This window comes from Scomber scombrus, chromosome 7 (assembly GCF_963691925.1).
Source record: "Scomber scombrus chromosome 7, fScoSco1.1, whole genome shotgun sequence".
Lineage (NCBI taxonomy): Eukaryota > Metazoa > Chordata > Actinopteri > Scombriformes > Scombridae > Scomber > Scomber scombrus.
Genome location: NC_084976.1, coordinates 27,889,245 through 27,961,333, shown reverse-complemented (window position 1 = coordinate 27,961,333; position 72,089 = coordinate 27,889,245). Strand labels below are relative to the sequence as shown.

Genomic DNA, 72,089 nt, shown 5'->3' with positions numbered 1-72,089 from the left:
ACTGTAGATGAACGGACAGGACGGTATTTATAAAGTTAAAGAACAACAGAAACAGTCCACCATGTTGACAGGTTTGTAAGAGACCATTTAATCTGTTAATCTGTAATCTTTTGTGATGTTTGGAAACAGAACTGTAAAAGACTGATACCTCAAAAACTGGACAAATGAAATCTAAATGATCTGCATGCCTAGATACCACTTAGAGGGATGTGAGAAGAACAATATTACTCAGTAGGTGAAGCAGCCTGTTTCATGAATATGTTATAAAGAATATAAAGTAAAAGAAAGATAAAGTAATTGCAGAGTATGTTTATAGAGGTTTTGTTTGTACACGCAGAATGTGAAAACAACTTTATTAATAAGCTTGAAAATGAATCAGGAGCATTAAAATGAATCCAGATGTCCCAATTTCATCATCTGAGATAAAGTCATCATTGTTTGTTGGCTTCAAAATGATCAACGGCACAAAATTGGGACACATTTTTAGTCACAAATAAACATTGTTGAACAGTTTTAAATATTAAATGGTGTAGATGTGATTAGGAGCTCACACACAAACAACGCACAAAGAAGTTTAGGAGCTTTAAGGTGTTTTTTTTTGTTTTTTTTAAACTCCAGACTTGAAGCTTATAGACTTCAGCCATAGATCTTGTGCCAGCGTTACGGACGACAATCCCGGCAGCTCTGCTCTGCACCTCAGTCCTGCTCCATGTTCAGCCTCAGACCTTCTGTCCACTGGGAAACTTTTAGCTTGTTTTTTTGTAGCTTGTATTGTGTCAACGAGGCTCTTGTTTGAAGCGCTTCTTTCTCATGTGACCAAAAAACCTGATCTAGTTTAGCTTTTTTTCGTGTTTTTAATGTTTAAATACTCATCACGCCATAGTTAGAGCTGTGATAATGGAGGATAGCGATGTTCCAGAGGTTCCCATTGGACACAAGGCACCACATGTTACTCTGTCAGAATACCTTGAATGTTTGTAACATAGAGTAGATTTTGTACTGTTGTATTAGCCGTTCAGACGTACCAGGCTCCTGTTCTGAGTCTGCTTCTTTAGCCACTATTCATTCCCAAAAAAAACACGTCCTGCACTCATAAAAAGATATTGATTACTGTGCAGCTTCAAGAAGATCCACCGACTGAGAGGTTGGAGAATGAAACTTTATTTATGGAATATTTAGTAATAAAAGTAAACTACTGTAAGTTGTCATTTTGTTTGTTGTGAGAGTTATTTGGGAAAAGTTACTACTACGTATTTTCTCGTCTGTCTGTGTTCAGTTTGTGTGAATGGAAACGATGCAAAAGAAGTTTAAGCTCCTTCCAGGTTGAAAGTTACCTGATGAGTTCGGCACTGGGTCATCTTCCTCCTGCAACGATGCTGAAGATGTGAGTAGATGTAATAAACTAACTGTGTTGGTAAGAATGAGTGTCATATCAACACGCTGTCTGGTTTTGGTTTATTTGGATGTTTGTAAAATAAAAGTCAGAGAAAAATAGTAAAATTTAAATAAAACATGCGGGTAAGGTAGACACCTACTATGGGCTTCTTAAAACCTCTCCTATAAGAGATAAAACACAATAATATCAAAGTAGAAAATATCAAAATAAACATAAATATCATTAACTTAATTAATATCACATACAAACATTGCAAAATAAAACAAAGTACTTGTACATGTGTCTTAATGCCACCTTGATCTCCTAGAAGTATTGTTTTATACCTTTAATTAAAACAGCAAATATGTTTTGCAGGAAATTGAATGCTGGCTTTCTCTCAACATAATGGGAAAATGTTTATTTGCATATTTGGCAAGCTGCAAAAATGTTGCAAAATACTGAAATATAAGTAAATGTTCATTGACAACGAAGCTCTTTTTTCCCGCCAAATTACCTGATCTTGCAGTACAATATCCGCTGGTCCTAACTGTTTTTATGTTAATGTTTTATTTTTAGGCACTAGCAGCAGTTGGCTAAAGTTACAGCATCTTCAACATTTAACTAAAACTACAAAAAGTACTGTAACTGTAATCTTTCACAGACCTTAAAGGCAACATACATCATGCTTTTATTGCTTATCTACTGTTCTGGTGTTGCATGTTAAACACGGTAAAAGATCAAAAACTTGAAGTTAACATGTAGAAATGCTGCCTGTGAGTCTAAAGTCAGAGCTTCAACCTGCTCTGAACACTTCGTTAGCATCGGCACATGACCATAAACGACTGTCCGTTCTGTAGCCTTGGTTGCTAAGGCTGTTGCTAAGGTTTTTCCATGTCTGACCAATCACAACAGAGTGGGCTCATCAGGAGGGCGGGCCTTAAAGAGACAGGAGCTAAAACAGCCTTTTTATAGACAAAGGCTGAACTGAGGAGCTGCATAAAGGACCAGTATAAGATAAATAAGGAGATTTTAACTATAAATCATGCAAAGATATTCCAGTAGAGTGCCACATTTTTAAAAAACAGACCTAGAAATGTGCAGAATATATCCTCTTTAATGCCTAAAACTAACTATAATTATATATAGTAAATGTAGTGCTTAATTAATTCAAAACCATGTCGCCTGTTAACATAATGCAGCCAGCAATTACATTTGGCAGCGAGACATAATTGGGAAAACAATTTATTAGTCTATAAATTACATACAAACTGCTTTAACCCTCACACACTGTTCATATTCAGACTCTTCACAGTATAATAGTCTCTCATAATTCATCTCTGCCACATTTCTGCACAACAAATCATTCATGAATCATTCACCAGTCACAGACAATAAACAAGATTAATCCTTAATGAAGCTTTCAGAGAGCTGAGAGAGTTTATTATTCAGTTTTTACACAGAATGCAACAGTTTATTATTTCAATTTTTTTTAAATAAATATTGGTCAAAAACTCTATAATTAATATGTATCAGCTGCACTTTAACCCTCCTGTTGTCCTCAGGTCAAGGAAGGACAGGAGGAAGGGAGGAAAGAAAGAAGGAAGGAAGGAAGGAAAGGAGTAAGGAGGGAGGGAGGAAAGAAAGAAGGATGGAAGGGAAGGAAAAAAAAGGAAAGGGAGGGAGGGAGGAAGGGAGGAAGGAAGGAAGGAAGGAAGGAAGGAAGGAAGGAAGGAAGGAAGGAAGGAAGGAAGGAAGGAAGGAAGGGGAGAGGGAAGGGAGAGAGGAAGGAAGGAAGGAAGGAAGAAAGGAGTAAGGAGGGAGGGAGGAAGGAAGGAAAGGAGTAAGGAGGGAGGAAAGGAGGAAGGAAGAAAGGGAGTAAGGAAGGAGGGAGGAAGGAAGGAAGGATAGAAGGAAGGAAGGGAGGGAGGAAAGAAGGAAGGAAAGGAGTAAGGAGGGAGGGAGGAAGGAAATGAGGAAGGATGGATGGAAGGAAGTGAGGAAGGAAGTGAGGAAAGAAGTATGGAAGGAGGAGGGAGCAAAGAAAGAAGGAAGGAGGGGAAGAACGAAGGAAAAATTAAAGAAAGAGAAAGGAAGGAAGGAAGGAAGGAAAGAAGGAACAGTCAAAGGAGACGGGGTCAATGTGACCTGGGAGGACAACAGGAGGGTTAATGTTTTAAGGTGAAGTCATTAAAAGTCTTTACTGCTTTTAAATGTAAAAGTATGTCATATTTAACCCTGAACAGTACGTAAGGGTTTAAAAACATTGTTTCATATGAATACTAGTCAGAAACTGCAAAGAGTATATTTAAAATAAGCGTATTTATGCATTTAGATCTCTATAAACACACTGAGTTTAATGCGATGTGGCGTTTACAGCCTGATCCAGCCAAATACATCATCCAACATTTACACTTAAACAAAAGTCTGTATTTCAACCTTTTTCATCATTCCTCAAATTCAACACGATTTCCGTCATTTCCTCGTTTCCCCCGGAGATTTGCGGACAAATTTACGAAACCGACCTTACAGCTGTCGAGTCGGTGAAACAGGAATCAAGGCCTGACAGCTTTTGAAGGGATTGTTTTTGTTGTTTTTTTGGAAAGGTTTTTTCTCTCTCTCACTCTTTCTTTTTCTTTTTCCTTTTCTTTCGGACTATGTGTAACAACGTCGCAGCTCTGGAGACGAGGTCAGCAGCTCAGATTGGGTAACGGTGCTAAAGCGGAGCCAATTTAAACAGCGGCGGCGGCTCGGTGTGTGTACATGTCGGACAGCCGGAGATAAAGTTACACCGCTCTGAATTTCTCTTTTTCACTCACTCAAATATTTTCATTTCACTCTCTCGGCTCATATCTGTTTTTATGCCTTCGTCACTCTTTGGTTCTTTTTCTCCCTTCATCTCTTTCTTCAACATTTATCCCTTTTTCTCTCCTCCATCTATCAATACGCTAACCTTTCTGTTGATACCTCGGTCTCTTCCCTCCATCTGGACTCTTTCTCTGTCTCTTTTTTTTCTGTATTACTTCTTCTCTCATCACTTAATCCTTATCAGATGCTTCTTTTCTCTCCGTCTGTTTTAACTCAGTTTGAATGTTTGTTCCCTCTTTCCTTTTCTCAACAGCCTCTTTCCCAACATCTCTCTCTCTCTCTCTCTCTCTCTCTTTCTCTCTCTCTTTCTCTCTCTCTCTCTATCTATCTATCTATCTATCTATCTCCCTCTCTCTCTTTCTCTCTTTCTATCTATCTATCTATCTATCTATCTCTCTCTCTCTCTCTTTCTCTCTCTCTTTCTCTCTCTCTCTCTCTCTCTCTTTCTCTCTCTCTCTATCTATCTATCTATCTGTCTCTCTCTTTCTCTCTCTCTTTCTCTCTCTCTATCTATCTATCTATCTATCTATCTATCTATCTCTTTCTCTCTCTCTTTCTCTCTCTCTCTATCTATCTATCTATCTATCGATCTCTCTCTCTCTCTCTCATTCACCTTCTTTCATCATCTCTTTTTAAACATTTAACATTTTGCTTCCCTTTTTCTGTCCTCTTTTTTTCCCATCCATCCCTCCCTCCAATCTTTCAACTCTCACACAAATATCAACCTTTTCTCTTTGTTATTTCCTCTCTTCTTTCAGTCATTTTTCACCCTTTTCTCTCCACCCACGGGAACATTTCCTAGAAGTCTGGAACATTTTTCACGAACTCTGCAGAACTTTACCTTCTTTGTCCACCCGAATAATTTAACTGGTTCCAAGTTCATGTCTTTGACCATATTTCAAAAAACCTGAAAGGTCACAAACTTTTATTTGTTTGGAATAATAGACTTTTGCTGAGTGGTCAAACACGAGATTTGCCGTCTTACACAACCACCGTTGTTTTTGGATACCAACGAAGAGAAATAGTCAAACTGAATTAAGTAAATCTTACAGATGAAATGTCTCCAGAAAATATTTGATCACGTTGAGCAAATTCAAGCCAAATTATTATAATTCCACCGGTTCACGGCTGTTTCCTTTCAGATTTTTACACGTCAAACTGAATTTACTCGTCATGCAGAGTGCTGGAGACGGAGCGTTTATGAAAGAGTTGCACAGTGTTTTTGTAGCTTGACATTTAATACGAGCTACTAAAAGTCTTTTTTTTTTGTCTGCCACTTTGTTTTTTATCCATCTTTATAACCTGTTTTTAAGTCTCAAACCTTTATGAAAGTGCAACACTAAATCACTATTTTATCCTCAGTGTCCAATGGAAGCAGCTTTTTTGGAGGTTCAGTGTCTCCACGTGTCAGGTCGAGTTTTGATGGAAAAGTTTTGCATCTTTAAAGCATCAAATTTCCTTGTGGATTTTGGAAATTGCCTGAAATATCTGATAATAATACATGAAATTAGTATTGAGTGACACATTTCATTTGTTACTGACGTTGACTTTTATGGACGTAGAGAAACAATAGTTTATCTTGTATGTTTATGTTACTTCTCTGCAGAAACCTGCAAAGTAGATAACGGGATGCTGTGTTACATTCAAGGATTACAGCTCCGAAGTTGCAGATAGGAAGGCTTACAATAGAGAGTCATTAAAATGAGGAAAAATACAACCACAAAGTACACCAATTAACATACAAATGATGAAAAAGAGCCTAAAAGTTTGAAGCCAGGGCTCCAAGATGACAGCCCATAACACAGGAATGCATGAAAAAATGTAGTTTTAATGGGGACATTTTTGTTCTTAAGAGTCTTAGTGTAACAATTTAGTCTATGCAGTGTATTATAGACCTATTATAAGTGATCAAACACATTCCAACATTTTCAAGAAAGTAAAAATGAAATGCCAAAATGTCCTTAGTTAGGCATGAGGGTTAATACAAACTTAAACATCTCCTTCAACTGGATGAATTTAACCCAATATTTTTGGATGTTTTGGAGAAGTCTGTCAGTGTTTGTGATTCTGTATGTTGTGCGTTTCTATCGCTACTTATTTCTTCTGCTGTACTCACGACTCTTGGCGTGTTGCAGTTTACCCGGAAGTCCAAATTTCCGATCTCCCAGTCGGAAATTTCGCCTGAAGTCCGATTTCTGACTCGGAAGGTCGGAAGAACCTCACCAGCCCCCAACCTTAAAATCCAAGCTAGCTGCCCTGCGCTTTAACAGGTGGAAAGTTGTAGTCATATCCTGTTTTATTTGCACTTTTGTCTCATTTGTGTGTAGTTAAATCAGTCGCACACAACAGCACGGTCCAACTTAAACTTAAACTCCAGCGAACTTGATATTGATATCAATGGTTCATCCTGTTTTGTGACTTCTTAAATTTGCCGATTTGACATCTTTCCCAGCTCCGATTTCCAACTTCCAAGGTAAATGAAAACCAGCATCTCTTGGAAAAGAAATCTTGATCTCAATCACCTGAATATCTGATTTGTAAAACATTAAAAAAAGGAACCAAAATGACTCTAAACAGTATAAGAAATATATTTGCTGGGGTGCTTTGGTAGCCAAGTGGTTACCGTACATGCCACATAATTTTCCCTTTCTCTTCTCTCTCCATGTTTCCTGTCGGCTTCTCTCAAATAAAGGCTCACAAAAAAAGCCCAAAACATAATATTAAAACAATAGTAATGTGTTTGCTAAGGAGCAGATAGTTAGGAGACACTCTACATCTGATAAGCCTCTAGTTGACATTTGAACCACAATAGAAATGTTGCATCCAGTAGACAAACGGGAATTTGTCTATCTATCTATCTATCTCTCTCTCTCTCTCTCTCTCTTTCTCTCTCTCTCTCTCTCTCTCTCTCTCTCTCTCTCTCTCTCTCTCTCTCTCTCTCTCTCTCTCTCTCTCTCTCTCTCTCTCTCTTCCTCTCTTCCTCTTCATCTCCTCCAGGATTGCACTCTGCTGTCTCTCCCTCCTTTGCTCTCTGGGGTTTTCTTTTGTATTTCAGACTTTTTAAACTCTTTTCCAGCTTTTTTTTCTTGTTTTTTGTTTTGCTTTTTCCTTCCTCAGTTTCTTCTTTTCCTCTTTCACGCCTCAGTCCAGTAAACCCGGCTCTGATGTGAGGAACCACCAAACACGACTGCACACACCCGACCGTTAAAAAAACATCAAACAACAATGCATTCAACAATCAAAGTGTAACCGGGCCGCAGCAATTTGGACAGAATGTAATAAAAGCAGAGTTTGGATTTAGACGTTGTGGAGCAGCCGGCTCGGTCGGAGCTTTATTTCTGTCTCTGGGGATTTAAGGCGTAAACAAACTGGATTAGATAATTGCCGCATCATTTTACTCTCGCTGCAGATTTGAAGCGTCAGCAGTGTTTCACCTCTGCCACGGGGAACTTAAGTGGCTCAGATTTCTTTCTTTCTTTCTTATTGTGTGTGTGTGTGTGTGTGTGTGTGTGTGTGTGTGTGTGTGTGTGTGTGTGTGTGTGTGTGTGTGTGTGTGTGTGTGTGTGTGTGTGTGTGTGTGTGTGTGTGTGTGTGTGCGAACAATACTGATCCCATGTTTTGATCCCAGAGGAAAATTACTAGAAATATATTTTGTCTCCATAGAAACGCAGCTACGGCTACAATGCTAAGTGGTGTTATGTTATATTTTCTCTTTTCTATGTGGGAACATAATAGAAAATGTGTTTTAGGAGATATAAATAGTTTCAAATGAAGTTACGAATAAGGGTCGGCAAGATGAGCAATTCAAAAATATCTTTAAAAATAGTTTTAAAAGCAGCATCAGGTTTGTTCAAATGTACATTTAGTATTTTTGTTGTTTTTTATGTAATTTGAAATGACATTTGACTTTTTTTTTAAACCAAAAGTAAGACTGAATGCTCCTGAAAATGTCAAATAACCACAAAAGATAAATATTAAATATTTTATCCTCCTACAGTGTATTTAAGTGGACTTATACTAATAATTACTGGAAATGTTTCCTGATTGACATGATTCCCCAGATTAAATGTAATATTTAGAACAATAGTCAGAAAAATGTCAGATAAAATCTCCTGAACAACACGACCAGATCATATTTTCTGTTGGCCCGTGTTTGATTAATATTAGCATCAGAATCTAAAGCCAGAGGACTGAAATGTGCAACTCCATGACACGAAGGGGGATTTAAAAAATGCTTTGATAGAAAAGGTCAAAAAAGACGAGAGGTCAGGTATCACAGGGGCGAGGCAGAGTAGAAATCCAAGAAATCAGGCAGGGTCGAAACACTAGAAAACACTCAAAGGACAAAAATGCTGGAACGTTCTCTATGAGTAGAAGAGATGAAAATGGGAAATGGGGAATGGGAAGACACATGAGACACAGGTGCAACACAAGCGGGAAACACAGGAGTGAAGGAAGTGACCTGAAAAAATAAAACTGGAAATAATGTAAATGAGATGTAATGATTGGTTTGCCGGCGATTCAAATGCTCTGCTCTCGTATCAGATACGATAAAATATCCACAGTGCAGACAGATTTATTTTTTATAAAACCTAATTGAGAACGATCAATTTATAAGTTTTAACCCTCCTGTTGTCCTCGAGTCAAGGAAGGAAGGGAGGGAGAAGTAAGGAAGGGAGGGAGAAAGGAAGGATGGAAGGGAGGAAGCAGGAAGGATGGAAGGGAGGAAGAAAGAAGGAAAGGAGGAAGGAAGGGAGGAAGAAGGAAGGAAAGGAGGGAGGAAGAAAGAAGGAAAGGAGGAAGGAAGGGAGGAAGAAGGAAGGAAAGGAGGAAGGAAGGAAGGATGGAAGGGAGGAAGAAATGATGTAAGGGAGGAAGAAGGAAGGAAAGGAGGGAGGAAGGAAGGACAGGGGAAATAAGGAAGAAAGGTAGGAGGGAGGGAGGGAGGAAAGAAGGAAAGAGCGAGGGAGGGAGAAAGGAAAAGAGCAAGGGAGGAAAGAAGGACAGAGGAAAGAAGGAAGGGAGGAAGGACAGAAGGAAGGAAGAAAGTGGGATGGAGGAAGGAAGGAAGGAAGGAAGGACAGACGGAAGGAAGGAAGGGAGGAAAGAAGGAACAGTCAAAACAGACGGGGTCAATTTGACCCGGGAGGACGACACGAAGGTTAAATGTTTAAAGAGGACGAGTAAGAAAACTGGATGTTGTGTTTCAAGATAGAGAAGACTACTATAGTACTGTGCAGGAGTTTTAAAACAGTAAGTAAAGTGAAGATGCTTTAAGAATAATGACATGAATGCTTTTTATTTAACTTCATACAGCATTGAGGAAGAAGAAGAAACCTCAAAGTATCAGTATCAGTATTTGCAGCAGTTCTCCATCATCTTGGATAAATCGCCACAGCTCTTCCTCTTCTTCTTCTTCTGTGGATTTTTGGGCGTCTCAGCTGCTTCTGTCTCTTCATGTTAATCCCAGACTGACTCCATGAGGTTGAGATCAGGACTCTTCAGGAGCCAAAAAACCATCTGCTGCAGGACTCCTCTCGTTCTCCTGCTTCGATGAAGGTAATTCTTTTTGACTCCGGCTGGATGTTTGGGCTCGTCGTCATGCCGTTGAAAACATTTGGGACCGAACCGACGCCTCCCTGATTGTATTACATTATGGAGAAGAATCTAAACATCTAAAAGGTGCCTAAAACTTATAACACACCTTATAGCAAGCCAATGATGATCTGTATCTCTCATCTCCTCTGAAGGCCTGCTCAGTGCTCACTGGAGTAAAACAGCAACTTCTTCCAGTAAAATAAACTGATTTTAACAGAAACACAGCAACCAGCGGATTCACTTTGCTCATATTGAACATATAGTCCAAAGTGGAAGAAGCTATATCTACTTTTATTTTACCTCCTTTAGTTAAAACTTAAAGATGGTTGTGAGACAAGAATCGAAGGTGCAATTGAGTTAACAGCTCCCTACCTCTTACAGCCTTTTCCCCTTTTTCAGTAGTTTCCAAGAAGGAGGAAAGGGAGATAAAATGTCCCAGTATAGAGAAGAAAGTTGTTCCTGGCTTCCTAGCATGTTAGCCTTTTGCTAACGTCTAGCTCTACAAGTAGTCAGCATGTCACCAAACCTCTGTCACCTCACATTTCTAACGAGACACAAATTTAAAAGAGTTAAAATGTGAAAATAAACGTATGAATAACTTGCACACATTCTTCTTTTTTTGTGGACTCAGCATCAAATTTCTGCTTTTAATCCATTTTGAGAGAATATATTAGAGGATTATGGCAAAAAATGTCTAAGTGGTGTAACCATAAAAACTTTGTACCAAATAATTCAACCTGCTTAAAAACAGTAAATTCTCAATAAAACACCATATCAACTAGTTTGGCATGATCTTACATTATAACTTTTATATTAAATAAAGGTAATGGAATACAATTGTTCTAAATATTACATTTAATCTGGTAACCATGGAGATCAGGATACATTTACATTTAAACATCAAGTAATTATTAGTATAAGTCCACTTAAATACACTGTAGGAGGATAAAAATGTTTGTGGTTACACCATTTGACATTTTCAGGAGTTCAGTCTTACTTTTGGTTAAAAAAAATGGTGCAAATGTCATTTCAAATTATATAAAACCAACAAAAATACAAAATGTACATTTTGACAAACCTGATGCTGCTTTTAACCCTCCTGTTGTCCTCGAGTCAAGGAAGGAAGGAAGGAAGGAAGGAGGAAGGAAAGGAAGGAGGATAGAAGGAAGAACGAAGGAGGGAGGAAGGAAGGAAAGCAGGGAGGAAGAAGGGAAAGAGGGAAGGAAGAAGGAAGGAAAGGAGGGAGGAAGAAAGGAAGAAGGAAGGAAAGGAGGGAGGAAGGAAATGAGTGAGGAAGGAAGGAAGGAAAGGAGGGAGGAAGGAAGAAGGAAGGAAGAAGGAAGGAAAAAAGGAAGGAGGGAAGGAAGGAAAGAAAGGAGGAAGGAAGGAGGGAGGAAGGAAATGAGGAAGGAATGTAGGGGGGAGGAAAGAAAGAGAGAAGGGGGAGGGACGAAAGACAGATGGAAGGGAGGAAAGAAGGAACAGTCAAAATAGACGGGGTCAATTTGACCTGGGAGGACGACACGAAGGTTAAAACTATTTTTAAAGATATTTTTGTATTGCTCATCTTGCCAAACCTTATTTATGACCCTTATTCAGATAGATATGATGCTCTAACTTCAGATTGTTTTTGAAGCAGGAACATTCATGTCTGCTGTGTTTCACGTTGTGGTCCAGATCAGTAGGTAAGAACCTGAAAACTGAACTCTGCTGCAATCACACAGGGAAAAACCCGACCTCACCACTGCAATCTGCCTGTTTTTCCTTTTTTCGTAGTCGAAACTTTCATTTTTTACAAAGTCAATTACGTGCTGAGTGAATTTCATGACCTCTGGGCCTTTGAAACCTGTAAGAGAAGCATTCCTTTTTTCCCCTCCTGAAAAACGGACTTTTTAGCAGATATGTGGCTTCTGTCCGACAACAGCGATACACACGCCAAGAGATTAACCCGAAGCCCGAACTTCCCTGTGAGAAGCTTGTAAACCCAGGAGAGTATGGGGAGCGTGATACATCCCAGACCTCCCACACTATTTCGGCAGCTCTCTAACAAAATACTTCTCCTCCACCCTGCCGAAGGAAACATGGAAAAACACGTCTTTACATCCTGAAATATAGACAGTATGAAACATTTCACGCTTTATACTCTATACGCCCCGTTTCCAGGGTTTTACGTCTGACATGAAAAAGTCCACAAATAGTTCATAAAAAGCTCCATAAACGTTTAAAATATCTGCAGTTTATGTATTATACAAGGATGTAAAATATAAACAATTACATGTCTCCGCCCTTCGTGTTATAGAGTCATGACTTCAGTCTCCATCTAACAGCTGTAGGAAAAGAAGCGTTGATCCTTCAGATACCAGACGTATAAATTAAATACATGTCAGCCTTTGATATATGTGACTTTATCCTGTTTCTTCTATTTTAAAAAGGCACTAAAGGGCAGCGGAAGCAAGCCTTTAAACACAAAACTGACTCCTTTGTTCATTTTATATGTCAAGCGTTTAATTAACCCTCCTGTTGTCCTCTGGTCAAGGAAGGAAGGAAGGAAGGAAGGAAGGAAGGAAGGAAGGAAAGGAGGAAGAATGGAGGAAGGAAGGAAGGAAAGAAGGAAGGAAGGAAGGAAGGAAGGAAGGAAGGAAAGGAGGAAGAATGGAGGAAGGAAGGAAGGAAAGAAGGAAGGAAGGAAGGAAGGAAGGAAGGAAGGAAGGGAAGGAGTAAGGATGGAGGAAGGAAAGGAGTAAGGATGGAGGGAGGAAGGAAGGAAGGAAGGAAAGGAGTAAGGATGGACAGGAGGAAGGAAGGAAGGAAGGAAAGGAGTAAGGATGGAGGGAAGGAAGGAAAGAAGGAAGGAAGGAAGGAAGGAAGGAAGGAAGGAAGGAAGGAAGGAAGGAAGGAAGGAAGGAAGGAAGGAAGGAAGGAAAGAAAGGAGTAAGGAAGGAGGGAGGACGGAAGGAAGGAAGGAGGGGGGAAAGAAGGAAGGAAAGAAGGAAGGAAGGAAAGGAGTAAGGAAGGAAGGAAGGAAAGAAGGAAGAAAAGAAAGAAGTAAGATAGGAGGGAGGACGGAAGGAAGGAAGGAAGGAAAGGAGTAAGGAGGGAGGAAGGAAGGAAAGGAGTAATGAAGGAAAGAAGGAAGGAAAGAAAGGAGTAAGTAAGGAGGGAGGACAGAAGGAAGGAAGGAAGGAAAGGAGTAAGGAGGGAGGAAGGGTTTTGGCTTTTATTACATGTCTCCGCCCGTCGTGTTATAGAGTCATGACTTCAGTCTCCATCTAACAGCTGTAGGAAAAGAAGCGTTGATCCTTCAGATACCAGACGTATAAATTAAATACATGTCAGCCTTTGATATATGTGACTTTATCCTGTTTCTTCTATTTAAAAAAAGGCACTAAAGGGCAGCGGAGGAAAGCCTTTAAACACAAAACTGACTCCTTTGTTCATTTTATATGTCAAGCTTAGGAAATGTAGCTAATTTACACTTTTAGTAGACAGAGAGAAACATTAGTCTTCATTTGGAGCTGAAATTATTATTATATTTTGTTCACATGTAACATATTAGAATATAAAGTGTTGCAGTTCTGGAAAAATGTTTAATTAACCCTCCTGTTGTCCTCTGGTCAAGGAAGGAGGAAGGAAGGAAGGAAGGAAGGAAGGAAGGAAGGAAGGAAGGAAGGAAGGAAGGAAAGGAGTAAGGATGGAGGGAGGGAGGGAGGAAGGAATGAAGGAAAGAAGGAAGGAAGGAAGGAAAGTAAGGATGGAGGAAGGAATGAAGGAAGGAAGGAAGGAAGGAAGGAAGGAAGGAAGGAAGGAAGGAAAGGAGTAAGGAGGGAGGGAGGGAGGGAGGAAGGAAGGAAGGAAGGAAGGAAGGAAGGAAAGGAGTAAGGAGGGAGGGAGGAAGGAAGGAAGGAAGGAAAGGAGTAAGAAAGGAAAGAAAGGAAGGAAAGAAAGGAGTAAGGAGGTAGAGAGGAAGGAAAGGAGGAAGGAAGGAAGGAAGGAAGGAAGGAAAGGAGGAAGGAAGGAAGGAAGGAAAGAAAGAAAGGAGTAAGGAAGGAGGGAGGACGGAAGGAAGGAAGGAAGGAAGGAAGGAAGGAAATGAGTAAGGAGGGAGGGAAGAAGGAAAGGAGGAAGGAAGGAATGAAGGAAGGAATGAAGGGAAGGAGTAAGGAGGGAGAAAGAAAGGAAGGAAAGGAGGAAGGAAGGAAGGAAGGAAGGTAGGAAGGAAGGAAGGAAGGAAGGAAGGAAGGAAGGAAGGAAGGAAGGAAGGAAGGAAGGAAGGAAGGAAGGAAAGAAGGAAGGAAAGAAGGAAGGAAAGAAAGAAAGGAAGGATGATCTTTTCAAGAGTCCCACATAGGTCTTTGTGAATCATAATCCATACAGAAAAGCTTCATTACTGTGACGTTATGATCGAAAAACCTGCTGCTAAAGATTATACATCAACAGATAAAGTAGAAGCAGCCAACAGTATATGGACACACACATTGTGTCAAAAAGCAGCTTCCACTTCTCTGGTTTCAAGCTTTTCTTGGAAACGTCGGATCCTGGCTGCAGAGATTTGCTCCAACTGATCCAACAGTGATGTTTGGGAGATAAGATCTGACTCTCAGTTCATCTCAGAGCTGTTTAAGGTTGTCGAGGTCAGGACTCTGTGCAGACCACTCATAGTTCCTCTCCACGTCAAACCGAGCAGAGCGTTTTTTTTCTCTTTATGACGCTTCTACTTCATGCCTGAAAGAAAGAGCGCTGTTGTGTTGTGTAACATTTTGTTAACTCCGAAGTGTTTAGATTTCCATTAACTGCACCTTTCCCCCTTAAATTCAGCCTACGAGTATTATCTTTGGAAAACTTTTAAATGATTAGGGTATAAAAATGATAAATGATGCCTGTGTGTGTGTGTGTGTGTGTGTGTGTGTGTGTGTGTGTGTGTGTGTGTGTGTGTGTGTGTGTGTGTGTGTGTGTGTGTGTGTGTGTGTGTGTAAAGGTAAGTTTAGCCCTGGTAAATCTGCTCCAACAGTTCCTGCGCCATCAGAAGTACGTAAGTAAAGATTTATTATCTCGACAAACATTTCAAAACAACCTTTTTTCTTTTCTTTTTTTTTACAAAGTGCTTTAATGAAAAAAAGCCAAAAAAAGTTTAAATTATAGGGTCAGTGACTAAATTTAGATCCTTGGTTCCCCTTTTCCTTGTTTCGAAATGCAGGTGTGGGTCCAGAGTTGCTGGAAAACTTCTTGTAGAGGAGACAGACTCTGGTGTGGCCTGAGTCAGACAGCTGGGTCTAACACCTCCCTCCCAACTCCCCCCCCCCCCTCTTCACTCCCAGACCTGGCGGCTGCAGGGGGCTTTAACCTCGGGGCCGGGGACCCCACCTCACGTCTACTGGTAGTCTGAAGGGGAAAGGAGGAGCGCTCCGAAAAATCCTCTGAGGGCATCGTTCACTTCAGATCATCACAGTCGGCTAGTTCCACCTGCTCTCCTGATTTAAAGAAATCATTTCCTTTCTGTTAGCTGCTCACTGACATTTCCCTAGTGTGTGAGTGTGTGTGTGTGTGTGTGTGTGTGTGTGTGTGTGTGTGTGTGTGTGTGTGTGTTTACCTTCTGTGTGTGTGTGTGTGTGTGTGTGTGTGTGTGTGTGTGCATGTTTCAGTGTGTGTGTTTCAGTGTGTGTGTGTGTGCTTGTTTCAGTGTGTGTGTGTGTGTGTGTGTGTGTGTGTATGTGTGTACCTGCTGTGTGTGTGTGTGTGTCTGCGTGTGCGTCTGTGTTTTAGTGTGTGTGTGTGTGTGTGTGTGTACCTGCTGTGTGTGTGTGTGTGTTTCAGTGTGTGTGTGTGTGTTTCAGTGTGTGTGTGTGTGTGTGTGTGTGTGTGTACCAGCTGTGTGTGTGTGTGTATGTGTGTGTGTACCTTTTGTGTGTGTTTGTCTGCGTGTGTGTGTTTCAGTGTGTGTGTGTGTGTGTGCGTGTTTCAGTGTGTGTGTTTGTGTTTGTGTGTGTATGTACCTGCTGTGTGTTAGTGTTTCAGTGTGTGTGTGTGTGTGTGTACCTGCTGTGTGTGTGTGTGTGTGTGTGTGTGCGTGTGTGTTTGCGTGTGTGTGTGCGTGTGTGTGTGTACCTGCTCTGTGTGTGTGTTTGTGTGTGTGTGTGTGTGTGTGTGTGTGTGTGTGTGTGTGTGTGTGTGTGTGTGTGTGTGTGTGTGTGTGTGGTGGTTAAAAGAAACACAATCTAAAACATCGAACAAGGATAATTCCTACTGTTGCAGTCTGGGAGCATGTCAGTGTGGTGCTTTGAGGTCTTCAGAGCAGTTTTTTTAAACCAGCTGGACTTTGCTGCTCTCGTATTATCTCTGAGTGGTTTCGGGAAAAACTTGCAAAATCTCTCAAGTTCTCGTGTTGAAATTCGTTATATATTTGGGTGAAATATGAGATCTGAATGAAGCCTTTTTCCGCTTGTTTTCTCGCTCGACGTTGCTCAACCGAACGCTTAATGTAAATATAGCTTCATCTTGGCTTGAAATCCTCCTCTACCTCTTCCTCTTCCTCCTCCTCATCTTTCATCACCTCCTCACCCATGTTGTCTTGTGGTATCGCTGCTTGAATTCAAGAAGAAAAACTCAGGATTTGGTTTGGTCCTCCAAGCTTAGCTGCTCTCCTTCCAGTTAGTATTTAAAATTAGAGGAAATCTACTTTTCATAAGTGAAAAAAAACTCTCTTTTTAACCTTCATATAATCCATAATCCAAAAAAAGCTGCTTTTTATCAGACTAATCCAAATATTTTATTAGGAAATTTGCTTCGAGCAGATTTGGTGAAAAGACTTAAACATGTAATATTTGCTCTGTGGTTGAATGAGAGGAGTTCAGTGTCTTAAAACAAATGCTTTCAGTCTCCACAGGTCTCTTTAGATTAAATAAGTTAACTGTAACTTTTAAGTTTATTATTTCAGATTAACACAAAAGTAGGAAAACATGTTAATTAAACCTGTATTTTTTTACCATTTAGTCAGATAAATACATGTAAATATACATTTCCTGTGTTCTTTTTAAAGGTTTCAGGCTTATCATGATGTCAAATCTGACCAAAACTTTACATTTACTGATGTTTTTTTCTGTTCTGTGACTTTAATCAGAACCCAGCAGCAGATTTTAGATGTGTGAGGTTTATCGTTTAACATCTACTTTGAAGAGGTGTCGGTGCAAACATGCAAAAAAATGTCAAAAACTTTAAAATGAATCTAATTTGAGCTTTATCAAGTTCTAATTAATTTCTAAATCATCCTGTTTTCATTCTGAAAGCTGCAGCAGAGATGTTATGTTTCTTAATTTGAGTGTTATCATCTCAGCAGCAACACGTAGGCTCCTGTGAAGTGTGTGTGTGTGTGTGTGTGTGTGTGTGTGTGTGTGTGTGTGTGTGTGTGTGTGTGTGTGTGTGTGTGTGTGTGTGTGTGTGTGTGTGTGTGTGTGCGTGCGGTCAGGCCAGGTCATCTTTCTTACCTCTCTTTGTTGCCATCTAGTGGCTAATATTACAAAAATTCAGCCTCTCACTCACACTGATAAACTCTTTACATCTAACAAACACGCTCCTCTTCTTACATGCTTTATGTTTAACACACACTATATTTTTCCCACACTCACACATAAACACACACACACACACCTGGGCTGAGCGTGGCTGGTGTGTGTTTCCAGCAGCAGCAGCAGCAGCAGAGATCGAGCGGTGGCTGACGCTCACTTAAAAGCTGCTGGGTGGGTCCTAATTATTTCTTTGAAGACTCGCTTTTCCTCCCCGTCTGAGCTTCTGACGAGCTCCACTTTAAAGAGCCAACAAGGCCAGACACAAACACACACACACACACACACACACACACACACACACACACACACACACACACACACACACACACTGTCATGCAGCCCGCCTCATCTGTCACATAAGACTTTAATGTCGACTCCAGACTGCTGATTTATGAGAACATAATGCTAAAATGAAGAGCAGTTTATTCGGTGGAGGAGCACGTTGAGTTTGACAACATGTTTTTTTTTAAAGCATTTGCACGACACAGAGATGCAAAATAAACACATGTTACATCCACAACTGCAACATTTAAGGTTGTTTTGTGTCAAGAAAAACTCCAATTAAAAGATTTTCTCGTAGTTTCTGGTAGTAATTTAGATACGAAATGGAAAAAACACACATTGTTCTTTGTTGAATGAAGAAACAATTACAGTAAATTGTACCTCAGCTCACTGTGGGACCTGTTAGTGTCTCTGTGAGGTTTCCTGGGACTCATTTTGGCAAACATTGACCTCTTACTCTTTCAAGAGTCCCAAATAGATCCTAGACTGCTCTATAAAACAAGAAGGACTCATTTATTTTGCACAGCAGTGAGGGAATAAATGATAAACGTAATGCATGAATATTCCATACAGAAAAGCCCCATTAGCATAAAGTTATGATTTAAAAACCTGCTGCTAAAGATTATACATTAGCAGATAAAGTAGAAGCAGCCAAAAGTATATGGACACACACATTGTGTCAAAAAGCAGCTTCCACTTCTCTGGTTTCAAGCTTTTCTTGGAAATGTCGGATCCTGGCTGCAGAGATTTGCTCCCACAGATCCAACACTGATGTTTGGGAGATAAGATCTGACTCTCAGTTCATCTCAGAGCTGTTTAAGGTTGTCGAGGTCAGGACTCTGTGCAGACCACTCATAGTTCCTCTCCACGTCAAAGCGAGGAGAGTGTTTCTTTGTGACGCTTCTACTTCATGCCCGAAACAGGAAACAAACGTCCAAAAAAATCAAAGTTGAAAAGAAAGAGCGCTTGTTGTTTACTCTGTAGTGTTTAGATTTCTATTAACTGGAAGCTATGAGGAAATAAGTGCACTGAAGTATGAAGAAGTGTCCACAAATATTGCCATCTAATGTAAATAATGTGTTTAGTTTATGCTTGAAAAAGTAATAAATAAACTGTTTTGCAGAGTCTAAAATCTAATTAAAAAAGTAAATGTTTTACATAAAAACATCATATTTCTTCATGACAGTCAGGTCTATGTTCTCCTGCCAGCTGTGCCACAGTGAGGAGAGTTTGAATGAAGGCATTTGGATTTTTTTTTTAGGGCATGCATTAAAAACATCTCATTTACTACACTTTGCAACTTTTTTTATTAATTAAAAATATTTTATAAACTTGACTTCTGTTTGTCCTCTTTTGCAGGATTGCAGGAGAAGCACGTGGTGCACTTGACTCCAGTTCTCCCTTCTTCTTCTTCTTCTTCTTTTTTTTTTTCCTTAAATATTTTTTCTTCTTCCTCTAAACCACTTAAAATGACAGCACGGAGACATGAAGCACATTTAGCTCCCCTGGCTTGTTGGCAATGAAACTGGATCCCAAAGCAGGAGGTTGATCTCTCTCTCTCTCTCTCTCTCTCTCTCTCTCTCTCTCTCTCTCTCTCTCTCTCTCTCTCTCTCTCTCTCTCTCTCTCTCTCGCGTGCACACACACACACACACACACGTCGGAGCTTTACAGTACACAAAGGTATAGACAGAAAGGGGCAGGGAGAAGACTGTGATGATTAAAAAACTTAAAATAACAAGTTGAAGTCTGGAGGAGGAAGAGGAGGAAGGAGGAGGGGGAGGAAGGAGGAGGAAGAAGTCTGCAGGAGATCTGCCGGAGGAGAGGACCGGAGAGGGTCTGAAGAAGGAGGTTTTGGAAAGGTCTGGAGGCAGGAGGAGGTCCCGGCTTTAACAGAGGAGGCAGGACTTTCTGGCTCCGTGGTGCGCTCCGACACGAGAGGTCCGCTTTAATACGAGAGGAGGAGGAGGAGAGGAAGGTCGGCTCTTTACGCTGCTCAGAGAGAGAGAGAGAAAGAGTGAGTGAGTGTGTGAGAGAGAGAGAGAGAGAAAGAGTGAGTGAGTGTGTGAGAGAGAGAGAGAGAGAGCGATCCACTCCTCCCGGACAGTCGGCATCGAGCATCCATGTGCCAAACGGACTTTTGGAGTCGGAGCGCAGATTGAGAAGAGTCTTCTCCTGGAAACAAAAAAAAAACAAAACAACAAAAAAAAAACCTTCACTGACTGACTTGTCGACAGGAAGTCAGATCTGTTTTAAAGCGCTCCAGCTGTTATAAATCAGCTGTGTATTTTTATCTGCGCTTAAATCACCTCAGGCACTTTTGGTTTTTGGACTCTCCTGAACTTGTCCTCCGCTCCTCTCAGGATCCCCAAACACACACACACACACACACGCATACACACGCAGACGCACATGCGGGGATTTTGATTCATGCTTTTCTTTCTAAATGTGTGTGTTAATTTCACCACGGACTTCTGTTTTCTGCAAACGGACAAGCTGAGGACGTTTTTCTTTTTTTCTTTTTTTGCATCTCCGAGCTGGAATAAAGAGCACGAGCGACGCTGAACGTGGATCTCCATTTCCCCTCCTTTTGGATTGATTTTCTTAATTTATTGTCACCAAAACTCTTTTTCTTTTTAACCATATCTTTCTCATCGAAGCGATGTTGCTCCGCTGCTTGAACCCTCCCTCCTGGTCCACCTGTAGGCTTCTCTTCTGGTTTTTGTTGCTGCTCCAAACGCCCCGGTCCTCCTCTCCGCTAATTACAGGTAGGATTAAAGGGATTGTATGGCTTCATAATAACACATCATAACACCCACCGTGCGTAAAAATCTAAAACCCCCCCTCCAAAAAAAACAAAACCGCCTAGTTATTTAGTCTCCTCGCTCTTTCCTCTGCTTGGGGAGCGCACCATATCAAAGTCAAACCACTTCTAATGTGTGTGAGCAGCAGTAATGATCGGTCACCTCCACTTTGGTGCAACAATATGTAGAAAAAACGACTTTTGCATCACAGACTGTCTTAATTTATGCTTTTACCACACAGTAGATATGGTTAAAACACATCCTGCAAAAGGGAAAACATCTGTATTTGTGAGTTATTTCTTTGTGGATTTTCCTGCAGAAACCTTTGGAACATTTTTTTTGGATGACATTTATTAAAAAAACATCAATTCTAGTTTAGACAGTGTGACCCAGGGTTATGCTCTCTCTCTCTCTCTCTCTCTCTCTGTCTCTCTCAGTCCGCTTCTTCCACAGTATAGAAGATCAACTCTTGCACGCTACTTATTTGCAGAAGTAGTTTTTTTTCATGTACTATACATGAAACACTTGAAAAATCGTGCAAGGATTTTAGTTTTAAAGAGGTAAAGCCTGCGTGAAATTATGATCTTTACTCAAATTGCTATTTGTGTCACTAGAAGTTATAATTAACCCACTTTTTTTTAAAGTTAGAAGCAGGCTGTTAACTGTAAATCACTTTCCTTAATCAGCTCTAATTTAACAGCTTCTTCTAACAGGCCTCCCTCTCTTTCTCTTTCTGTTCTCTCCTCTCTCTCTCTAAACGTGCTCTCTAACTCTATCTGGCCCTCTCCCCTTCTTCAAAGCCGCCTGACAGCCGCATTGCATCATAGGATATCGTTTGTTTGCCCTGCAGCGCCTTTGAGAAATGAGAATAATTGAAACGGTAGAGAGAGAAAAAAGGTGGATGTGTAGTGCGCAGGCTGGGCTCAGTGCAGCCGGCACACATGCGTCTTATCGCTGGGTAAACAGCAGCGCGAGGGACGAGACTCCCGCTGCTGACCTGCTTTTTACCGACTTGACCTGCCCTTTAAGGAAAGGGCAGAAGATTACATACATTTGATTATGGTTATTTATTTGGTTTCGGTGGCTACAGGGGTCGTTGAAGGGTGGTGGGGTGGTCTCCATGACTACAGCCCCTTGTATTTCATGATAATTTGATTAGAAGAGAAAAAAAAGGAGAACATGTTTGATAAAGCTGATTCGGAGCAGAGGTTTCACATTCTCCTCAGCTGTAAACATGAATGCGGACCTCCACATGACAGGAAAAGTCATAAATGGCTTTTATGCACATCCGCTCTCCGGCACTGATAAGAATAATTTCTCATGTTAAAGGGTCCCCCCCCCCCCCTCTCTCTCTTCTCTCTCTTTACTGCTATCTACTGTCCTGGAGCAAACACGGAAAGATGGGAATCAGATGGGAATTCTGGGGGATCAAACCTGTACCAGATGGGTCTCTGTGGACAAACATGTGTATCTGTTTGACATGAAACAGCGTAGAGAACCGTCTGAGAACCAGCTCTGTATCAGCTGAGGAAGGCTGCACCACCCTTGATCCGCAGCAGATCAGATTCCTCCACCTGGCATCCCAAATATGCACTGTATCATCTGTCTATTGTCTGCTGGAGCACAGAGCGGAGGGTTCGGGGCTGTTTGAGGTCTTATAGTCCTGCTGCGGTTGGATGTGTCACTGCAGCAGGTGGAGCAAGGCGGGGGAACAGAGGTTGTGACGCTGGGCTTCAGGGTTGTGTGTGCATGGTTTTACTTCAGGACACTTGTTGCTCATCTTTTCCTTTCTCCACTTCCACCACAGTCTGGGGGTTTGCATGGTTGGATGACAGCTGCCAATCAAATGTGAACCCTCTGATCTCTTATCCACTCTATTTAAAGCTATATTTTAGAGTTTTATTCAAGAACTGAGATGCAAAAAAGTTGACTTTCGGCTCCCAGAAAACATGTTTGTACTTTATAAGAGATTCTTTAAGAGTCTGAGGTCTGCGGAGTCAGCTGTTTTCATCTAAATTCACTCTTAACTCTTCTCCAGGACACTTTTTTTTTTCTCATTCACCAAATGTTTTCAGCTGTTTTGCCTTCATCAGGATGGTGCCTGAGTTTGTTTCCCATTCTCTTACATCAGCTACAGTCCATGTCATGTGACTAACATACACATAGATCTTACTATTATAGATATAGAAAACAATATTAGCAACAAATTGTGATATTTAAGCTACTTCCAGTGGAAATATAACCAACTTTTCCAAAATAATCACATTTTCTTTCGCTTTAAATCTCCATTTGCCAACAAAAAAGCTGCAAATCTACACTTTCAACCTCATTTTTTATGAAGTTATTTCTCATAAACACATTATCCTCCATCTATTAATATATATTGATAACCACATTTCAAAGCACATCTTTAAAACACTCCCATCCTTTAACTAAAAAAACTTCTGTTAGTTGAAAAACGGGGGGATTCAAATCTAATCCCTCATTTAACCAGTTTGGGTTTAAAGTGCCCAATTTACAGATCCACACACAGTGCCTCAGGTTTTCCAGGTATCGGACCCCGATCACAGACAAACTCTGTGAACTCTCACATAAATACCAACAGACTTCTGACCTGCGACTAAACCGAGGTCACACGTTCGAGTCCTCCTCTGTCGCCCTTGAACCTCGACCACTTTTTAATTACTTCATCATCTTGCATCGTCATTACCAAACTGCTTTTAAACTGATAGCTGCTGGTGATATAGCTGCACCACTTCTGTGTTCATTGTTTAAACACAGACAGATAAGAAAAGAAACAGTCGGTGATGTATAGATAAGAAATAAAGAAACATGTTTAACTAGAAACTAAACTAAAACCATGACCACTAAATAAGGTACTTTGTCAGACGGAGGATGAGGCCTTAGAGACCTCACCCCCTTCACCCCCGCTCCTTCCCCTCCGTCTCTCACTCACCCCCCCCCCCCCCCCCCCCCCCCCCCCCCACACACACACACACACACCACTTACAGCCCTGCCAGTTTAATTACGCTCGAAGGTTGTAAATTTTACAGTGGTGGTGGAGTCGGCAGGGTTTGTCTGCTCTGCCCCCGAATCCACAGGCTGGGAGTTTGGAGAGAAAGAGAGAGACACACAAACACAGACGGCACGACTAGCCGACCGCTGCAAGGATCTATTGTTGTAAAAAAAAAAAAAAAAAAAAATTAGAGTCTAAGTTAGTTTAGCTCCCAGATCCCAAACTTTGTTAAGATCTTTTAACCTTCGTGTCGTCCTCCCGGGTCAAATTGACCTCGTCTGTTTTGACTGTTCCTTCTTTCCTCCCTTCCTTCCTTCCGTCTGTCCTTCCTCCCTCCTTCCTTCTCTTTGTTTCCTTCCTCTCTCTTTCCTCCCTTCCTTCTTTCCTTCCTTCCTCCTTCTTTCATTCCCTCCTTCCTTCCTTCCTTCCTGCCTTTCCTTCCTCCCTTCCTCCTTCTCTCTTTCTTTCCTCCCCCCACCTTCCTCCCTTCCTTCTTTCCTTCCTTCCTCCCTTCCTCTTTTCCTTTCTCCCTCCTACCTCCCTTCCTTCTTTCCTTCCCTCCTTCCTTCCTCCCTCCTTTCCTTCTGTCTTCCTTCCTCCCTTCCTCCTTTCCTTCTTCCTTCCTTTCTTCCTTCCTCACTCCTTTCCTTCCTTCTTCCTCCATTCCTTCCTTCTTCCTCCCTTCCACCCGTCCTTCCTTCTTCCTCCCTTCCTTCCTTGACTCAAGGACAACAGGAGGGTTAAAGTAGGTGACAGTGTTTGAGGGACTTTCAGCTTCAAATAGACATCAGCTGACGTTACACTATGCTAAAGCTTTCCATTCTCACTCAGCACTCAGCACATATGCAGGTTACAAAGATAACAGCGACAGATTTATAGCTCCGCCGCTTCTTCATTTCATGGAGCGGGATAAACAAAATCAATCCAACGTCTGACATAACATTCATTTCCCCCCACTGGCCCACTTGGATTAGTAGATCAGAGATTTTACTGGACTTCACTGCCAAAAAAAATGAAAATAACTCATCTTTTTATCTGTAATTTTGATGATTTATTTTATTGTGTACGTACAGCAGTGAGGCTTCCTTCAGATTTGGTTGTTCTCCTTTAATTATGGGTATGTAATGTTGACATATTACACAAATATGCTCAGTATAAAATGAGACACATGTTGGATCAGTACATCTATAAGCTAAATGTAGGTTTCTCCATTAGTGTGAAGCCAAGTCAGAGTATGGAAAACACATCGAGAAGAGTAATGACATTTCAGCAAGTATGGATGACTTGCTGAGCTGAGACGATGCTGAGAGATCTGCAGAAATATACTCAGTAAGATAGAAAAGTGAGAGGAAGAACATAACGGTATTTGTTTATGTGTGCATGTCAATACTCCGAGTTCCTTCGTAACCTTGTATGTTTCCTTTCGTGGACATTTTTTCCGATGCTAGGGCGAGAAAGACTGTGTTTAAAAGGACTTTAAGATCATCGGGACATCGGTTTTGTCAGATGCAGACATCAATGAAACTTTATTTTGTATAGCTTCTTACAGGTTAGAGCAATTCAAAGTGCTTTTTGACTAACAAACTGATAATGAGAGCAGGAGTGATAATTTAAGACTAAAGCTCCTTTTACACATGCAGTCTGTCCCTGAGATGTTCAGGAACGTGTCGCGCCTCAAGACCTGGAAACATTTCTGGGAAAATGCTGGTACGGCTGCGTTGTGAAAGAAAGCATGAATGCTGCAGGGTTTACGTCCAACTGACAAAAGACACTTTTACATGGAGCGAGTGAACCGATCACAAGACTTGACATGTGAGATGTGCTGCAAGTCAGACTGTGCTTGGTTTTAACTTCAAACGCGGCCTAGTTTGAAATATTAATCTGAGTTTTGTGACCTTTATGGCGGTTAGCATCCATAAATGTTGCATTACCACCACCTGCTGGTGACTGTCTTTTGCCCCGTCTGTTCCAGCGTTGCTACGTTATGTGTGAAAAGGTGCAAGATGTTCCTGAATGTGTGGAAAGGGAAAATCACTAGCGATGCAAGAAAGGTTATTCCAGTAATTCATGTGTGAAAGAGGCTTATTTATGCTAACGTTAGCCTGATAGCATCCAGGACCAACGTCCACACAGAGCAGAAATACAACACAGTGGATTTACTCGTTGTATTGACTGAGGGTAACAATTATATCGTTATTAAAAAAACAGCATTGCAGAACCAATCCAAATTTAAAAATCTCCAGACGATCAGTAGACGAAAATCTCCCATCGTTTTGTATCTCCAGTCTAGCTAACTGTATATGAAGTAGTGTAAACTAGCTCCACCTCCAGCAGCTACAACAGTAACATGCTGCTCTAACACTGATGCTTCACTATTAATGATCTAATGATGTCATAATAATAATATATCAGTCAGAGGGACCAAACCACTACTTTTACTGTAATACTGCATACTACATCACTCATAATACTGCAGTACTTTTACTGTAATACTGCATACTACGTTGCTCATAATACTGCAGTACTTTTACTATCATATGACTTCACATGCAGGACTTTAACTTGTAATGGAGTAACTTTAAATAACTAACAATTTATTCAATCATTTTTTTACACATTTGCTTTTGTGTTTTCGCTTTAAACCCTTTAAATTCAGAGTATCACTCCTTGTACCTTTACTATAGCCCCACGTACACTTTGCTTCAGTGCAGTTAGAAGTCATGGATGCAGATTCATTCCTGAGTCATCAACATTACAACAAACCAAACAGGGTCAGAGGGTCAAATGTCACAGTATACTGATAACAGACTGATCAATATTGCTTTTAAAAAAGTCTTAGTCTTTCATTTTATGTTTACATCATGTGTACAAGTGTCAACAGAAGAATCTCGAGGTATTTCATGCTTCTCTGTGCTTTTCCGAGTGGTTTAGAAAGTTTTACAGTGTTTGGTGAAAAATGATGGAGAAACTGCATCATTGCAGTCGAAGGAAATGAAGCGGAAAATGGACAAATCAGGGTTTTAGACAGAGGGAAATAAACATTTTGGGATAGAAAAAACAAGCAGAGCCTGACAGAAATACAAGATGAAGAAGCAGCGTTCTCAATTCTCAGTGATTAAATGTGTTTAGTTAAAATTCACAATGTCAGAACTAATTTCTAAGTCCTGTCTCCAGAGAGACAGGACTGGAAACAGGAAGTATTTTGATTCAGAGCGGTCAGAGGTGGGGAATTACCTTCACCTCCAGTGACCCTGCTTCAGCTCCCAGCTCATGACAATGGTTTCCTACTGGGAAGGAAGTTTTCATTTAAGAGAGACAAAACAAATGTGACACACGGACAAACAGCCGAGCATCATTCTGGACCCGGTTTCTTTTTTCTCCGAGCCTGAGAAAGCAGCTCGCTCTGAGATGTTGACATCTGTCTCCTTCTACCCATAAACCCTTGTGTTTTTGGGGTCGTTTCCTGTAGTTGGTTCAGATTACATTTGCAACTCGTAACCAACTGACTGACTCACGTGTTAAAGACCTCAGTTTAAATGTCCCTGCTTCTACCTGAATGGACAAAACAGACTAAAATGGTAAACAGAGTATGCAGAGTTTAGATAAACCACTCAGAGTGCTGTCTTTGAACGCACCCTGACAAATTTATTAACAGGTTACCAGCTGATATTGGCTTTTTACCAATATATCAGCTGCTATAGTAGTGTTTTTATTTATTGGTATTATTACAGATTCATTCCTAAACAAGTTTGCAAGAATAATTGTAGGCTATATTTAGTGATATGATCATTATAGACAACTTTATGCTTTTACCATAGCGTAACTGATAGATATAAAGCAGAATTTGAACTTTATTGCAACACTTATGAACCAAATTTGGTGGATGTTTGTCAGTTATTGGAAGAAAACTGATTGGATGAATAGATATTGGCTGATGGGTGTCACAAATAGATCAAAAATTGATGTTTAACGAAAGTCTACGTCACTTCTAAAATCAAACATTCAATGAGCTTTGAATGGAAAATAAGAGTTTCTAATCACCAAGTTGTTCATATCACTATCACACATATTAGACAAATCAAACAGCTATTCTGTACAATAATCTAAGGCATACAATTGTTTAAATTCTTGCATTGAAAAAACACTCAGTGTGCTTTAATATAATGTGTCTAATGTCCAAGAAAATCTGCTTATTTTTGTGAAATAATGTACTCGACCACTCGAATATTGAAAAATGGTAAATCATCGTTTTTTTGCAGTGTAAATGACCGTAAAGAACAGACTAGTAAGCTTTATTTTCTAGTTTTGGTTTTAAATACCTAAACCACAAAACAAGATGACTTCATGATGAAAGATGAAAATATAAAAACAACTCATCTCCATTTCTAGTGCTCTCAAAAAGCATGTTTTCCATGTTTAATATATTAATGAAATGACGGATAATACACACACACACAGACAGTCCTGTACTCATCATTCATTTTAATTTATTCAACACAAGCTTATGTTATGTCATGTGATCCTAACAGGTGATTATAGGTCAGGAGTGCCTGCACCAGTCAAAAGCCCTCGTTCATTTGCAGCCACGCCTTCATCCTTCTTCTCATCTGTCACCTTCCTGCGGTCCTTCACAGGTACAGAGGCCAGCTGTGAGAACGAAGGAGAGGTCCTCCACATCCCCAACATCACCGACAACCCCTGCATCACCTGCGTCTGCCTGGTAAGAACAAACCAAACCTCCTTCTTCTTCTTCTTCTTGTTCTCCTTCTGCTTGCAGAGTCAGCAGTTTAGTCTCGTGACGTTCAGTTATCAACCCTCGTGGCCCCGCATTGAATGACTCGACGCCCGCCCTGTTTGTTCTCGGCACCTTGACGTGTAACTGCTGCCTCATGTTTTCTAAACGGGCTGATAGGATAAAATGACCTCGTGAAGCACTGATAGTGATATTTGTGAAGGTGATTATTGAGCTTTTGTGTGGTGTTTCTTATCGGCAGGTTGTGAAAGGTTTTGTAAGTCTGGGACAGGACTTTGTAATGTGAGTTTTTGGCGGGATTTATGAAGGAAAAAAAAGACTTAAACTTCTGTAAACTGCTTTTTAAAAATGTATTTATAGGAACTTTTTCAGCAACACATTAAGCAGATAAGTGCTGAGTATCCTTTAAAAAATTAGGATACCAGTACCAATCCAACTACCCTTAAAGTGATACTGATACCAACTGAGTACTTAATTCGATACCATTCCACATTTAGGTCTCTGTCTTTTATCCGGTGTAACAAGCGTGTAGTGTAGATACACTTTACAGCGTTTAGGTAGCATCTTGGCTGCTGAACTGCTAAGCGTGCTAACTCAAATTCACCACGACTTCACCACCACAGACGGGTTGTAGCTGCTGTGGCAGTGGACCAATCACGTGCTGCGTTAAATCGAAGAGCGCTTGCATTGATTGGCTGTGAGCAAGTCCATACAAATAGTCATATTTTCTAGCTCTGGGTGCAAAAAGGATCGAGTGCAGGTATCGATTGACGGGAGACGTTTCGATACTACTTAGTATCGATTTATTTTGGTCGATACCTTGAAGACCTAACAGCCACATAAACACATCAGTTCATCTCATAGGATTAAAAGTTGAGTACATACAGAAGAGAACAGAACAATATAGCCAAACACAAAATTAAAAATCAATCAAAATGCCTCAAGGATTCACGGCAAACACTTATGTATTTTTCATACAAAGAGATAGTTTCTAAATAAATGTAAATTCTTCATCTTTCAGAGTGGAGATAGATGTAATAAGGGATTTTTAAGAGGCGTATGAAGTCAGGATGGCAAGTGATTTGCAAGTGCAGGAAAGCACTTTATTAACGCCACTCTTTACTGTTTTCTGAGGATTTACAACAAAACTCGCAGTGAAACATGAAGTGGGGATTGTTTGTTTTAACAGACATGCCTGTCGTCACGCTGTCTTGGCTCGGCCCGGCTGTTAAAACCAGCCTCACAAAACGTTAGTGGACGACTCTTTCCTGGAACATGTGCTCTTTGACCCCTGACCCCCCCCCCACCTCCCCTTTACACCGCCTACCCCCTCCTCACCCCGCACTAGGCTGTAGAGGTCTTTGTTTTAGGGGATGAGAATGGACCAACAAGGCTTTTCTGTGTCACCGCCTCCACATCAGCTGAAAGAGAGGGGTGTTTTTAAAAGAAGAAGGCGTCACATGACCAGAGTTTTACGCCCCAGGAAGCACACGGGTGTGAACTTGAGGGCTGTGTGTGTGTGTGTGTGTGTGTGTGTGTGTGCAGTCGATGTTGATATGTGGGTCTTACACTCCACAACAATTGTTTTTTTATTGGCTGAAAACTTAAAACTCACCGACTCTATAATCAACACGTCAGTCACGGTTCACAGTCGCTACTCAACCTATATTAGATTGCACGTAACCATAGCAACAGCACTGATTCTTAATAGTTTGGGAATTAAGCCAAGAAGATCAATTCCACGCTCGTATCTGACCATTAAATCTGCTAGCCAAAGGTCACAAAATTCACTTATCTTGCACCTCCAATGCTCACTAGTTATTACATTATATCTATTTTTGGTTCATCCATACAATAATCTAAGTGTAAAGCAACATGTTGTGGGTTTAACCTTTTCTCTGAGTTTTGTTGTCGCCTCAAGGTTGCCAGGCAACCAGTGGAGACCTCTTGTCTGATATGAAAGTGATATCAATCTTATCGTTTCACTCTCAGCTAGAAAATTAGTAAATGTACTTTCCAAAAATGTTACGTCAAGGGCTCAGTATGCTAGAATCTAACTGGTGGATGTATGACAAGTTGAGAGTGCCTCCCCGATCTCTTTCTTAGGCAATTCTGACTGTTGCGATGAAACGTACAAACGGGGATAACAACGCACACTTTGGACAGTCTCTCCTCGAAGTCATTCATGGTGTTGCACTCGGTTGTTCACACGAAAAGTGACGTGAAACTCTGCCTGCTTTCTCATCTCTTAACGTCTGACCGATCGATGAGTGGAATTGGCATGATTGTCTGTTTCTGAAAGTTTTAGGATAAATCTGCACATCATCATTTACTTGACCAATGAATTAGTGCTTTCTTTATGTAGTGAAGTTCAAAATAAAGTAAAGTGTAGTACATCTGACTTTCATGCAGGAGGCCAAAGATACATCCTGTCACAGACCTGCATTAACATACATCATTTTACTCACTATAAGTTAGATCTTTCTTTAACGGTAACCACGTTTTAGTTTCCATGCCAACATATTACAGAAAACAAGACTCTTTAGAACTTTTTGACGTTTTCATTGAATGTCATCCAGCGTTTTGTAGAATCATCTGATATCCCCTTGTTCATTTTAGGCATATTGAAACCTTTTAAACTGACGGACGTGAGGTTTCTCATTTAGTTCTCCTGTGGTCGGTGGTCACGGTGTACGAGCTAAAACTCATATAAGAAAATAATGGAAGTATTGGAGGAATATCGCAGCACAAGGCCGTTCATTATTCGCCTCCTCCTCGCCCGTTATGTTCTCATAATGGGACTCTTTGTCACCTTATCATACATAAAACATATACATCTGGTGTTCTTGGCAAGTACTTTTGAACTTTCGTGTATCCGAACCCCGTAGCTCCTGATTGAAAGGTTCCTTTGGCTCCTGATTGGCTGCTCCGAGGCTCCCCTTCGGCCTGCAGCCTGACTGATCCGTCCTCTGTGTTATCAGGCAGACATCAGCCAAAGCCCCGCTGAATGCTATCAGTCATCAGCAGGCAATGGCCAGCCTTTCATCTCTACTTTAACCCCCACCACACACACACACACACCGCCTCCACCTCCACCCTGCATACTCACATTCATAAACTTAAGGGCAAAATCTTTATTGAATTTGGCTTTCGTTTATCTCCAGAAAACTTTTTCAACCCCAGATGCATGGATTTCTTTTTGATCAGATAACAGCTCTGATTGGTCGGTACATTTCCCTCTTAAAAATTTAAGTTTAAATATTCTTTCTTCTTCTGTCAAAGAACATATAAACAAATACTCAATCCAGACATATCTAAAGGCTTCACTTTAGCAACAAGGTGCAGAGGCAAGATTTAAATCAGCACTTGTGAAAATGTATTAAAAGTTATGTATTTAAGTATGAGCATGCATTTCTAACAATAAGTGTCTTCAAACAGGTACAAATCTCATCAATAATGCAGAAATCTAAATGAAAATTAAACTTTTTAAGGAATACTTTGCAAAAGAAGCATAGTTTGACTCTTAACAGTTAATTCTAATATTGCAAACACTGGCTGATTTGCAGTATTTGCATTTATTTCTGTCCACTTTCTCTTCCCTTCATGTAAGTAGAGGTTTATTCTGAGCTGTCATCACCATCAGAGGATCCTGTTTACGTTAAACTCTAATGAATAGTTTCCTTGTGCAGCAGGATGAAACTTTTTCAGTCACACCTTTTATGAAAAAAATGGGATAATCAGTAAGTATAACCCCAATATTTCTCTATCCTACATTTCTACTTCTGTCACTCCCTAAAAGATGGACTCATATCGAAAGTCACATGTCGCCAGGCTGTCTTTAGGGGTTTGGGGAGCCATCAGGGCTCCAGTGTCACTTATATAGAGAGGGGAGCGGGGGTAAGGGGGGGAAGGGTTGCCTCTCCAGTTGGTCCAGAGTACCTGCTAATGGCCCCGTAGGCTGGGAGACACACACACACACACATACACATACACACACACACACACAGAGGAGCCATTGTGTGTGTCTGGGTGAGGCCGAGCGCTGTAATGGGGCCAGGAGTGGATGTGGCTGACAGACTGACTGGTCGCCATGACGATCCGTTATCTCGGAGGGAGTCTGTCCATCGCTGTCATGCCCCCTCATCATCCTATCTGTCTATCTGTCTGTGCATCTCCGCGTCTTTTTCCACTCTCTCATCGGCTCGTCCTCCACTCGCTCGCCCTCAGACCGGCTCAGCTTTTCACTCCGTCACTCATTAGAAGTTCAGATGTCCTCTCGTCTGCATCGAAGACAGAAATAGCAACGGTTTTGCAGCATCATGTGGGAACAAGAGTCAGTTTTAGATTAATTATCAGACATATTTTTGGAAGAGCAATTTTGGCTGATGATAGTTCGGCTTGTTGTTCTGCCTCTGCTGATACAGAATGAATCTAATTTTTAAAAAATCCTCCTCAGAGAGCTAAAACACAAACATTACAAGCAAGTAAAAAGTTATGATGTTCCTAAACACAAACTAATAAGCGAACCAATCAGAGGAGACTTTGAAGGTCCATGTGCTGACGGGAAAAACCTGAGATCTGAGTGTTGATAGTTCAAGGATTTAAGGTCATTCCAGCCATGTAGATACATGAAAGAGAGCAAAATACAGCACTCAGGTCACAGTGAAAGAAAAGTGAGTATGATCAAATAAAGACCCTCCACACAATAGGCATAATGGGGCAAAATAGATTAAATAAAGTAAGAGATAAGAGGTTAAGTGAGCAGTGCAGTGTGATAAGAATGTGGGATAGTACAAACTGTTTTATCAGAAAATCAAAGAGACCAATATTACGAAAACCTTTCTTTTTAATCGCTTCTTATATTAAATGATTATAATAATTATTGTGGCTCACTTTTCCAGTTTTTCGTACTTCACAGACTCACCAGATAAGCAGACAAACGTATAACCTCAAGACGCTGCACCTCTGCGCTGTACAAGCTGATTAACTAACATGATGTGAGTCACAGTGGAGAGACATGATTTCTCCACTAGGTGGCGCTACAGCCTCATCGCAGCTCTGTGTATTTAAGTCGTGAGCACACAGCAGGGAGCCGGCTGCTAGCAGATAGTAGCTATGGCTAGCACTTTCTATCCTTTCCGTGATGATCCGTGTACGTTTTGCCTTCAGCGTGTAAATGTTATTTAATAAGGAAGCAGCAAAGAGGACAATATGGCAACATCTCTTGGGCGTAAAAATTTCGGCATCGACCAGTCATGGACCACCAGAAAAACCAAACATATTACGCAAATACTGGCGTTGCAAAGAGAAAATCACGCCCTTCAGCACTTTATTATCCATTGCATGTTTATGTCACTATTTGTATTTATGTAACTCTGATTTATGAGAGCTGAAATTTATACACACAACAATGACAAAAACAATTTTTCATTAAAATATGTATTTCACAATTGGAATTGCATGAGGGGCGACGTCCCAGCGTCTTTAATGGACCCAACGCCCCGTGTTGAGTCACATACAAGAGAAATTAAATCACACAGACACCCAACTGTAAACACTTCATTATCAAGAGGACAAATATGGAAAACATGCTGGAGCAAAACTGTTTCTAAAAGTCAACTCTGATCAGCAGGAAAACGGAGATGACAAACTTGCCAACTTAGGTCTTTATTTTCTGAAGAGGGTTGATTAATATTACAACAATATAAAATAGAGATGAGTATAACGCTGTCATCCCTGATTAAACACAGGTTTCAGCCATAAACTTACTTTTTTTTTTAAACATCTGTTTATTACATTTTGTTAGTTTTACAGAGAACAATACAGAACAAGAAGGCACATATAGGTAATTATAATAGCAATAATAATGATAATCAAACAGAAATACAGTAGATAAAAATAAATAAATACAATTAACTGTGAAAAAAAAAAAAAATAGAAATTTAAATTAAAAAAATTAAATAAAAACAAATATATATAAATAAAATAAAATAAAAAATAAAAATAATAATAAATTAAAAATAAACAAGTAAATAAATAAAAAAATAAAAAGTAAAAGTTTAAATCAAACAAAATAAAATAAAAACAAATATATATAAATAAAATAAAATAAAATAAAAACAATAATATATTAAAAATAAACAAGTAAAAAAATAAAAAATTAAAGAAAAAATTAAATTCAAACAGAATAAAATAAAAATTATAAAATAAAATATAAAAATAAATTTAAAATAAATAAGTAAATAAATAAATCCTCAGATCAACTCTTCATTCCAGCCGTCTACTTCCATATCATTTTTCTCAAGGAAATTAAAGAAGACTTTCCATATTTTCCAAAACTTATCAATCTTGTTCTTTGAGGTATAGCTTATCTTTTCTAAAGCAAAATGAAAAGACATTCCTGACAGCCACTGTGAAGGAACACAAGGTTTTTCATCTTTTAGCTTCCAAAAAGCAAACATTAAGTGAGTATTTCTCACATAAAATCACATTTAATCTGCTGCTCTCGTCCCGCTGGGAGTTTGCCCTTCGTTACTTCATCTCCAACTTTACAAGCACAAAGGTCAGAGGTCACAGCGGCCCGATATCATCGATCAAACAAACATTCCTGATGAGGTACACGTAGTAGATGATGCTGAGGTGTTTTACACTCTGTGATCGATCTGAGAGGAAGGTAAAAGGTCGTTTCCTGTCAGCGTGTCACCTTAAACAGAAGCCGATCGATAGAGGAGACGTTTACCTGATAACACTGAACCAACACCACTAGTACCATTCTTCTCTATTTTATGCTCATTTATCTGACATGTAGTGTTGGGGAATGACTAGTTAAGTACTTTAATTATAAAATAAATGTAACTATAATTGGTTACAGTTACTGAGAAGAAGAAAAAGTGTCATTAAATTACAGTTACTGATGAATATGTTGACGATTGCATCTGAAGTCAGACCTTTAAGATTTTGCTCAGGAGGATTTTTTCCTCATTTTTTAATATTTATCATATTACTGAATACATATATTGCTGTTTTTAATTCTTTGAAATCAATATTTTTTTTAATATTTAGTAAATAAATCATGATGTGGGCTTATTTGGAGCACACATGGACTTAAATGGAGTCACAGTACCAATTAAACCCACTTTATTCATCAAATATCTTTATTTTATATTCCAAAATCTACATGAACTAATGAATACATTTTCATATGAGAGATAAATGTTGCTTTATAAGAAATGATCTCCCTTATAAATCATGTCAGTATCCATGAAAAACAGCTGATCTTAGATTTTGGTGGATTTAGGAAAATAGGAGGGAAGGAAGGAAGGGAGGAAGGATGGGAGGAAAATAAGAAGGAAGGGAGAAGGACAGAAAGGCAGGAAAGAAGGAAGGAAGGACACACGGAAGGAAGGAAGAAAGGACAGAAAGAAGGAAGAAAGGAAAGAAGGAAGGAAGGACAGGAGGAAGGAAGGAAGGAAGGAAGGAAGGAAGGAAGGAAGGATGGAAAGTAGGAAGAAAGGAAAGAAGGAAGGAAGGACAGAAGGAAGGAAAGAAGGAAGGAAGGAAGGAAGGAAGGAAGGAAGGAAGGAAGGAAGGAAAGAAGGAAGGAAGGAAGGATGGAAGGAAGGAAGGAGAGAAGGACAGAAGGAAGGACAGATGGAGGGAACATTTACCCTAACAGCTGAAAACATTGGTTAGAAAATCAGAAAAGTCATCAATTAAGCTTAATTCAGTCAGTACAACCTTAAAACAACTTCAGCTCTCCTCCGACAGAAAAAAGACGACTCATCGAAACAGTTCTGGGTAGTTCCCATCGTCGTCGTCGTCTCTCTCTCTCTCTCTCTCTCTCTCTCTCTCTCTCTCTCTCTCTCTCTCTCTCTCTCTCTCTCTCTCTCTCTCTCTCTCTCTCTCTCTCTCTTTGCTCCCGTCTCGTCCCTAAGCTACTGTGGCTCCTGCTCTCCGGCGGGGGGTCACGACCTGTTTGTTTTGGAGGAAGGGTGAAAGGTGAAAGGTGAAAGTGGCATGGTTCGGGATGAGGTGGGAGAGTGAGGGAGGGGTTGAGTCCAAGGGCTTAAGTGAACCTTTAAGTTGAGAGCTCTCCTCTCCTCTGCGTTGATAGACAGACAGAGACTGACTGATCTCTTTATCCTTCACCATGACAGAGAAGTAGAGAGGAGAGGAGGGGAAAGTGAAGCTTTTGATATTTGATGAAATGACTCGAAGACAGACGAGAAAAAGATGTTAAAAGTGAAAGAATGATAGTGGGAGAGAAGAAGTTGTAGTACAGAGTGAGAAAGAGGAATAGAGAGAGTGATGGATGTGGAGAAAAAGAGAAGAGCAGGAGGTGAGTGATGATGATGAGAAAGAGAGAGAGGAAGGAAGAAAATGATGATGAGGAGAAATAGTGAACACTGTCGCCTCCTAGTGGCAGAGCAGCGCAACTGTCACACAAATTAAGACCTTAAATCAGTTTTAAAGGTAGAAAAGATGATCGGATGTTTGATAAAATGTTAAAAACCAGACATTTTCTTTTATTATAGACTCTCACAATCTTTTTATGATCAGTTTGGTCTCAAAATTGATTGTTTAAACTCTGGTATTTCATATGAGAACGAGTCAATATTCATTCCTGCAGTGAAATCTGATTTAAGATATAAGAGGTGTTTTTTCCTTCAGGATCTGGAGACATTTTCTGACAGTTTACAGCTTAAATAAGATGTACCTCTGCTCTCTGCCCCATTAAATCAAACGTAAAATTCAGCCACATGATCATCTATACATTGATTATTTAAATTTCTAACAAAAAAAAGGTAAAGAATCTAAAAAATCCATGAAGACTTGAAACAGACGAAACAGAAGAAATGGTTGCTGAGCCGAGACAATTAAATAGTTTCAATACTGAATCTATTGTAGTTGACCTTAACATTCAGTTATTAAGTTAGTAAAATGATTGAATTGAACTGAATCCGATTATGTTTTAAACTATTTGTTTTTCAAGCCTTTCGCTCTGAAACCTCGTGTTCTCCTGTGACGTTCGGAGATTCAAACTTTTTCCTTTTTTACGTCACTGAAATCATGAGCTTCATGAGTCTTTATGTGAAGCAATGTCATCAAAAAGGGAGAAAACCAAGAAAATTCAACTTATAGCTCTAAAAACGAAGAGATTAGTAAGTAGAAGATGCTTTTTAATGTTATGTTTAAGTAAAAAAAGCCTAAAATAAACAGTGAAACCTGAAGTTAGGAGGTTTTAAGTTGTCTAGCATACACATTTATTTAGTGTAATGAAGTTAGAGCGGAAAACTACACTGACATACGGTGGCATGTAAACACACTCACACTTTCTCTTTCTCTGAGACACACAAACACACACACACACACACACACACACACACACACACACACACACACACACATAGAATAGGTTAAAGCGTTGGTATGCCTGTGTGTGTGTGCGTGTGTGTGTGTCCGGGGGGGGGGGGGGGGGTCGTCACCCTCAGCGACAGACAGCCGTCCAGTCGACCAGCCGCGGTGCCGCGGTGGTATGTCGAGTGTTTATAAGGCGTGGTGACCCGTTGTGACCTCCGACCCCAAGACAAGGAGGGTGAGGGTCACATGTACGAACACCACTTTGTGCTAATGGATAACAGAGAGAGAGAGAGAGAGAGAGAAGGAGGAGGAGGAGGAGAGGAGGGACATGACCTTGGAGATTTTTAAAACTTTAAAGGACTATTTCAGTTTTTTTTCGCCTATTTTAGCCAATTTAATACAAATCGCATGTTTATTTTATTGCACATAAAGAAAATTATGCATAATACAAGAGAAGTAATGCATGCAGAATTTTTTTAGATTAAGAAAACAATAACTTAAAAATTTGAAATGTGCAGAAGGAGCCAATAAAACACATTAGGGCTTCAGTGTAGAGCTGCAACTCACACTTATTTTCATTATCGATTAATCAGCTTATCATTGTCCTGATTAATCGGTTGGTCTCGGAAATGTTTAAAAAGTTGCACACACAAAAAAAGTAAAGTACCATTTCTTAAAGTCGACACGATGCGTTCAATGTGCTTGTTTGGTCCAACTAACAGTCCAAAATCTGAAGATATTAAATGAACTGTCACATACTTTATGCCGAAGAAAAACAGCAAATTCTCACATATAATAAATGTGAAACAAAACATCCCAAAAACCTCATGGGAGTTATGAATTTAAAAACTGAACAGGATGGATTCACAGTTTTTCAAGCGTGTCTTAAAACAACAGGTCAGGTGTCCATAAAAGTAGGTTTCCCTCGCTGTAATCTGATCACTGTAATCTGATTTTTGTTGCACCTGTTGCTCAAAAAATGACATGAATGTTCACCAGCTCTGTTATTCACTCATTCAACATTGTTTTTGCAGCTTCTTCCTGTCCTTTCCCTTGTCTGTCCTCTCTTTAGGACTGATTTACAGGGGCGAGAGGGCAGTAAAGCCGAGAAACAGTGTGAATTACTCTACGACTCTTAATAAGACACAAGCTCCCCTGAAAACATGTGTGAAATTTGGGGGAGTCTATAAAATATTGACAATATGCAATTTTTGCCATGCATTTATTTAATTTTCTGTATCTTTTGGATCAAAATGAGGCTGAGTGATGTATGATTCATGCTTGCAGGTGATTCATTAATAATTTAATAAAGATATAAAGACACCACCATGCATGGCTTTTCTTGCCATAACAAATGAAGCATGGCAGAGCAGTATCATAAACTTTAACTCACTTTTTTTTTTTTTTTTTTTTTTTTTTAAAGATTTTTTTTTTAGGCATAGACACCTTTATTTGATAGTTGCCAGACAGGAAACATGGGAGAGAGAGGGGGGGTGTGACATGCAGTAAAGGTCCGCCGGCCGGGATTCGAACCGGGGTCCACTGCGTACGTGGCATGCGCTCTAACCACTCAACCACCTGCGCGCCAACTTTAACTCAAAAATCAGAACCCCCTCTCTCTCCGAGTGAAAAATAAAGTGAGCTCTGCTGAAAGCCACTGCATAGTTTGCACCCTGCAGAGAAGTGTAGAAACTGGCTGGACCTCTTCACATAGATTATAGATGATCAAATCGGACATTTTAATATTTAAAATTGAGTTCACGTGAACCCCAACATGTAAAGTTTCTGTATGAAGCTGAAAAGCGTTTTCTCTCCTCTCTCTCTTGCTTATTTTACTTCCTCCATCCCCTCGTTCCCTTTCTGTCCCTCTGTCATGACATCATCTGTCCTCGGTGGTGGTTGGGGTTTAGTTGGAGCACTGCTGCTATATTAAACCACCCCGATTTATTTTGGCCCCGCTTTGATCTGTCCTCGTTAGAGCCGCCTGCTGCAGTGCCACAGGGCCACGGGACCTGCCAGCCTCCACTTTATAAACCCTCACAGTGTGTAAAATGAAACACACACACACACACACACACACACACACACACACACACACACACACACACACACACACACACACACACACACACATATACAGCATGTGGATAAAATCAGCAATAAAAGCTGGGTGTGAAAGTCCAGCGGATTAAACAAGCGCAGATTTGGTTGAGTCCCTCGGTGCGGTTAGCGGTGATGACAGACGCGGGCTGCAGTGTTTCTGAACGTGACGGGAGGATTGTTGAGTGGGTGTGAAAATTCACAGCTAAACTGTGAAGTCACATTTAATGTAGAAACTGAAGCTGTGAGCTCTAAACTTGTGATGAAGACTGATAGCAGAGCACAGAGGAGACGTATCAGATGAAAACTGAACATAAACTGATTACATTTATAGTTTGAGTTTGATCGAGTCCAGTCGGTAAAACATACGGCACCTTCTATCCTTAGACCCTCTGTTGGGATTAGAAAAGACTGCCTCCGAAAAAAACTTAACTTAACTTACGAAAATGTATGAAACATCTGGAAAAGCAACAGTGGAGGATGGACAGATATACAGTCGTGTGTGCTTGATTTGCTTTTGGCTGTGTTGATTGCAATTAAAGAATATGTCACTCAATAAGCTTGAATGGTTCCCTCACGTATTTCTAATATTGGATAACAGTGCAGCTTTACAGCACTGATGTATTAGATATAAAGGCTGTGGCCACACATACAATACTTAGTTAGTTAGTGCTTGTTAGTAGTAAAAATGCATTGTTGGTTTTAACCTCTTTATAGAAATACTACTAATAATAATACATGTAGGTAAAATAACACCAGCTTTATCCTTTAAAGAAGCAATGTGAAGATCTGGAAAGCTGTTTCTGGAAAGTTGTGAAACCTGCACAAATAACAACATCTATCCAATATATGGACGCCATTTATAAAGCAACTTTCTGGTCTTATTTATTACTCAAAGCGCTTTAAGATACACATAAACTGATGGTAGAAGCTGCCATGCAAGGTAACAACCTGCCAATCAAGAGCGATGCAGCGCTTTCTATTCAAAGTGTCCTGAAATGTTTCCTGCTCACCCATTCACTCACACAATTTGTGGTTCAGTATGTTGCTCAAAGACACTTCAGCATGCAGACTGGAGGAGCTGGGGATCTTCCTCCTGAGCCACAGCTGCTCCAACGCCATCACAATCTGCACAATGTGCCTCATGTCAAATTAAAAAGCTGAGATTTTTCTTTTGGGTTTACTTCAGAATTTAAAGAGCGTTTTTGTCACAATTGCTTCCTGAATTGACAGAAGTACTGTAGCATGGATGAACTGTCTGTATGATGTGATCAGTATTTACTATATGAGTGTCAAATGATGCAATGCACGAGTCATGTGTCCAACAACCTGACTCCTTGTGTAAAACACTGTATGTATGAATCTGAGAAAATAACAGAGAAAGAGTGAGAGAGAGTGTGTAACAATAGTATATGACACTGTATTTCTTCCTCCTCTTCATCTCTCCTGCAGGAGGGGAAGGCCGACTGTAAACAGGAGAAATGTCCGCAGGTCTCTGAGGACTGTGCTCTGGTGGTGAAACAGACTGGAGCCTGCTGTGAGAGGTGTAAAGGTGAGACAGGCACACTGATATCTGCATGGTCACGATAATCATCTTTTACTGCTTTCTAAATTCTCTTTATTGAAAAAAAAAGAAGAAAAAGCAAACATGTCCTCTCATTATTTAACATGTGTAGCCTCAGAAAAAAAACACACATAGTTAAATTAAATTGAAGTCTTTGTTCCTTTTTGTTTAGTTTTTTTTTCATGTGATATTTTAATATAGCAGCAACAATAATAATAATGAACCTAGGAGGGTTTATTGTAGTTCAGTATCCTGCAGCTGCACAGCACTAATGAGAGACTGTAATACCAGCAGTGCAAAACCTTAGAGATGCTAACCAGAGCTCTTCAGGAACCATTTAATGTGCTGAACTTAAACAACCAGGCTTAAATATGACCTGTGGGAGTAAAACTGCATTATTTACCTCCCCCATCACCCACCACTCACACCCCTCCTTCTCATACCGGGGTTCCCAGTTGGCTTTACAGGCCACAGGAATACGTTTACTTTTACAAGCCAGAAATTCCTCAATATACCTTCAACTCAGTGTATTACTCCTCCTCTTCTTCTTCCTCTCTTCTTTAGTAGTTTTCACCAATGTCACTGTGATATTTTCCCATTGACTTTAATACAGTTATGAGATTATATGATTTATTTAAGGATCGTATTGATAAATTGGACATGAAAACATGAAACAAAATCCGATACATAACATGCTGAAGTTTAACTTAATTTTCTAACATGTTCTCAAGATGTTAAAAAGAAAAATAGAAAAGACAATTATATCCTGAAATCCCCAGTCACGTCACTGCAATTTCAATAAAAAAAAGGCCACATCAAAAGTGAGGACAATTTTAAGGAATATAGTCTTAATCTGACTTCTTTAAGCACATTTTTCATTTGAAGAACAGGAAGTGTCACTTAATAGAAGTTAAATCTCTTTAATAACGTGATGAGACATTTAAAAAGTCGTCACTTTGGAGGATGCTCCTGCTGTTTTTGTCTTTATGAATCTGTGTCGCTCTCATGAAGAAATATAAGAATACAAACACACACACACACACACACACACACACACACACACACACACACACACCTACCTCTCGGCTCTCAGCAGGGGTGCGGCCCTTTTGTTTGCGGTCCGGCGTTTTTTTTACGACGCAGCACTTCGTTAAGAGAGGTGCAACGAGCTCAAGTCGGACATGGAAAGCCCCTCGTCGCCACGGCAACTTGTGTTAGTTTTCTATTGTGCGGTCGACTTGTGGCGGGATCCGCCGCTCTGACCGAATTTAGGACCCCTCTGTGTCTGTGCTTTTTGGAAAACACTCCATGTCATCTGTGTGTGTGTGTGTGTGTGTGTGTGTGTGTGTGTGTGTGTGTGTGTGTGTGTGTGTGTGTGTGTGTGTGTGTGTGTGTGTGTGAGTGTGAGTGTGTGTGTGTGTGTGTTTTCTCCCTTTTTATGAAATCATGGCACACAGTTAAACACGCAGACTCACAGTCAGACTGATCCAGTTTATTGGGAACAATTTGCTTTAAAAGTGCCTAAGTGAACCAGTTTATATGAACGAGAGAGCTGAGTTATACTCGGCTTGAAGCGCATTAAAAAAACTTCAAATAATAAAGATAAAAACTTTAAAATCAGGGTTTAAAGATGCATGAGAACATACAAATATTAAAGTTCATGTAAAGACCTTAAACATCTTCTTTCACCCTCTACATTTGCTGTTTACACTGCATTATATACTTTTTATTATTTAATTATAAACTTATCATATAACCACAATGCGTTTATAAAGCACCTCTAAATACTGATGCAGGATTTCATTTGAAAAAACCCAATTAATGCTGTTGACTGGAGGAAAAAGATGACATTATTTAGGCAATAGGCAATCACAGTACATAATATACAGTAAATGATATTATTCCTAAAGTGAGATCTGATTTACTTTCATTAACATCCATAATATGAAAACTGTTGTTAGTAAGTCATTTTGTTATTGACATTAAAGTTAACTTAAAACCACTGAAAATGTGCTGTTTAATTAATTAATACTAACAAAAACAGCCCCACTATCACTGTCAAATCTTGAATGAAATATTGCTAAATCCTAATTAGTGCACAGAAATATGTGACATCACCTCTTTCCTTCTTTCATTACTACACATATTTACTTGAGTATGATACCAAACACTCAGTATATAACATCCACGTGGAAAATTACCATTGGCCCTCATGCCTACCTCCATAATTAATTTATATTCCAACCTCCTCTTCTTCATTTTTAGCCTTTAAAAAAAAAAGAAGCTATTTATTTGCAGGACATTTTCTACTACAGTCACTTCTTTTTCCCTTTGGTTGTTTCTGTCCATTTTCTGCACAGCCATCAAATCTTGCCCAGATTGTCAGTATGGTAGATCCGGCCATGCTACTGTGTCTCTGTTAAAAAATAAAAGGTGTAAACCCAGAATGGATTGCACGATCCAATCGGATTTTAAAAATAAAATAAATAAAAGTTTTCTGAGTCCAAACTGCCTCACTGGAGCAGCTTATTGAAACAAATCCACTCTGGAGGTTTTGGTCAGTTATCGATCGGATGTACTGTCTTATTACTCTGCGTTAGTGACGACGGAGTGTATGAACAGGATACGAGTCTCTGTGGCATCTCTTTCTATCCGATCTGATCTCTTCTGTGTGGTGATACAGTAACACACACAGGGTTTGGTTTACACTGAGGAAAGCAGATCAATGACAGTGATCGGGTTTCATTGTATGAAAAGTTAAACATTGATCTGAGACCACTTACTGTAAAATGGGATGAAATGAATAGGCTATTCATTTAGTGCTGAGTGGACGGGTCAGTGGGTGTGGAGTTACTGACTGCAGAGATTTAGTGTGTGTGGTGTGTGTGTGTGTGTGTGTGTGTGTGTGTGTGTGTGTGTGTGTGTGTGTGTGTGTGTGTGTGTGTGTGTGTGTGTGTGTGTGTGTGTGTGTGTGTGTGTGTGTGTGTGTGTGTGTGTGTGTGTGTGACATGTGTCAGCAGTTAAACTTTCCAAATGGAAACTATTTTTACATTCACATACTTTTTTTTATCAATGGTTTTTCAATGAAGGAGAAGAGGTTGATGTCATTTAAAGACATTTTTAATGAAGTAACTGAGCTTTTTTTTAATATCAGACACAAATTATTATTCTAAGAACAGTATTTTTTTAAATGTCTTAAATATATCTGGAGGTGATCTTTAAGATTTGTAAGTGTTTTAGTGATTTGAAACTCTAGTAAGTAAGTAAAGTTAATTAATACAGCACCTTTCTCAAGTGCTTCACATTCAAAATAAATCAAATCATATAAAATCGAGATAAATAGAAATAAAGACACCAGATGAAACATACAAAGGGAACAGACACAGGTGTCAAGTTAAAACATGAAATACCACTAAGTATCTAAATACCCGTCTGAACTGATGAGTTTAGATGCTTTTTAAATGAGTCCACAGTATCCAAGGACCTCAAGCTTACTGGGAGACTCTTTATAAAGCTTTGTGGCTTAAACATAAGACAAGGAATAGCTTACCGTAGCCTGAAGCTGACTTTAACAGTAGCAATATTTCTGTTCTGAGCTGCTATTATGATAATGAAGAAATTAAAACAAAAGAGTGAATCTAAACCTGTCTCTGTGTTTCTCTCTCAGGTTGCATGTTGGATGGACGCTCCTATAACAGCTCAGTATCCTGGACCAGCTCCACCAAACCCTGCGTAACCAGACGCTGTCAGGTGTGTGTGTGTGTGTGTGTGTGTGTGTGTGTGTGTGTGTGTGTGTGTGTGTGTGTGTGTGTGTGTGTGTGTGTGTGTGTGTGTGTGTGTGTGTGTGTGTGTGTGTGTGTGTGTGTGTGTGTGTGAAGGTCTGTCATAGGCTACTTCTGGGGACAACAGACTTAAGACTAAGTTAATTTGGGATATCTTGTCCAACTGGGGATAAAAGCTATGTCCAAAATAAGGGAAAAGTCTCCAGGGAATGGATGCAAGTCTCAGTAATGTCCCAAAAAGTGACTGTGTGTGTGTGTGTGTGTGTGTGTGTGTGTGTGCGTGCGTGCGTGCGTGCGTGGATGTGTGTATGTGCTGTCAGCAGATGAGAGGTGAAGCGACAGTGTTGTTTCAGCTCTGACGTCATGTTGGAAACCTTTGACCTGTGATCTGAAAAGAACTTAAACACGCTGTTGTTTGAGGGACGGTAGAGAGATACAGAGAGGAGAGAGTACAAAGGGAGGGAAAGGATGGCAGGATGACTAAAAAAGAAAGAGAGGAGAATTAATGTATGAGTGGTGATAGGAAGGAAGCGAAAGATGAAGCGAAAGAGGTGGAAGAAAAGAAGCAAGCATGTGAGAGGGAAGGACAGAAATGAGGAAGGAAAGGAAAGAAAATGAAGGATTGGAAAGGGGGGAATAGCCCAGGAAAAAGGAAAGATGCAAGGGAAGTAAAAGACAAATAGGATGGAAATGGACAGAAAATACATGAAAACCTGATTTTTAAAATGGCAAAAAAAACATTTACTGTGACAGACAGAAAAGAAGAAACTGAAGGCAAATATGAAAGGAGAGAAAAAACAGAGGAAGAAATGTAATAACAGACAAAAAGAAAGAAGAAAAGCTTTTAAAATGCACAAACTGAACACTGTCTTTACTTCCTGGTTGTGACAGGAAGGTGTCATCACTGAAGCAGAGGTGCAGTGTGTCGTCCACTGCAAGAACCCTAAAATCCATCCCAAGAAGTGCTGCCCCACCTGCCCCAGTGAGTACAGACTGAGTCTGTCTGTTAGCTGTCACACACACCTGCTTCATATGACAAGAATATCTGTGTTGTAATTAAAAAGCTCTTTATGTTCACTATATGGAAAATTATGGACTAGACTTCAGCTCTTCAAGGTTTTATGTTAATGTTTTAGGAAGTCTTTGAAGGCTTGTGGATTTTTTTAGAAGATCAAAGACAGCTTTTAATATTTTGAATGTCTCAGAGGCCCCTCAACTTTCTGTCTTAAGAAAGAGAAAGAGACGAGAAAAATTAATTTCACTCAAAGAATTCTAGTGGAAAAAAAGATGATGTTTAAATGTATAGTTCAGCTCAAAATGTGCACGTTTTAAAGTCCTTGATTTACTTTTTTACCTTTTGATTGAACAGTTTGTGTCTTACTGTATGTATTGTGCATGTTTTATATAACAATTGAGACAATATTCCTATAATTAATGTAGTTAATATACATAATTATGTACGAATTCAAGTATTTTTTTAAATTAAAGAAACAAATTAAATGTTAATGTTGTGATTTTATTAGCCAGGTTTTATGCATTGGACACATTTTAAGTCTTATTTTCTTACAATGTATTATTTCTTTTTAAATAAAATGCATACAACTTGTTAAACCTACATAAACCTTCCCTGGATAAGAACCTCAGGTATGATGAGAAGATGTAGTGTATATAAGTGATGTATTTATAGTGTTGGGTATAACGTCTCCTCCTCTTCCTGCAGGTTGTATCTTTGAGGGTCGACTGTACAAAGAGAAAGAGGAATTCAGTCCAGAAGGAAAACCCTGCATCAAATGTACCTGCACTGTGAGTACACACACACACACACACACACACACACACACACACACACACACACACACACACACACACACACACACACACACACACACACCCCTACACCCTCGTGTCGTCCAAATAAGTTTGTTTTGGAGTCTCCTGGGACTCACAAACGTTTGGTTGGAACAACATCCTCTTCCCTCGTTCTTTCCTCACCTATTCCTCCCCCTCTGTGCCCCCCCCCTCTCCTCCCTCCCCCCTCTACACAAACAAGCCCTACAGGTACGACCATAAACACATTACGGCATTAATGTGCTGGCACCTTGTTGAGGTGACCTGCAGGCTTGTTAACACACACACACACACACACACACACACACACACACACACACACACACACACACACACACACACACACACACACACACACACACACACACACACACAGAGGTGTAACAGTTGGCTTCGATGGTTTATAAATATTCTCTGACCTGACTTTTCATTACAACCTCATAAACTGGAGGTTGAGTCTAAAGACAAACATGCTGACTGTTTGTTGTTGTGTTGCTTTAGGGAGGACGGACTCTCTGCATGAAGGAGGTTTGTCCCGTCCTGTCGTGTCCCGCCCACCTCAGCCACACTCCTGCAGGACAGTGCTGCCCCCGATGTCTCGGTAAAAAAAACAACACAAATCCTCCTCCTCAGCTGTCATGGCGCAGAATCTTGAGAATAAAGTCGAAAAATTAAGAAAGTTTTAATGTTGTGAGAATAAAGTCATAATTTAGGGAAGAAAGTTATAATATATTCAGAATATAGTGTTAATATTTACAAGAAAACACTCATAATATTTAAGGGAAAAAGTAATACATTTCTTCTTAAAATGTTGTGACTTTGCTTTGTAGAACTACAACTTTATTCCCATAATATTATAACTTTCTTCTATAAGATAACCACTTTATCTCAAAATATTACAACTTTATTTCAATAAATGTTGTAATCTCTAGAGACATTAATCTAATTAATACTTCTGTCTAATTTTATCTATAATCTAATAAAGCAGAAGCGATGTGGATCACTTTTGTAGTTCTTTTTTCTCTCCATCATTTTCCTCCCCCTGCTGTTCTTGCTTCATGGTGCTGGTGTCTTATCGCCAGTTCTGCCTAAATGAAATCAATCAGCATTATTTTATCATCACTGAAATATCAGTTTTGGGTAAATGAAATGGTCATCTCTCCTTTTTCAAACTTTGATCCCCACAGCTGCATCCATCCTTCTCTCTTCAGCTCCTTTTATTGTCTATATATGAACTTTATTATATTTAAAGTTATGTCTGAATGTATTGTTGGATGGTAAAAGTTAAATCACAACTTTTGTCCACCTGAAAAAGCCAGCAAATTACTTTTTATTGTGAGTTTTTGTGTCTCAGTTTCTCATCTTTGACTCTTCCTCTTCCTCCTCCTCCTCCTCCTCCTCCTCTTCCTCCTCCTCCTCGTCCTCCTCCTCTTCCTCCTCTCCCAGGTCAGAGGAAGGTGTTCAATCTTTCTTTGGGAAGCTGTTTGTTCCACAGCGAAGTTTACGAAAACGGCACCTGCTTTTTACACGACAACTGCACCACCTGCACCTGCAAGGTAACGCAGCCTCTTACACCATCAGTAACTATGGATCCAGGCCTTCAATATTAATTCATTCATCAGATTTTACTCCAATATCCCTCCATAACCGGGTTCTTCTTCTTCTCCTCTTCCTCTTCCTCCTTCTTCTTCTTCTGTCCAGGACTCCACGGTGGTGTGTAAAAAGAGGTGCTCGCGGCCGGGCAGTTGCCAGGGAAACCAGTGTTGTGAGGAGTGCCTGTCCTACGTGAAGGTGGAGGAAGTGAAGTACTGCAGAGTCCGCAACAAGATCTACAGGGTGAGAGAGCACTGACTGTACCTGACGGAGGGATGAAGGGATGGATGAAGGGATGAATGATGTGTGGATGGACAAATAAATGTAACTGGATGGATGGATTGATGGCCGTTTGGTGAAATTAGACACTGTATGGACAAATAGATGGATGAATGAAGATGGATGGCTGGATTAATGATGGATACATGAATGATGGATACATGAATGATGGATACATGAATGATGGATGGATGATGGATGATGGTTGAATGGATGAATGATGGAAGGATGATGGTTGGATGGATGAATGATGGAAGGATGATGGTTGGATGGATGAATGATGGATGGATGATGGTTGGATGGATGGATGGATGGATGGATGATGGATGAATGATGGATGAATGATGGTTGGATGAATGAAGATTGATGAATGATGGATGATGGTTGAATGGATGAATGATGGAAGGATGATGGTTGGATGGATGATTGATGGTTGAATGGATGAATGATGGATGGATGATGGTTGGATGAATGATGGATGGATGAAGATTGATGAATGGTGGATGATTGATGGATGAAGATTGATGAATGATGGATGAATGATGGATGGATGGATAAAAGATGGTTTGATGAATGATTGAATAGATAAATGATGAATGGATGATGGTTGGATGAATGATGGATAATGGATGGATAGATGGATGATAAATTAATGAATAATAGATGGATGATGGATGGATGAATGATGGATAATGGATGGATAGATGGATGATGAATGGATGAATAATAGATGGATGTATTCTAACGTAGTCTTTCTCTCCTTCAGGAAGGCGACATGTGGTCCTCCGTTAACTGCACGCTCTGCGCCTGCGTTAAAGGAAACATCGAGTGCCGCCCCAAACAGTGTGTGCCAATCATCAGCTGCCCCTCGGTGAGTGACAGCCCCGTCAGCCAATCAGCAGCCTCCGTCCTGTTTGGAGGGTTTACATCATGTTTTTTTTGGCCGTGTACCTTCTCCCTGTCTCTGTCACTCTGTGTGTTTCTCAGAGCCGACCTGTCCAACACTCACACTTTACAGTCCATGACTAACTCCATCAATTTCACTTTGTATGCGTGACGTCTCACAGTGACCACGTTCCCCCTGATTTACCGACAGAGAGGGCCAGAACAGATTCACCCGATTTCAACCATTTCACCCGAAAAAACAAAGAATCAGTCTGAACTGGAAAACAAGGCTTATTTATTTTATTTTGCTTTATTTTAACTGGTTATTCCTCATCATAATATCTATTTTTTTGAAAATATACAGATACATTTATAAATATAATAAAGGTTTCTGAATTCTTTTCAGCAGCCATTCAAAAATGTGTATGTATATTTTCTCAAATATTCTTGTATAACTTTTTTTTATAAACATTTTAATTTCATATTTACAGACTTTAAAGGTCAGTTAAATACTTGTTCTTAAAGGATATGATACATGTGATACATTAATGCCAGATTCATAATACTTTATTCCTGTTTTTCTGATCTAAAACTACTAATGTCACTTGTTCCATCTTCTTGTTTATTTGTAGAGAATTTACAGTTTATACTGGGAATTTAATTATTTAGTTAAATAAATATATAAATAAAATAATATAAATAATATATAAATTCATTTTAAATGTTTTTATAATTTAAATAATATAAATACATAATATAAATAATACACAATATAACAACAACAATAATAATAATATAATATAATAAACAATAATAAAATACATATGAATTAAAAAATTAAAATATATTTTTAAATGAAAAAAATACAGTATTTTCAGAGTTTAATGCATTGTCCTTGTGCAATTCAGATTAGTTTATTTGTTCAGTCAATCATAATAATCAATAATAAGATAGAATAAGAGTAGACCAAGAACAACATAAAGAAAAGGAACAAAAACAAAGAAAAAATTACAAAAAAAGAAAAAATTTAGACCAATTTTTGCAAGAAAAAATAATAATGATAAAACGTAAAATAAATAATTAAAGTAAAATATGAATAAGAGAAAATAAAAAAATAAATTAAATTAAATAAAAATAGGAGAATAAAGTAAAAACTGGGTTGACATAGATTAAAAAGCAAAACAAAAGTAGAATGAAATAAAAGAGATTAATAAAAAACCAAAACTAGGTTAAAAAAAAAGAGAATACAAAAACAAAATAAATTTAAAAGTTCATGATACAGTTTATAATACATGTCAGGTTCCCAGCACCTAAAACAGTCGGATATTCGTTTCCTAATAAATGAAACACTCATAGAGGATCATTGTGTTACTAAGAGGCAGGACTGCAGCGAGGTTCCTCTGTTACAATGGAAAGGTATCGTTTTTAGCACATTAACAATCCTTCACGCATTAGCTGTCAAACGCTCTGGGAACTTCTGGCAGCAGGAAAGGTTTCTGTGCCGCGTTCACCTGTCGCGGAGGTCATCTGTCGGCCGGCGGGTGATGGAGTGGATTCCTCGCATACCGTCGGCCGTTAAGCGGTCACGCAGTCAAAGCCGGTGTCAACGTGGTCCAAGTTCACACGCTTCCAGCGGTTACAACAAGCCCTCACCTGTTGTTTGTGGTCAGAGCGGAAGACTGCAGGGTGATGTAGGTGGTCTGCAGCGAAAAGGCCGAGATTCACTTACTGTTGGACTGTTGTTAGGGATAAATAAGGGACGGCAACACGAGCAACTCAAAAACATCTTTAACAATAGTTTTAAAAGCAGCATCAGGTTTGTTAAAATGTACATTTAGTATTTTTGAAATGACATTTGCACCATTTTTTTACCAAAAGTAAGACTGAATGCTCCTGAAAATTTCAAATAGTGTAACCACAAAAGAACGATACATATCAGTAATATTTTATCCTCCTAGGAAGAAAGATAAAGGAGGAAGAAGGTAAAGAAAGAACAAGAATTAGGAGGACAGAAAGAAAGGAAGGAAGAAAAGAAAGGAGAAAGAAAGAAATATAAAGGATGAAGAAGAGAAATAAAGAACTAGAAGTAGGAGGAAATGAAGGAAGAGGAGGAAGAACAGAGAACAAGAAGTTAGAGGAGAGGGAGAAAGAAAGAAGGAAAGACAGAAAGATAAAGGACTAAGGAGAGAAAGAAAAAGAACAAGAAGTAGGAGGAAAGAAAGAAATGAAAGAAGTAGGAAGAAAGGAAGGAAGGAAGAGGAGAGAACAAGAAGTTAAAGGAGAGAAAGAAAAACAGGTGTAACCACAAAAGAATGATAGATATTAAATATTTTATCCACCTACAGTGTATTTAAGTGGACTTATACTAATAATTACTTGATATGGTTCCTGATCTCCATGGTTACCAGATGAAATGTAATATTTAGAACAATTGTATTCCATTACCTTTATTTAATATAAAAGTTATAATGTTAGATCATGCCAAACTAGTTGATATGGTGTTTCATTGAGAATTTACTGTTTTTGAGCAAGTTGAATTATTTGGTACAAAGTTTTTATGGTTACACCACTGAGACAGTTTTGCCATAATCCTCTAATATATTCTCTCAAAATGGATTAAAAGCAGAAATTTGATGCTGAGTCCACAAAAAGAGAAGAATGTGTGCAAGTTATTCATACGTTTATTTTCACATTTTAACTCCTTTAAATTTGACTAAACCACATGGACACAAACAAATGTCATTGGCCCATAAGCCTCAGATGTACATTTACTTACAGTTGGGAAAGCAGCACATTGAAATAAAAGTTCATATGAGAAGAAAAGGGAGAACGGAACGACTGGAACAGTTATTATATTTTCTCTTTAAAAGTCCTCAGGTCAACATTAGTGCAATTGATGCAGAATTTGCTTCATTTGTTAATAACCATTGATCGTTTATGACGCTAGTTTGGAGAAACAGTAGCACATGAAAGACTTGAAAGTATAACTAGCAATCTGGCATAAAAAAATGTTAAATCCGCAGCTCGTATTTACAGTAAATCTATTAGGATTTGAACGCAGCATGACCTCTTCTTTAACTTAAATTAAAGTAAAGACAAAAAACACACTGTTGTTTTTTCTCCCTCAGGGAAATGATCCTAATCTTTTGTAGTTTTCAAATTACAGGAATACTTTAACACATATTTGCTTTCTTTCTGGGAAAAGAAGACTGATATCAATCTCATATCTGCTGCGTGTTATGAACCGAGCCAGGAGCGGGAGGAGTGGTTAGCTTAGCTTAGCATAAAGACTGGAAGCAGAGGGAAACAGCTAGCGTAGCTCCGTCCACAAATACAAACTTCAGCCAGCAAAACATTAAAATGAACTAAGTTACAGCTTGTATCACATAATCTGTGCTAAAACATAACATGTAACAACTGCAGGATGTAGTATATTATAATATCAGACTTTTTTAAAGATATGATAGATTTATATGATACAATTATTATTCTGGTGATATCCAACTAAACACCTCATAATTAACCCCTCACATACTGTTCATATTTCAGAGTATCTGCTATACATAAATTCATGCTTTAACACCTCATCAGTCATTAATACATTGCTGATTAATCAACTGCCTTAGTGAAGCTTTCAGAGAGCAGAGAGAGTGAATTCTTAAGTTTCTAAGCTTTTTGTTGATGGAGAAAAAATATTTACAATCACATGCCTTCAATTAATTATATTACATGTGAATTAACTGTATTTTTGAATGGTGGGTTTTTTAATTTTTGAGTAAATGAGTCAAACAGCTGCACAAAAACATTTTTAGTAAATTGAAATATTTCCATTTTTGTATAATGTGGGTCACATGAGGATAAGTAATCAAATGTCTGGCTATAAGAACATTTTTTGAGGTGTTTTTTTTCTTCTCTCAACTGCAAAAATGGGTCAAATTACACCCTGAACAGTGTGTAAGGGTTAAAAATATTATGATTTATTATTAAGCTTAGTTCAAAATTCAATCTTATTGTCACTCGTCTATGTAAAAGTAATACGGTAAACAAATGCCGTCCATCTTTGGAGTGAAGGTAGAAAAAGAAACACAGACAACACGAGCTTACAGATAAATACAGACCAACTAAACATGGATCATTATTTTTTTAATAACTAACATTTATTGGGTGACATCTGGCATCAAAGTCACTACCCGGGCCTCCACACTATATCATGAACCCGACTCTTCTCCGGTCAAAAGCACAAAGTGACAGGTTTCATGTGAAGGTAGCATTTACATACTTTTACCTGTCGGACAGTTTCATAACAAGCAGACGATTTAAAAAGTCAAGAACTGACGCTACCTCGACACATCGGCCCGCTCATAACACACCTGCCCCGAGTTATCATGACTGGGGTTCATTTCTGTCACACAGAGGTCATCGCTGCCCGTCTCCAACACACCCACACACACACTCTCCCATGCCGTCATCCTGCGGTCAGCAGCAGGTCGGCGGAGTGTGTGTGTGCGTCCCTGTGGAGACAGCGTGTCTCCTAACAGCCTTTTGTCTGTGTGACATTTGAGTGACAGCAAAGAAGAGGTTCCCTATATTTAGGCCCCTGAAAACCAATCTCTGTCACTGTGTGAGTGTGTGTGTGAGAACGAGAGAGAGAGAGTGTGTGTGTGTGTGTGTGTGTGTGTGTGTGTGTGTGTGTGTGTGTGTGTGTGTGTGTGTTTGTGTGTGTGTGTGTGTGTGTGTCCTCAGTCTGTCAAAAGGCAGCGCTCTTCAAAGAGAGACAGTGCCCTTTGTGCAGAGGTTAGGACTCTGGAGTTTGTATTGAGTGTACGGAGAACGTCTGCATGTGATGACAGACGAGTGGTGTGTGTGTGTGTGTGTGTGTGTGTGTGTGTGTGTGTGTGTGTGTGTGTGTGTGTGTGAGTGAGACAGGGAAAACGTGCGTGTGTGTATGTGTGCTCCAATGAAGGGCTTCCCTCAGGCAACAAAAACTAGGTGTGTGAAAGAGTCCTCTGATCTGTACTTCTGATGGAAGTTGAAACATACTGTATGCACACACGCACACACACACGCACACACACACACACACACACACACACACACACACACACACACACACGCGCACACACACAGAGGGAAAGGGTCCTGTTACACAGACAGAGTTCAGCGGTTGAAGCCGGCGTATCGGTGACTTTGTGGTCGTCCTGGTTTGACTGTGAACTTGTCAAAACGGGAACTCTCCTCCGTTTCTGTCTTTCATTTTATTTTCGCTCCGTCTGTTTGAATGACAGCAGTCGTCTCCTTTGTTGTCTCCGCCAACTAAATCTGGAACTGGAGGGTTGTGTTTTCATGCGTGTCTGTTTTTAACTGTTTGTTAGCAGTTGACGTTTGGAGGACTGCGTTAACTTTTAATGTTCACTATTTAAATGAGTTGCTGCTCGGAAAGCCTCAAAAAGCCTTGATGGAAAAACACTTAAATAAGCATAAACTGCAGCTTTGCTACAAAAATGTTGAGCTTTTAAGTAGCAGATGTCGGAGATTTAATTATTCTTTAAGTGATGCAGTCAGATTAGTCCTTTGTGGCCCCTTAAAGGTAAACATTTATTACCCTGTTAAGAGTGCAAAATAAAAACAAAACTATAATAACTCTAACCTGCATTATAAAGTGGTACATGTGCTTATTTGTAGTGGTGATGTTAGGAAATTAACTAGTAGCTCAATCTGGTACAAAGCATCTTTTAATGTATATTGTACATGGTCCCTGATATAAATAAATAAATAAAAGGATAAAAAAATGTGTCAGCAGCAAAAGCCAAACATCTAGTGTATGTGAACGAATGAGAAATAGAGTGAAAAACAAGGAAAGTGATCTGACAATATAATATGTTTATCTTATTATATTTTAATAAATTCAGTTCCCAGCACAGAAAAACAACCTCAGGGGTACAAATTAAGTAATTTAAGGACATGAGTCACTAATTCATGTGAACAAATTATTAAAATATTTACATGATACCAGTCAGGCTTTGTAGGTTTGTACATACATCTGAGTATTTTTCTGTTCTGTGTCTGCAATATTATTAATAATGTGTCTCATAAATCATGTGTCTGTGTCCTCCTGTCTCTTCCTCTCTTCAAGTTCAGTTAATTTAAAATGAATTTAAACATGTTTGCAGCTGTGACACTGTAACAGAAACTAAATCAGTAGAAAATGTATTAGAAAATATATTACATTATGTCTTTTTTGTTTACATGCTGATGTCTTTTGAGAGTTTGTTTACTTTACAGGTTAAAAAACACAGTTCAGTATTGTAATCTTTTAACCGTGTAAATGTTTTCTGAAGTATTTATGTGATTGTTGAAGTTTCTTCAGGTCTGTTCTGTCTCTGTTCTGCATGTGATGCTTCTCACTATCACTTTGCATCCTCTCAAAGATATCCTGCTTTTTTCTCTCTCCTTTTAATCGTTACCACATTTCTACCATACTTTCTCAATCTTGTCTAATCCCTTTGAGAGTTTACTGTTTAACGCTGCGTGTGTCTGTTCCTCGTCTTTTGCAGAATAAGATCCTGAACAGAACCGGCTGCTGTCCAGTTTGCACTGAAAGTGAGTAAGTTCTCCTCAAACCTCATCCTCCAGTTTAAACTCCTCCACACACACACAGAGTTGTGGGATTGACTCATTTCTTAATCAATCAAAGAAAACTCTTGAATTTAAGTCCTTAAAATGTCTTAATTTCTTGATTGTATTAAATATATCTGGCATTAAATTCTGTGTTTATGCAGCTGTGGAATTAGAAGTGTGGGTGGATAATCTGTATTGACGGTTAATCAATCAAAGTGAATTTAAAAGCTATGAATCAGCCCTTTTTTAAAAGCAGAGAAAAACTCTGTCCAGCCGTTGTTGCTTCAGCTGAGCGTTTCCCATGAACTCCGGCCCAACCTGCGGTTTGCCCTCGGGTCATTTTAGTTTGGTTTTTGGCTGCAACCTGCAGCAGAAATCCCAAAAATGGCTGTAAATGTACCATTACAAGACTACAAAGACTCCATGTGCCTGGTTTATAATGTTGTGTGGAGTTGAGAGGCATAGTTTGACCGTACCACAAATCCTGCCTCCAAAATGTAATAGTGAATTATCTTTTTGTTGCTGGCTGTCATCAGCAAGTCTGCTTTTTTGGGGTAGCTGAGTTCAAGTCTGCTCTCTATATATTTATGTTTCTTATGCTCATTTTTTTCCTCATGGATTTCAAAATTTACTCCATCTTCCACTTTGTCTCCGTCCCTCTGCAGAGCCGGGTGTATGTACAGTCTTTGGAGACCCTCACTACAACACCTTCGACGGGAGGACCTTTAACTTCCAGGGCACCTGTCAGTACGTGCTGACTCGTGAATGCGGCAGCGCTCCCTTCGCAGGGCCGGGAAGCAGCGTGAACATCAACACCCCCGACTCCAGCTTCACGGTACGACTACAGATTAGTTTAAGCAATATCACAACCGTTAAAGGAATTAAGGAGAGTTAGATGAAGTAACAGATATCTATTTTATTCTCTTATCTGTAGCCCAGCTAAGCTTAAACACTGGAAGAAGGAGAGAACTTCCCTTTAAAAATCTTAAAATAAGAGTCTCGAGAGTCGAGATCATTCTTAACTCACACTCACCATCATATTGTGTCATCACTTCTACTTAAATCACATTAACAAATTGAAGTGAATTTGACTTTTATTTCTCCTTCTCTCGCTCCCAGGTGTTGGTGAAGAACGACGCCCGGCGGACTCGCTCCTTCTCCTGGACTCAGTCAGTGGAGGTGAGGCTGGCAGGTTTGACCCTCAGCCTCCATCAGCACCTGACGGTCCGGAGGAACGGCACCCGCATCGCCCTCCCTTACCACGGCCCCGGGGTTCACATCGACCTGGACGGATACCTGCTCAAACTCACCACCATCGCAGGTCAGCACGCAACACTCAGGTCGCACTTTTTCGGAGGCGTGGCGGTCAATTCAAAGCTGCACTCATGCACAATTTATTGATTTTATACCATCAAACTACTGACATTTAAATCTTCTAACATGCAAAGTTAGAAGAGGCAACTTATATATGAACTCATAATCAATATATTGAATCCTACTTGTGAATTATTAGCCTTCATCTGCTTCTGATGTAATCATTTTTTTTTAGATTTGAGACTTTTAAATGGATTATTTCAAGAAACAGCAACAAACATCTGTAATTGGAGCCTGTACTTTAAGTTTCTTAATGCATAATTTAAATGCAATTGAAAAGGATCAGTTTGTAATGCATTAATTAATTGTACAGTAATTAAAAAACAAAAATTTGTGTAATCATTCTGGTTGCACACTCCGCAATAAACCCAATAAACCACTGATGTTGTTAAAAGTCTTTTTACTTGCAACACAAAATAATCTCAACTCAATGTCCACTTACAAGCTTTTTTAACCAAATCTATGACAAATAAAGTGAAATCAGTCTGCTGATGAGGACTATGTGGTTGAAAGATTTAGAAGAACCTAATAAGTGGAGCTTGAGTTCAGATAATTTAGACCAAAACCTCAAAGTTTGCTTTGAAACTTTCGTCCATATGTCTAAAAAACTGATAAAACCAATAAAAAGCACTTACCTCTGACTGGTTTTGTTGTATAATGTCTAAATGAATCACCTTTACGTCCTGCAGGTCTGGAGATCACATGGGACGGAGACAGTTTCGTGGAAGTCGTGGCCGCACCTCACCTGCGCGGACGCCTCTGCGGCCTTTGCGGCAACTACAACGGCCACAAGCGTGACGACACCATGGGAGGAGACGGCCAGTTCAAGTTCGACGTGGACGAGTTTGCAGAGTCGTGGCGCGTCGAGGGCAACGAGGTTTGCGCCCATCAGCCGCCGCCTCGCCGGCCCACTTCCTTCCTGTGCCCCGGCAGCGTCAAAGTCAAGTTCCGCGCTCACCGGGAGTGTCAGAAGATCAAGTCGTGGGAGTTTCAGAAGTGCCACCGTGTGGTTGACTTCGCCCCTTTTTACAGGTGAGGACTAAGCGAGAGGCTACGAACTGAGTCTGTAATAATGACGAAGGCAAATAATGTCCTAAAAGACCCCAGTTCAGGCTTTAATGTGAAGAAAGTTGACTTTTGATACCACATTATCTTCTGAAAGGAATCATCATATTAGAATCTTTTACATTTTTTATGGTTTCATGACTCAATTAAACTTTACACCCTCTAAAATTTACCTTAATCTTAACTTAACATTACTGCAACCTGACCTTAAACCTTTCTCTGCTGATTTGCAACATCCTGTCAGTGTCTTTGTTATAATAATAATAATTTTATATTGCACCTTTCATACATGAAATGCGGCTCAAAGTGCTTTATATCTTAAGCAATATCAGAGTAAATCAAGTACATGTTAAATTCAACAGCATAGGTTAAAAAATAATAAAAGATCAAAGTTAATCCGATTTTGAAAAATGAAACTAAATAAAAACAAGTCTAAAACACAGATTAACTAAAAGCTTTGTGTTAAAGGTATGTTTTAAGTTCTTTTTTAAAGAACTTATAGAAGAAAGAACACATTGTACTCAGTATATTAATGCACTGTTCTCTGAATTTTGTCTTTTGATACTAGAAAAAATATGAAGAAAAACATCTTTCTTTACTAGTTAAACTAAATTTGGATGTTAAAACCAAGAAAACTGAACTTTAAAGCAAGCATTTGACTTTAAAATCTGAATATTTAAAAGGCCAGAGCCATAATTTGCTTTGAATAGAGTTTATTACCATTATAATGATGCACATTCATCTCTATTTCTGCATGATCCTGCACATACAACATATATCTTTACCTAAAAACTAATTCCAACCAAATCACCGACTCTAAAATACAACCAACTCTTTCTAGAAGTCGTTCTATAAAATAATGTATTGTCCTGCTCTGTCCCGTCAGGTCCTGTGTGACGGACATGTGTGAGTGTCCGGTCCATAAGAACTGCTTCTGCGAGTCCTTCATCGCCTACAGCCGCGCCTGCGAGAGGGAAGGAGTGCCCGTCCTCTGGAAGCCCGACACCGCGTGTGTGTGTGAGTGAACCAATCACAGCCTCACATGAGATCACATGGCATCGCTACATGAATAATAATCTGAAATTATACTTATACAGATGAGTCAGACTTAAATCTAATGTTATGCTGTTATAGTTCTGTTATTATGTAATTTACAACAGACTGCTACTGATGCTTTTGATTATTAAACACAAAGAAATATGGCAGATGTTGAGGAAATGCTCTCCCACATCCTAATTCTCTATATATAATTTGATTAAATAGATACATTTGATAGTTTAAAGTGTTTTTAAACTGTTTATTAGGTTAAAAGTTCAGGAATTTAAAGAACCAGTGAAGTATCTCAAGATCAAAATTAGGAAATTTGTGAAATTACACAAATAGGAAGTAAATTTAGTCCTTTAAGGAATATATCAGGATATTTCTTGACGTGTTTATGGTGTGATGGTAAAGTTTATGAATGTCTGTGATGGTAAAAAAATGGCAAAACATATAAGATTTGTTAGTCAAATGATGACTCCTTACATCATCAGTCCATTAAATGTATCAGTAATGCAATTTCCATGTAATTGATTGGCTGAATCTTGAGTCCTAACCTCCTCTCTTTTTGTTTTTTAATCTCCTCTTCAGCCACCCAGTGTAAACACGGAGCCGTGTACGACACCTGCGGACCGGGCTGCACCAAAACCTGTGACAACTGGAACGAGATCGGACCGTGCCACAAGCCCTGCGTGGCCGGCTGCCACTGCCCCGCCAACCTGGTGCTGTTCCAGGGACGCTGCATCAAACCCACGGCCTGCCCTGGACGGTGACCCTTGTGACCCGGGTGGGAGGGAAGGGGATTAGGTTAGGGAAGGGGGGGGATGGGGGGGGCAAACTAGCCACATAAAACAAAAACAAAAGAGAGAGAGAGGGAGTTTTTGAGGACGCTAAAAGGCTCTCGAGTCGACGGATCAGATGCAACAAGGTACTCAGGGTCCATATCGTTGAAAGGAGGCGCGTTACAGTGATGGACTGAAGGGAAACTTAGTGGATGCTCACCGCCACATTCAGCTTCTGACTTTCTTGTGCCTCTTGTAATACTATGTACTGTCATATCAGTCGCCGCCACACAGGGGCGCTAATTTCAGTCTCAAAAGGGGGGGTAGAACTTCACTCATAAGAGAAAACTCAGGGGCTCTATTTGGAGATTTTCTTTTCTTTTTTTTTTTTTTTTGTTTTAAATCTCCAGCATCTGAGGAACAATTTGAGCACGCTATCACGGACCCTCAGGAGACTATTCGGGGGCCAGTGGACTCCCCCGTTTGAGCCAAAATGGCTGCCCGAATTTCTCTCGCAAAACACTCTGAAGTGAGCATCTGCATCTGGAAAATGGGGAGGATTAAAAAAAAAGAAAAAAAAAAAGCAGAAACTCTCCGATGCATCATATCGAACTGCCCTCGTTATCTCTGTTCCATCATTTCATACTGTAAGCTAGCAGATTTATATGAAAGACAGACAGCTTTTATATTATTATTATTATTATTATTATTGTTTTAATTATTATTATTTGTTGTTGATATTGTTAATTTATATATCAGTCAGATGAAATGTCGTAGCAAGAGCCAGAATCATGAACATAATTGCGTTGAGAAATGATTTAAAGGGAAAAAAAAGCTATTTATGTATTTGTTGTGTACTTTTTTGTGTTAACTGTTTTGAAGAGAAATTTGCCCAAATGTGACTCAAGTCGTTGCACCATCGCAGGGAAAAAGTACTGTATCGTGTTCATGTGCTCCGTGTACAGGTTGTCGTGGTTAGTATCAAACTGAAGGTGTTCATCTAAGCGTATGTTTCACTTGACAATAATTATTTAAGACCAGCAATATAATCTTTTATCGAAGTTCATTTCTTTTGACTGTTGTCTTTACTTTTTTTGTTTGTTTTGTTGCAAGTGTTTGTTAATGTTGGGAGAAGCTAACTGACCCAAAGGTTGCTGGTTCGAATCCTTCTTGTGTTGAGCAAAATATTTGATACTTATCGTATATTTTTTGTTGCAGCTCTACTCGTCTTGTTTCTTCACTTTAAGAGACAAGTGTTATATCTTTAACCTTTGTGTCGTCCTCTCTGGTCAAATTGGCCCCGTCTGTTTTGACTGTTCCTTATTTCCTCCCTTCCTTCCGTCTGTCCTCCCTCCTTCTCTCTTTCTGCCCTTCCTTCTTTCCCTCCATCCCCCTTTCTTCCTTCCTTCTTTCCTTCCTCCCTCCCTTCCTTCCTTCCTCCCTCCCTCCCTTCCTTCCTTCCTCCCTCCCTCTTTCCTTTTTTCCTCCCTCCGTCCTACCTTCGTTCCTTCATTCCTTCCTTCTTTCCTCCTTCCTTCCTTCCTTCCTTCGTTCCTTCCTTCCTCCCTCCCTTCTTTCCTCTGTGCTTCTTTCCTTCCTTCCTCTCTACCTCTTTTCCTTTCTCCCTCCCTCCCTCCTTCCTTCTTTCCTTCCTTCCCTCCTTCCTTCTCTTTCTTCCTTCCTTCCTCCCCTCTTTCCTCTGTCCTCCCTTCCTTCCTCCCTCCTTCCTTCCTCCCTCCCTCCTTCCTTCCTTCCTCCCTCCTTTCCTTCCTCCCTTCCTTCCTTGACTCGAGGACAACAGGAGGGTTAAACCTTCAACACAACTATTCACTTCATCAGCTCGATAAGAAGAAAAAAAAAGAAAGGAGGAAAAACATTGATTTTTAAATACATCTGCACACTTTTATTTAATACACTTCAAATTTATACAAACATATTTCACAAAAACGTAGCACTACAAAAACAAAACATGAGAACTAAAAACTAAAAACAACACACCAAATACAACAGTTTGATAACAGACGACAGAGAAGGAAAAAAACCAAAAAAGGAGAAAATGTGACTTTTGCACCAACCTTCATCAGCGATTCATTCACCGCTTTGTCTTCAAGTACAGGAGATGTGTAAAAACCAAATGAGATTAAATTTTACCAACACTGGGCAGGTGGTTCATTTCCCATATAAAGAAAATAAATACATATATAGTACCTGGTACTCCTGGAAAAACAGGATATTTGTCTTTGAACTGTTTTAAGTACTGTGTGGTGTGTCAGGAATCGTCTCTTCTGTTCGGTGAGCGAAGACGAACTTCATCAACAACAACAACAACAATAATTACATCCAATATAACACCATGATGTTGGTGAAGCTGAATTTGATGTTTATGGGTGGTGAAAGAGTTTCATTTCAAAATGCTACAAGACCATTTGGGTTAAAAAGGTTTTATGTTCACTACTAAATTTTAAAAAATGTAGATGATTCTCTTAACTTAATACTGAATTTAATGTTCTTGCAGATAGACGTTCAAAGACTGTTACAGATTTGTAGAGACTGATATTTTTTGAATGTTTATACTTTGTTTCAAGGTCCTAAATGTACCAATAATTGCTGTTTCTCCCACTTTTAAAGCCGCAACAGGAGAGCGAGGAAGACTTTTCTTTTTCACTGAAGACATTTTGATTGGTCTTAGCTTGAAGAACAAACATGTAGAAGCGATAATATTAACAATGTCCAGTGAGCCATCGTGCACCATGCCGAGGTCTGGAACCTGGGAAAACTAAAATGGGATTCAGACATTGTTAATGTTTTTAATTGCACCTGTGCGTCTGCTGAGAGGAAAGTTATGTAGTGTTTATATAATGCACCATAATACTCAGTAAGTAAGGAATGATTTTGGACATGGTCTTTTTTTTACTGAGTTTCTTGAAGTCCTAATAATACACAAAATATCTTCTCAGGACTGTGTGTCAGAGTTCAGACTATGCTTGAGTGAGTTTTTCTTTTGTTGGTATATCAATTTGAGAGCATGATTTAATGATTTCACCTTCAGATTTTGTAATATTGTCTCTCAAAACTCTGCCCTCGCACTGTAATAGCCTCTGCTTGCACTTATATTTGCTCTGTTTCTGCTCAAACTGGAACACTTGCACTCAGATATATTGTTGCTTGCAAAGATTTCCTGCATTCAAGGTCCAGATCTCCTTCTCACGCTGAAGTTGCTTCAAATGTAAATGCAAGCAGAGACTACCTGAGTGCGAGGGTTAGGGATTTGAGGGAAAAATCTGAAGGTGAAAATCAATGAATCATGCTTTCAAATTGATATAGCATGCTCTAGAATAAAGATAGGAAAACAACTGATAACATACGTGGCTAGCTTTACCAGCGGACTAATGAAGACAGTCCATAAAGTTGTTAATTAGATCATGTTTCATCAAATATTTTAATGTCATTGAGCAATTTCGCTGCAGCCGAACAGCGTCCCTCCTCCTCTGCTGCTTCTAATAATTCACCACTCAGCTCTCAAACCTCAGGAAGTTTGGATTTTGGAGACTCGCAATTTTGCTTAAATTGCAGTCAGATTTGTTGCTTGTTGTCTCCTGTTGCAACTATTATAAGTGGGATGAATTTCAACTATTTGTACACTGAGAAATGCAACCTACAGTAATGTCCTGCAGAGTTATACTGACTTTATTTAACAACAATGATGAACAATTTCTCCTTCCTCATAAAAAAACTAAACTAAACATTCAATATCAGTCAAAAAAAGATCATTAATCAGGAGTTTTTTCAGAGTGGAACATCTTCTCAGAAAAAGCTCTGAACTGTCAGTTTAGTCATTTTGTAATGAAACTCCTTCATTGTGTGTTTTTAGGCTGTTGTGTTTCACTAATAACGATACACACACACACACACAGTTCTGTACGATCAGCACCAAATCATATTCAATTAACACCAGCAGATCATAAAGGAAACAATCACTGACATCACGACTCAAATCCACAACACCAACATTAAACGCGCTGTGAACTTGTCCGCTCTCTGCACACGATGAGCCGCGAGAGGTCGAGTCTTTGGCATTTTTTTCACCCAAAAAAATGAGACATTCACTGTTCATTAAAACAGACGGAGCCGCTGTAAGGCATGAGATGGTACTGTACGACGGTGCAGCTTTTATATGAAACATCTGGAGCAAAAATACGATTTTCTCTGGGGTTTTTTAAACGAGCGACACACGACAAACACGAAACACGTAGTGGTCATTTTGAACTAAAGCTCTTTGGAGGAAAAGGGGGTTGTTGGTTTTTTTATCACACTCGATGCTGCATATTTTGGATTTTATGTGTTTTTCATATTAATGTCTACACCCTGAACTAATTCACTCACCAGTTATTAACTAAATGTTTCATATCAACTCTAATTCTCTTCCACACGCTTTGATACTGAAACTGGTCATACTGTGAATCACATATTATCATGTGAGCTAAATGATGAGTAATGGCAGCTAAAGCACTTCACCTGACCGTCAAACTGTAAGTAAAGAGGAGATCCCTACAAATAAATGCTGAGAAAAATGCATTTATAATCATCAAATTACACTCAAACAGCTGCCTGTGGGTTTAATGTAGTAACACTGGCTGTAACAACCAATAAGCTTGCAAAAAAAAAAGAAAAATCAACATTTTTTTTAGGGATTTTCTGCCTTTTAAAGAGGAGCGTCCTCTGTTCAGCATCACATGACAGATATATTAGCTTTAGCTGGTGAAGACGTAGCACTGATATTTTTCTAAAAGGAGTTAGTGGATACTGAATCAGAACTAGAAGAAAAGTGAATACTGGATATAACATATGTCCATGTTTTATGTGAGTGTGTTATTTTTTGCCCCCTAGTGGTGAACAATCACTAAGCTTTAAACATCTGCAAACTGGCTTTAATAAATTGTAGATAAACATTAAACATGACCCAAAATGCCAAAATCTTAACTTCAAATTTCCTATAAAGTTAAACAGCAGTCTTGAACTCAAACTTCATACTTCCAAAACCTAAAAAGTTAAAACTGTAGAGCAGCAACCAGAAAGTTAATTTAGCTCAATTGTAATGTAATTAGATTGCCGTGAAAAAACTAGTTAAATTATATTTCTCTAATTGTCAACAAAACCAACAATGAATTGATCTAGTATCAAGTACTGTGTGTCTGATATATATTATTCCTCCGAAGAGCTCTGTTTTTGCCCAAAACCTATTAAAAATGCATCAATTTATCCGTTTATTTTCACTCAATCACACACACATACACCGTCCTGCTGCCAGAAATACACTACAGTACTATAGAAATACTCACTAGAGCACCAAATGTGGATATATCCGCCGCTGGAAATAGTCCCTGACAAATGCACTACTTCCTCCTGTATCTGTAACATTTGCTTAAAATCTAAATTGAGCAGCTGGACAGTGGACATGTGGCTGAGAGATACAAATAATGTAGAACAGTGGTCACCAACCTGCTACTGCCCTGCATGTTTTAGGTATCTCTGCACTCTAACTTATCTGATTATAATCATTAACTCGTTATCAAGCCCTCGACAAGCTTCAGCTGCTTGATAACAGGTTAATAATTAGAATCAGGTGTGTTAGAGTGCAGAGATACCTAAAACATACAGGGCAGTAGCTCTGCAGGAGCACGGTTGGTGACTGCAGTAGGAAGTGTAGTATTAAGAGGCGGACTAACACGTTGTTGGTTTTGATCTTCTCATGGGAGATTTGTTGACAATAAAGAAAAAATATAGAATAACACTTGCTTTATCTCTTAATGAAAGTCATGTGACATAAGCTTTAGCTTCAGCATGACGTTTATTAAAATGCATTTCTCATTAAAACCAACACTAAGAAACTAGAGTTGAGATTAGGAGGACGCAGAGCATCGTAATCTCAACACAAACTAGATAAACTAATGGAGGAAATAGTTTTTTATGTGATGTGTTGCAGAATATCTGAGCAATTCTGTACTTTTTTTTCTATTCTCAGCAAACTGATAAAAACATGACGATAAGGAGAGGCTTATCTCTCTATTTCTGATAGATGAAGAGACAAAAGGAGAGGGTGAAACTATCTCTTCCACTTCTTCTTCCTCCTCTCCTTAAAAGACGAGACACGATACGAGTAGATAAAACTAGCTGCTCTAAAGTACAGAAAATATGTATGTGCACTCTAATATATAATCTTCCATACCTCTCAAGTAAAAGTTTTCTCTCTTCTAAAGTTTATGCTATACAAAAACAAAATATACATCTAATAAAAAATACACTCTTAAAAGTTCCAGGCTGGCCAGCTTTAAAGGATATACTAAAAAATAACAAAAATGGAAAGAAAAAAAGAAGAAAATTACAGTCAAACCGAGAATATACAGCTGGGTCAGCGGTCACAGCAAAGGAACAAGTGAACCAGGCAGAAGGGAGGAAGAGGAGGAGGAGGAGGAGGAGGAGTGTGGAAGGAGAGAGAGACTGACCAGCAGGGAGTTCAGTCATCGTCGCTGTCGCTGCCCGACTCGCTGAGCTGAAGATCGTTTCCTGTGAACGTCAGAAGAGAAGAAAAGAAAAACATGTTAGAACAAAGTTTATAGAAGAGGTGATACACTGACAGGTTTGTGTGCACGAGAGGAAGCGATGATAATTCAGTATTAATGTTTATTTATAGTGGAGTCATGTAATAATGATGATTATCTATATCTAAAATATAATGATTAACAGCATCTTAAGACTAAAATTAATTGAAGCTTTTGTTTGACACATATAAAACATTTAATCTGATGTTATGAGCTTTTCCTACATGTTCTATATTGTGACGTGTCTAGTTTTCGGGTTTCGGGTTTCGGGTTTTACTTTCGGGTTTTATTCACAGTTCGGGTTTTACTTTCACAGCTCTGCAAGTCGTTTACATCGGCTGTGATAGCATTACATCGTAATTGCAGTGATCTAGAGACACACAAACAAAAGATCCAATGAGGCAACTAACAAACAGTCAAATAATCAGACTGTTTGTAGACAAGCAAACAATTGTACAGCTTTATTTGAAGATAAAACTAAGTGAATGTACCTAAAATGCTGGTTATAATGCCTCAATGCCAGGAAAACTGTGTGTATTAAGGACATGTAGAGAGTCTGGTGTTTGTATTTGTATCCGAATAAAGGTGGAAATAGGTGTAAGTATCCTGTTGGTTTTTTTTTATTACAGTTTTAATTTGAAGATAATAAAGTTGCTGCAACGTTTCGGTCTATTCAACCTTCAGGTGGTCATACGTTTCCTTCATCTAACATTGCAGCAGCTTCATAAAACAACAGTGAGCAAGACAGTGTACAGAGGTTCCTTTCTTTAACTTAGGATATTAAAGTGTAAAATCAGTGTTCATCAATAAAATATCTTGCAAAGGAGATCCTCACATTGTGTCTCAAGTCTCTCCGATCATATACGACTCTGCTGACTACTGAGCTAAAGTTCAGTTCCTCCCCGCCTCACAGACAGACCTGGAGCTATTTACACACTCAAAACACAGAAATAGCTCAGTGTGTAAAGTGTAGGGAAGAACTTTAAATGGTGATTATTGCTATATTTGTCCACCTAGAGCCCGGTTCTGCTTAAGGTTTCTGTCCTTGCCGCTGGAGGTCAGTTTGTCGCTGGAGGAGCTGCAGGTCTACAGAGTGTCACGGTCAAAGCTCAAAGCTAAAGAGGATTATTGCCTTTTCTGTTTCTTTCTCTCCCTCTCTCTAACAGCAGCAGAGAAATAAAGTCTAACCACGAGCCACTTACGGAGTGTGTTCATGAGCTGGTTGCTGCCCTGCTGCCGGTCGGCTCCCCCGTTGGCCATGGAGTGGCGGTTGGGGGAGGGTTGGCTGAGCGGTTGGCTGAGAGGTTGGCTGAGCGGCTGGCTGAGCGGCTGGCTGAGCGGTCGGGGGGCGTCGTGCTCCCCGTCGCTGCTGCTGCTGTCGTCGCCGCTCCCCGAGGCGCTGGCTGAGTCGGAGGAGCTGCTGCTGCCGCTGCTGCTCATCTGCTCGATCACATCCACCTCTGCTCGAAGCTCTGTCAGACAGCAGAGGTTCACATTAACTCCACAGACACAAGTTTTATCTTAACGTTCTATTATTTGTCCAAATATTTGTGAAACATGAACACAAATGTAATTAAAACACAATATTCTATGTTTTCCGCCTCACCTCTCTTGATGTCATCGAGCTGCGGCTCAGGAGAAGGATTATCCTTGGAAGGAGATGGGGAGGTCTTGACCCCGACCCCGGGCTTTGTGGGGGCCCGGAACTGAGAGGTGGGCTGGCTGGACCGGACCGACTGCTGCTCGATCCGAGCCTGGATCTTACTGCTGCCCTCCGCCCTAAAACACAAATATAGAGGCTGATTTTACTCCTTTTTTAGAATGTATACTGATCTTTCTACACAGAAATGATGGCAGACACATTTCACAAGCAGGTACAAAAGTTATCAGTGAAATAAACTGATGACGATATGATCAGAATGTAAAATACTGGAATAAAAATATCAAGAAAATAAAGGTGCAAATGCTGGAAAATCTTTTCATTTCAGATGTTAAATGTTGAATTTCAACTCACATAATTATGTTTCTACCAAAATAAATGTACTTTTTGGACAATGTTTTGGATCCATCTGTTGAATGTGGTGTAGTAATGATCAACATCCACAAGGTGGAGCCAAAGAGAAGCAGTTTGAGGCCACAAGACCTACCATCATTAAAAACAGACTGTTGAAGACTTTTTATGAACTTTAATTCTGAATATAAGAATATAAGACTTTTTAAGTATCAGCAGGAATCCTGTAATGGTTGTAAATTTAAGTTTTCTTTGGCTTGAGATCAGAAATATGTTTTTGCATGTGAGAAATGACAAAAAATATTTCCTACATGTATGATTAGCTGTGTTGACTGCTGCTATAAGAAAATTATTTTATGACAAACCTGCAAGTTAAAAGCTGGTTTTATGTGAATTTTTATCTAAAAAGAAGCTCAGAGTCCAGATCAGACCTTCATCACACCTCTCACTAATGTTTTTATTGGTGAGAGTTTCTCAGACTTTGTGACTCTCTCACCTGGTTTTCTTGACCTGGATGCTGCTGCTCAGCTTCTCCAGTACGAACTCCCCGGTGTCGTGGTTAATGATGAGCACACAGTCCTTCTGGTACGGCCGCTTGTTTCCTTTGAAGACCGTCATGGGAGGCGTGGAGCCCTGGAGGGATAAAAACAGTCTAAATAAGTTTCCAGGCTTTTCATTGTAGGTCTGTGTTTATGTTACTAGCTGTTACAGAACAAACTGAAAGGTTTATTAATGATAAATGAGCCAGACGTCATCTTGACACTCAGCTGCAGGTTTGTGTGTTTGTTTTGTTTTTATTGCAGGGTATTATTAAATCAGTTGCCTCAGCTCTACTATTTCCTCACCTCCTGCCTGTAAACTTGTGTTTGTCTGCTAATGTTTGTTTAGATTTTTTTGCCTTTGTTTATTTCTCTGTATGAGTTTCTTACTGTACATTTGTTCTTACTATTGTGTATTGTGGGCAACTGTCACAGTTATTGTATGTGTTGACATATGCCTGTGACAATAAAGTTGATTCTGAATCTCTATTAAATGTCAGCGAGTCTGTTTAAGTTGTTTCAAAAAACGTCTTCTCGGAAAAAGTCTTTGAGATTTGAGGAATAAATTAATCTGAGATCTTTTTAAACATGCATGTTCTTCAAAGTCTGAACTCAGACCATCAACAATGTTAGGGGAACTGAAGGAGAAATGTAAAAAATATTACAGTTTTCTAAAAAACATCAACCTGCAGACAATTTTATATTTTTTGTAATAGAAAAGCCATCAAGATCAACATTTAAGCATCTTTATTTTATTTATTTTTTAATGTTAATGTAGTTGAAAGCAAGGATGGGTTAAAAAAAAAATCATCCACATGAAGATTGATGCCAAACAGCACTGTTTAATTCACAAAAACATACATTTTATTTTATTTTGTTTATTTCTATTACTTCCTGATTGTTTTCCTCTTCATAACCCACTTTTCTGTCTGGTTTTGCTTCATCACATTTTCTCTTTAGTGGTTTTATCATTATTTTATTTTCTTCTTATCTTTGTTTTCCTTTATTACCCATCCTCACATTTCTCATTTTACGACATGTACGACTGTCATTTTTTTGACAGCGTTTCCACACTTCCTTTATTGAGTCATAATTTATTTCTTCTTCTTTTGTTGTTGTTTTTTTCTTTTTTTTCTGTTTGTTTACTATGTAAAGCACTTTGTGTTACATTATAATGTCTGAAAAGTGTTATACAAATAATGTCCGATTGATTGAAATTCACATAATCATTGTTTGAGATGGATTTTGTGGCAACATACAGTAGTTTGCAAGACTTCTCAGCAGTAATAGAGTTAAAAGGTGGCGTCTCTCTCTCTCTCTCTCTCTCTCTCTCTCTCTCTCTCTCTCTCTCTCTCTCTCTCTTAAATTAAATTAAAGAGTTCAGTCTAGACCTGCTCTAAGTGTAAAGTGCCTTGAGATTACTTTTGTTGTGATTTGGTGCTATATAAATAAAAATTGATTGCAACCACGTGAAGAAAAGAGCTCTGACGTCTTACTGGAATGTGAGGTAACGTTATGGTCACTTCATCTCCTTTGCCAACTTGCAGCTCTCCCTCACAGCTCGTGTCAATAGATGCTGGTTTGAAGTCATCTGTAAAACAAAGACATCAGGTAGATAGAAGTCGTGAGGAAGATACAAAAAGCAGATGTCATAAAAATAGCTGGACACACACTAAAACCTCAGCTCTTAGCCTGGATAATCTCAGGCTATACAATGATGCCTGCCAAAGCATTTATTCACCGTTTGTATTAATGTTGTGTTATTTATAGTTCATCCTGTAATGTTTATTCTAATATTATTTATTTTAATTTTTTCTCTTCTCTTTTTATTGTGCTTGGCTGAGTTGTTGACCTGCTTGGGAACTACAGATGAAAACTAACCACTGGACTAACTCTGACATATTTACATTGTTGTGTGAACTAAAATGCTGATTGATGTGTTACTGTCCCTGTCAAATCATTCTTAAATTAAATGTCCTTCCTTCCTTCCATCTTTCCTTCCTGTCTTCTCTTCCTTGTGTCATTCTTTCCTTCCTTCCTACCATCTGTCTTTCATTCTTTCTCTTCCTTCTTTCTTCTCTTCCTTCCTTCTCTTCCATTTGTCCTTCTTTCTTTCCTTCCTACCATCTGTCTTTCATTCTTATCTTCCTTCTGTCCTTTCTTTCTTTCTTTTATTTCTTTCCTTCCTTCCATTTGTCCTTCTTTCCTACCAGCCCATCTTTCCTTCTTGTCTTCTCTTACTTATTTTCCTTCCTTCCTTCCTACCTATCTGTCTTTCATTCTTTCTTTATCTTTTTTTATTTCTTTCCTTCCTTCCCTTCCTTCCTTCTTTTCCTTCCTTCCAACTATTTACTGGTCTGACCCACATCAGACCAAACCGGGCTGTTTGTGGCCCTTGAAT

The 72,089-nt window shown here is 39.4% G+C and overlaps 2 protein-coding genes across 2 annotated transcripts in view; one reads left to right on the top strand and one right to left on the bottom strand.

Annotated features, from left to right (window-relative positions):
• Positions 1–20,339: 20,339 nt before the first annotated feature.
• Positions 20,340–60,530, top strand: bmper (BMP binding endothelial regulator). The gene is made up of 16 exons (XM_062423177.1): positions 20,340–20,445; positions 28,133–28,218; positions 41,164–41,263; positions 44,943–45,025; positions 45,949–46,039; positions 46,778–46,860; positions 47,407–47,506; positions 48,352–48,461; positions 48,607–48,741; positions 49,544–49,648; positions 56,217–56,262; positions 56,946–57,115; positions 57,400–57,601; positions 58,344–58,686; positions 59,606–59,736; positions 60,349–60,530. Exons 1-16 carry the CDS (start codon positions 20,340–20,342, stop codon positions 60,528–60,530), a joined length of 2,073 nt encoding a protein of 690 aa, XP_062279161.1.
• A 5,736-nt stretch (positions 60,531–66,266) lies between these two features.
• Positions 66,267–72,089, bottom strand: part of eaf1 (ELL associated factor 1) — a 6,165-nt gene continuing 342 nt past the window's right edge. Inside the window, exons 2-6 of the mRNA XM_062422616.1 lie at positions 71,185–71,279; positions 69,646–69,782; positions 68,745–68,917; positions 68,341–68,610; positions 66,267–67,103 (exon numbers count right to left, since the gene is read on the bottom strand). Of these exons, the coding sequence (XP_062278600.1) occupies positions 67,054–67,103; positions 68,341–68,610; positions 68,745–68,917; positions 69,646–69,782; positions 71,185–71,279 (725 nt within the window). The 3' untranslated portion in view covers positions 66,267–67,053. The remainder of the gene's footprint in view (positions 67,104–68,340; positions 68,611–68,744; positions 68,918–69,645; positions 69,783–71,184; positions 71,280–72,089) is intronic.

Excerpts from the sequence above, each read along its gene's own strand:
- bmper (XM_062423177.1), top strand. The coding sequence starts at position 20,340 with ATGTTGCTCCGCTGCTTGAACCCTCCCTCCTGGTCCACCTGTAGGCTT. Across the intron at positions 46,040-46,777 it reads GTGCTGCCCCACCTGCCCCA|GTTGTATCTTTGAGGGTCGA; the intron begins GTGAGTACAGAC and ends CTCTTCCTGCAG. Across the intron at positions 48,462-48,606 it reads GCACCACCTGCACCTGCAAG|GACTCCACGGTGGTGTGTAA; the intron begins GTAACGCAGCCT and ends TCTTCTGTCCAG.